Source organism: Callospermophilus lateralis, chromosome 2 (genome assembly GCF_048772815.1).
Source record: "Callospermophilus lateralis isolate mCalLat2 chromosome 2, mCalLat2.hap1, whole genome shotgun sequence".
NCBI lineage: Eukaryota > Metazoa > Chordata > Mammalia > Rodentia > Sciuridae > Callospermophilus > Callospermophilus lateralis.
Window position 1 is genome coordinate 130,476,416 of NC_135306.1, and position 52,906 is coordinate 130,529,321.

At 35.8% G+C, this 52,906-nt stretch overlaps 2 protein-coding genes and 1 long non-coding RNA gene across 4 annotated transcripts; 1 reads left to right on the plus strand and 2 right to left on the minus strand.

The window, feature by feature from the left end:
* Nucleotides 1-8,603: 8,603 nt before the first annotated feature.
* LOC143391222 (lysine-specific demethylase 4D) lies at nucleotides 8,604-10,622 on the minus strand. The gene has a single exon (XM_076843856.2). It carries the CDS (start codon nucleotides 10,617-10,619, stop codon nucleotides 9,093-9,095), a length of 1,527 nt encoding a protein of 508 aa, XP_076699971.2. The 5' UTR covers nucleotides 10,620-10,622; the 3' UTR covers nucleotides 8,604-9,092.
* A 152-nt stretch (nucleotides 10,623-10,774) lies between these two features.
* LOC143391224 (uncharacterized) lies at nucleotides 10,775-30,943 on the minus strand. Of its 2 annotated transcripts, none has more exons than XR_013090273.2 (3): nucleotides 30,598-30,943; nucleotides 28,858-28,951; nucleotides 10,775-10,976 (listed from the first exon to the last, which is right to left on the minus strand). It is a non-coding gene; the product is annotated as an uncharacterized LOC143391224 (long non-coding RNA). The 2 variants fall into 2 exon arrangements; XR_013090274.2 differs by lacking the exon at nucleotides 10,775-10,976 and adding an exon at nucleotides 25,687-26,631.
* Nucleotides 30,944-31,041: 98 nt separating this feature from the next.
* Nucleotides 31,042-39,756, plus strand: Cwc15 (CWC15 spliceosome associated protein). The gene is made up of 7 exons (XM_076843857.2): nucleotides 31,042-31,150; nucleotides 32,336-32,476; nucleotides 33,060-33,172; nucleotides 33,887-33,975; nucleotides 34,907-35,014; nucleotides 38,388-38,506; nucleotides 39,238-39,756. Exons 2-7 carry the CDS (start codon nucleotides 32,346-32,348, stop codon nucleotides 39,365-39,367), a joined length of 690 nt encoding a protein of 229 aa, XP_076699972.1. The 5' UTR covers nucleotides 31,042-31,150; nucleotides 32,336-32,345; the 3' UTR covers nucleotides 39,368-39,756.
* Nucleotides 39,757-52,906: the final 13,150 nt, after the last annotated feature.

Sequence of the window (52,906 nt, forward strand, 5' to 3'; positions counted from 1 at the left end):
CTACCTTGTGTGAGCCTTTGTATTTGATAAAGATTTTTGTTTGTTTGTTGATTATCTATTTATTCTGATTTGTTACACATGATGGCAGAATGCAATTTATTTCATATTACACATATAGATCACAGTTTTTCCACTGGTTGAACATCATTCGTGTTTCATACATGTACTTAGGGTAATGATGTCTAACTCATTCCACCATCATTCCTACCCCCTTTACCTCCTCCCTTCACCTCACTCCCCTTTGCCCTATCTAAAGTTCTTCCATTCCTCCATGCTTCCCCCCATCAACACCATTATGAGTAAGCATCCTCATATCAAAGAAAACATTCAGCATTTGTTTTTTGGGGGGATTGGCATGCTTCACTTAGCATTATATTCTCCAACTCCATCCTTTTACATACAAATGCTATGATATTTATTCTCTTTTAATGTCAGCATGATGTTCCATTATGTGTATATACCAAAGTTTCCCTGTCCATTCATCTACTAAAGGGCATTTAAGTTGGTTCCTCAATTTAGCTATTATGAATTGTGCTGCTATAAACATTAAATATGGCTGTGTCCTTGTAGTATGCTGTTTTCAAGTCCTTTGGATATAAACTGAGGAGTGGGATAGCTGGGTCAAATGGTAGTTCTATTCCAAGTTTTTCAAGGAATCTCCACACTTCTTTCCAGATTGGTTGCACCAATATGCAGTCCCACCAACAATGTATGAGTGTGCCTTTTCCCCCACATCCTTGCCAAAACTTATTGTTGTTTGTATTCTGATAGCTGCCATTGTAATTGGAGCAAGATGAAATCTTACAGTAGTTTTTGATTTGCATTTCTCTAATTGCTAGAGATGTTGAAGATTTTTTTCATATGTTTGTTGATTAATTGGATATCCTCCTCTGAGAAGAGTCTTTTCAGTTTCTTGGCCCATTTATTGATTGGGGTTTTTTTGTGTTTTTGAGTTCTTTATATATCCTAGAGATTAGTGCTCTATCTGATGTGCTTGTGGTAAATATTTGCTCCCATTCTGTAGGCCCTCTATTCATCTCACTGATTATGTCTTTTGCTGAGAAGAAGCTTTTTAGTTTGAATCCATTTCATTTATTGATTCTTGATTTTAATTTTTGTTCTATAGGAATCTTATTAAGAAAGTTGGGACCTAATCCAACATAATGGAGACTTGGGCCTACTTTTTTTTCCATTAGGTGCAAGGTATCTGATTTAATTCCTAGGTCCTTGGATCCACTTTGAGTTGAGTTTTGTGCATGGGTGAGATTTAATTTTCTAAAAATGTTTTAAAGTTTTTTCATGACCATAAAAAATGCCATTATTGTAAAACTTAGATTTTGAACACCCCTTTCCACAGATGATGTGGTACTATTGATAAGCACGAAACTCCTAAGTCCTAGGGTCTGCTCTGGATATAGATAAAGTTGAGATACATATATGAAAACACTATCCTAAAAAACAATAACTGCAGTAACAACAAAATATGGGCTACAGTGTCTGTCACATACCACCACTAATTCTAACTTGAGCCATTCAGGTAAGATTATAAATATCTGCAAGCTTGCCAGTTCATTCAAGAACTGAATACTGGATTCAGGTGTTTTTGCACCAAGGAAATGAAAGATTTGCCGCAGTCTGGCTGGGCACAGAATCACGAGCCACTGAAGCAGGAACAAACTTTATTTCTGAACTTCACCAGCACACTCCACACACGCTCCCCGGGAATTCTCCCGCGAACCATGCACACAGCTTCTCCCAGCACACACTACTCCAACAGGAAACCCCTCCTCTGGAATTCCCTCCTACCGCATTTTCCCAACCAATGGGAACTCTCCTGGAGTCCTGCAGAGCTCCAAAGTAGCAGGCCTAGGCAGACAGCAGGGGTCTAATCTCCAATTGAATGCGCATCTTAACATAATCATTATCATCTCAATGACTTGCTGGGGTCAACTTTCAACCAAAAATGCCATGCGTCATTCCTACTTGGCTATGGCTCTCAGCAAATATTTCTTTATTGATCATTCAGTGAAGAAATAATAGTGGAGAGAGATATGAATGAAAGAACAATTTTATTCAATCAGCCTCAATACAATCCTATTGTTGCCAGATTATTCATGGCTCCAAATTGTTATTTTCTCATTGCTAGTGCACCTCACTTTGTTATGTCATTATTACTAGGGACTTGTCACTTGGTTGGGAAATTCTATGGTTCTGAGGATTGAGGGAAGAGGCACAGCCACATTTGGCAGCATATCCAATAGCCACAGTTAGAAGTTTCAGGCCATTGATTGATGGCAAATAATTCAGAATTCATAGATGCAAGTCCATCTAACTTTAACCCCAGTATATCAGAAAGAGGTGCCACAAATACTGGAAAACTCATTTGGGGACAGTATTCTATAGGCATAAATAATCCATTGCTACAACCTTAATTAGGTTCAGGGTGGGGGTGCAATTCCCATCAGCACCCCCTGGAAAATCTCTAAGGTCAGAATATTGGAAACAGTTAGTCAGACACTGCCAGGGAGATTTCCCATGCTGTTGTCCAGGGACAGCAAGTACTTGCAAGGGTGCATCAGATTATCAGCATCTAGTGAAAGACCCCAGCCCAGCAACCTTAGGCTTAGTTACAAAATTATTAGGGCACGTCACAAACCTGCAGACAATGTGTTTTTCAGATAATCAGTTAAGTGTGACCGATTGAAAAGGGAAAAACAGGATGGTTGGGAAAGAGCAGAAAAACAGATTCCAGGGCATGCCTGAATAAACAGGGGCTAATAAGCAGGAACAGAAAAATCAGAGTGCTCATATGTAACTGTCATGTGGTGTAATTCCAGAAACATAAAATGAAAAATAACTTTACCCTTTAGGTAACCTATATGCTGGGTTCAAAATAGCCAATAAGAAACCTGTTGCTTACCGCGCGCGCGAAACCTGCCCCTTGACCCTATAAAAGACCTGTACCCCAAAGCCCGGTGTGCCAGCTCACCGAAGCTCCGGCTGAGGTTTTGCTGAGCACCCACAGGCGTCTGTGTCTGAATAAACCTCATGTGTTTGCAGCCAGTGCCTCGTGCGTCTTTCCTGGACAGGGAATCGGTGGGTCTTTCACTAGAAGTCCCCAAGATTTTAAGATGGACGCACAGGAGCAGCCAGAGCCCTTCCATCAGGGCTCAGAAGTGTAGACATGTGCAACAAGCCACCCTCCTCAGACAGGGGATGAGCTGGGGAGCCCAGAACTATACTCTTTAAGCCCATCAACAGGCACCTCTTAGCTGAAGTCTGAAGGGTCACCTTCTGAGCTTAAAGTTTTCCTAAGTCATCCACCACTCACACATCTGCCATGTAATTAGGCCACACAGACTCAAGAAGGAGGGGGTGGGGGGTTCTTGGGAACTTTCTTTGGAACTCTGGGGAGCAGCATCTCTGGGCTGGATAACAAGCACTTCTGTAGCCCGGAGACAGGCTGCTGTGCCTGGTACTCTGGGGATGCATGGGCAGGGGAGGGGGGAGCAGGGACAAGTCTCAAGCCCTGAGGCCACAACCCCCATGGAAACAGACCCAGAAGAGAGAAGAGGGTGGTCCAGCTTGGCAGAGGCTTGAGTCTCTGATGAACCCAGGTGTTCAGCTTCTGTTTGACCCACAAAATGGGCTTATTATTTCTTAGAAGTGAAGAAAAGCCTAAAAATAGAGATCTTGCAGAAATAACAGAGAGTTCTACACTTATCTATATATAATTTTTTTAATCACTTTGTTTGTATGTGGTGCTGAGGATCGAACACGGGCTGCACGCATGCCAGGCGAGGACGCTACCTCTTGAGCCACATCCCCAGCCCCATAATCAATGCCTCTTGATTTTACAAAATAGAAAAAACTTATTGAATATGTACAAATAGGTAGTGATTGACTCAGCTTTTTTGCTGCTAAATGACCCAACCAGAACAATTCTAGAAAAGGAAGAATTTATTTGAGGGCTCACAATTTCAGAGGTCTTAGTCCATAGAAGGTGGGCTCCATTCCTTGGGGCTCAAGGTGAGGCTAAACATCATAGTGGATTAGTGTGGCAGAGGGAAGCAGTTCACATCATAGTGATCCAGAAGCAGAGAGAGACTCCACTCTCCAGATTCAGATATGTACACCAAAGCCACGCCCTAATTCCCACCACCTCCAGCCACATCCTACCACTTCAGTTACCAGTCAGTTAATCTCTACCAGGGGATTAATTCACTGATTAGTAGGTGAAAGCTATATTTGGTCATTTCTCCTCCCACCTTCTTGCATTGTCTCACACATGTGCTTTTGGGGGACACCTTACATCCAAGCCATACCAGGTAGATATAGGTGTGTTTTACTCAGAAGAATGAGTGTGTTCAGATTGAGTGTGGCAACAGCAAGTAACATATAATTCTGAATAACATTTCTTGAAGGATCTCCTCCACTTCTTGAATCTCCAGAAGACTAATTTAGAAATTGGTTTAATATGCCTTTCTTTGCACTTATAGGGCAAAGACTGGGAATGAACACTAATGAATGCTACAGAGTAAAAATATAGGAGTGCATTGGAAACAGTATTTTCAAAAAATGAGTTGTGTGCGTATGTTTTTTTGTCTTTCAGAGCCCCCCTCCCCCAAATTTTTTTTAAAAGCAAAGACTTCTCACAGCATCTATCTATCTGGGAAGAAAGTGTGATATTACTGAAAGATGATGAGAAGAAATCAGCACCTGTTGTTCAAAACAGGAAGGCTAGCCAAGGCTACTGTCTTAAGACACTTTTCGGAATTCCCAAATTTCTCTGCATTGCCATATCCACCATCTAATTCTACCAATAAATTTTAAAATTACCATTTCTCACTTGGAAAACAAGAACATCTGGACTTCTACTGAGATTGGTGTAAAGGACTTGCTGGGATGATCATTTGATGGAGCTGACCCACCAACTACTAACATCTCAAATAAATTTTCAACAAAACCTCTTGCACTTCTCAAATTTACTCCCCACTCCAGTGGCATACTAGGTGTAGTAAATTCTCATCCCCATTTGATTTTGTGGATTGGGCTGCTTTCTATTTTTTCTTCCACTAACCTAGGAACTCAGATTTATGAAGTTTGTTGAGACAGTTCTCACTTTTTCTCTGCTATTATCCTTTCTACTACTCAGTTTGCTTCAGAATACAATAAATGCATAAATCTTAGGTCTTCAGTGAGTATCCAAAATGAGTACAACCATGCAGTTATCACCCAAAAATGATGTAGGATGATTCGGCAAGTACCCTATAATATTCTTTCCTCCTTGGACTTCCTAGTCGGTCCCCACTCCCCATTAGAAACAACCACTGGCTAGCTTCTATGACTGCAGATCAGTTTGGCCAATTCTTGAAAGGAATATAAATAGAATCATAATCTTTAAAATATATATTTAGTCGTCAATGAATCTTTATTTATTTATATGTGGTGCTGAGAATTTAATCCATTACCTCACATGTGCCAAACAAGTGCTCAACTACCAAGCTACAACCTGAGCCCTAGAATCATAATCTTGTTTTCTCTTGGAAATGACTTTTTTAGCCCAACCTCATGTTTCTGATGTCTATTTATTATAGCATGAGCCATGGTTCATTCCTTTAGATTGTTAAGTCATATTTCTTTTTTATCATTTTTTTAAAAATTTTTTACTGGTTCTTTTTAGTTATACATAATAGAATTCATTTTGACATAAGTGCATGAAATATAATTTGTTCTAATTCAGTCCCCAGTACTTCCTCTTCCTGTCCCCTCATCCCTCCCCTGTTTCCTTCCCTAATCTTTCTGCTATTTACTAATTTTTTAAAATTAGTGTTTTGTGTATTTACATTGATGGTGACATTCACTGTGGTATATTCATACATGTACATAGAAAAATCAGGTCAAAATCATTTCCTTTCCCTATCTCATCTTTCCTTTCTTCCCTTCATTACCCTTTGCCTACTCCACTAATGTTTCTTCTGTTTTTATTATTTTGGGTTAGCTTCCATTTCTTAGAGAAAACATTTCACCCTTGATTTGGGGTATTGGTTTATTTCACTTAGCATGATAGTCTCCAGTTCTATCCACTTACCAGTACATGCACAAAGCCATTCTTCTTTATAGCTGAGTAGTACTTCATTGTGTATATATACCACCTTTTCTTTATCCATTCATCTGATGAATAATATTTCAATAAATTCTTATTTTTCCCATCCATCTGTTCAGAGACATTTGAATTGTTCACAGAATTTGAATTGATTTTCTGAATTTGGTAAATATCTATAGGAGCATATTTTCTAGTGTTACATGTGTGCTTAGGTATATAAGAAATTGCCAGTTTTTTCAAAGAGGTTGTGTGACTGTCAATTGCCACAAGCTTGTGACACACATGTTGATTGCCCCAAATATGGTATTGTTCCTCTCAAGAGAAGTACTTCCACTAAATCTAGGGGTAGGTATTGGAATGATTTCTCATGCCAAGGGCACAACACTTGCCTCATATCCTTGTGACTTTTAGTACTCAGAGGCATCTGTTTTCTCCAGGAGTTAAACAAAAGTTCATGAATTGGAAGCAGAGATTATCATCTGGCATTTTCTAATTCCTCACATCCCTGAACAACCTTGCAATGAAGGATGATGTCAGCAGGGGCACAGACCTTCACATTCTCAATCAAGACCTAGAGTGGTGTTCTAGTTTCTTGCCTAGGAGCAGACTTCAAGAGCTCAGCACCAGGGGCATTTATTTAGAAGAGCCCTTGGGGTACACATGGCCAGGGGAAAGGGAGGGGACTGAGGCAGGGTTAAGCAGAAGGAAAAGCAGAGCTCAGGTTCAGGCTCAAAGACAGTCTCAGCCAATCCTACAAGGAACTGTGATCTGAACTGGTCCTTCAGAGTTGTCCCAGGTGGAGCAGGGTGGCCAAACTTTCATGCCTCAGCATGGAGCAGTCATGGGACATGGGCTTCCCTAAGAAGAGCCATGGCCTTGGGTGAGGCATCTCTCCACAGCTGTAGGAACTGGGAGCTGAAACCTGTGTCCCTGCACACCAGGGGCAATAAAACTTCATTGGAAGGAATAAAAACCTCCATCTCTCAGTCCTTACCAGATACAAATCCAATCGTTTCTCATGTGAGATCTACTGGGGGCCCAGCAGCCCGCTACGGCTGCTCCCTTTCAAGGAAATACAGTGAGCTTCAATCTTGTGGTCCCGCCATCTCAATATTGACTTTCTGTTTTTTTGGAAAACTGTCAATTTCTTATAAACCTAAGCACACATGAAACCCTAGAAAATATGCTCCTATAGGTCAGGCATGTCACTCCCATTCTCCTCTGTTCCTGGAGTTCCTGAGTTCAGTCTCTCAGCCTGGTTTTCCATCTCTTGTAACATTAGAAAAGACAGAATTGCTCACCTGGATGAGATAGGGATGAAGATATGGGCTTTTGCTGCCTTTACTCGGGACCTCAAACATGTAACAACTTTTTATAACTCTTGTCTTCTATTTTACCTGGTACTTCCAGTTCCACAGCCTTACTGAAATTCTGTGGGGAGGAGTGAGGATGCCTTTACTGAGTAGAGCGGGGCTTGCTTCTCTGAAATATTTTTTTCTCTATCAAAACTAGCACTTTCAACTTCAAAAATACATTCTGCTTTTGTCCACTGTGTGCATTTTCAATACTACCAATAAAGTCTAAGTCAGCATTACTCTCACTTGTATTATCTACATGGTCTAGCTGCTATTCCAGCCGCACATTTTTCACAAGACTAAGCTGATTATTGAAATTTAGAAATCATATCATGTCAACTGCTGTTTTCAACTTCGAATGCCTTCTCCTTTCAAGTTGCGAAAGAATCAAACACTTACCATTTAAGGCCCACATACTCTGGCCCTGCCTCTTCTTCCTTTCTATGCCCCAGACACAAATGAGCTTCCTCTCTGTTCCTAAGAAACCTGAATCACCCAGCTCCACATTAGGTCTATTGCATTTGTTGGTCTGTGAAAGTGGAAAATGCTGCTCTGGACCTTCCCTTTTTCTCATTTGGGCCTCAAAAATATCTTCTGCTCTGTGAAGCTCTCCCTGACCAGGAGCTCATAACACATAATAGTAACTGAAATTGTCTCATTTATTGATTTGTGTACTTTTTTATTGGGCTGAATAAGGGAAATGTGAAATATACTATTGTCATGTATAACTAATTAGGACAACATTTTTAAAAATAATAAAAGTTTTCAAAAGTCAGTAGAAACTTGAAGAGAACACAGTAAAGTGACAGAATGTTTTTCCTATGCTTGATCATCTCTCCCAGCAACTTAACTTCCATTGCCCTGCATATCATCCTCAAACATGGTTGCAAACAAAAAACTCTCAAAAAGATAGCCAGAATTCAGTGTGCATCTCCAAACCCACTCACCATCACCACACAATGTAACTAGCCTACAAAAAAAAAATGTTTTGAAACAATTAAGAAACACACATAAAAGAATATACTCCACTACCTGCCCCCATTGTTTGAAACTATAGTATTAGAAATAAGGTCAAATTTTAACATTTTGGTTCCATTACCTTTAATATACTTGTGAACAAATACTGGATGAGAATACATTTTAAATACATCAAAATTTTAAAAGGTTTATCACCTTCTTTTCAGTGCTCTATTAACCTAATTGGTCAAAAGTGCCTCATTTTCCATGAAAGGTAAGTGTGAGTGGGGAAAGGGAAGAGAACTGAAGGAGAACCAGAGCTCTGGATTCTTCACAAGTGCATCATCATCCACAATGGGTTTGGAGGATGAGAGATTAGGGAAAATCAGGTTTCAGCAACCTCAGTGGATCCTAGTTCTCAAAGACACCAGAGGTATCCAGTGGATGATACTTAAGCTGGAGATCCAGAAATTGCTATAGTCCAAGATCAGTGAGGAAGAACAAAGTATGCCAAATTTTATAACTATCAGGGTCTCAGCAGTGCAGGAGGGGCATTGCAGCAAGGGCTCCCTCACGTCAGGACCAGTGTTCCCCAAACTCAGAGTTCTAAGATGTACATTTGACCTGTCTCAGCAAACTTCCATGCAGCAGAGCACTAGGCTATAAAGGCAGTCTCAGGGCTTAGGGGTCATAGCAGGGTGCTGCAGCCCAGGGCTTACAGGTTCAGGGTTGATCATCAAATCTCCATGAGCAGTTTTGAGCCGAAGCTCTGGGTCCAGAGCTATGCTGGCTGTGCCAGCAGCCAGGCGTCTCTTGGCTGGAACCTGAGAAGTCTGTTCCTGAACCCTTACTTCCCGAGGACGACGACCACGACCACGTCTGCCAGTCAGAACTGACGGATGCAGGGTCGGTGGCCGGGCTGTTTCAGGCCCCTGGGATTTGTGGGCTGTGGCCCTAGGCTGAACTGCAGCACTTCTGGCTGCCGATGGTAGGTTGGGCATCGAGCACACCTGAGCACTGCAGTGGGTCTCACCAGTGGCGGACACCGGCAGAGCAGATTGTGAGGCCTGGCGGAGTGGGAGATGTTTCAGGCTGGGGGAAGCTTCCCTACGTGAAAGGACGTCCCTCCAGGTGGTCATCGCCTGTCTACCAGGCGCTGTAGGCTCAGTGTGGTCCACTACCGCCCTGTCTTGCCCGCATTTCCACAGCTCATAGCGCTCAGGTTGCAGGATGCGCACAAAGGCGTCCATGGAGAAGCTGACCCTGGCCTCCCCACAGCTGCACTGAGACGCCACTTTGCCATAATCAATCCACCGCGGAGTGGCGAAATTGATGGCCTCCGCACAGTTGAAGCCATGGTTGAAGCCAGCGTGGTAGCCATAGGGAAATGTCACCATGAACTCACCAGCCTCCTGAGTCACGCGGTTGAAGGGAATGCCATTCTCCTTGAGGACTGTGGGGGAGATGAGGGCCACCTTGTGCCTCAGGAAGGCCTCACAGCCCTGGGAACTGCCCGGGAAAAGCTCCCTGGCCAGGCGCTCCAGGCGCTGCCCGTGTTCAGGGGGCACTGCGTACCACGTTTTGGGCTCCCCAAAGTGCAAGTAGTTGATGCTGTAAAGGTCCATGTCCTCCGTGTGCCACGCAAAAGTGGTCTTCCACATGCCAAAGTACAGGTAGGGCGTGTTGACACCCTCAATGACAACTCCACATTCCTGCTCCAACAGGTCCTGAATGGTTCCCAGGTGTCCCAGGTTCCACTCTTTAGTGTTCTCATCAAATAAGGAGCCACTGATGTCAGCACCATAAATTGGTGAGTCATAGAGGCGGTTCTTCCAGTACTTTCTCTCCAGATCTTCAAAATTCAGGTGTGGGGGAGTTCTATACTTTTCACTGTTTGCCAGGAGGTGATACTCTCCCACCGTCATGGCTTTCTTCTTCTTGTGGTATTGAGTGAACATTCCTGCCTTCCCAGAGACCACCTGCTGCAGGGGAGTGGCTATTAAGATGTCACTGACATCATCATAGGACTGCCTGGCTCTCCATTCCTTGGGTGGAATTACCTTGGCCAGGCCAGCTCTATGTGCCCCTTGGGATTCCATGTAGGCAATATACTTATCAAAATCATTAAACTCTTCTTTGGTTGGATGAAATATCATTATGCTATAGTTTGGACTCTGAGCACAGTTGGGCTTAGACTTCATAGTTTTGATTTAATAAGCAGCAAAATCCCAATATTTAGATATATTCTAAATAGATGAGGTGAGAAAAATGCTACTTTTTAGTAATCAAATAGCTGTATTATGAGGCTGCAAGATCCATCAGACAACTATTTTTCAAATGAGATGATAAGTCTTTCTTGGGCTTTTTTGTTGACCAAGAGGACTGCACTGCAGGCAATTTAGCTTTATCCAGATAATGATAGTGGCTTAGTCAGCAGCTCTGTTATTCTCCTCAGTTGGTGCCTGGTTCTGTCCTCTTGAGGTCTTCCAAATTACCAAGGCTTGGGTGAGTGACTCAATTGTAGCAGTGTGTCTTTAGGGCAGTGTATAAAACAAAATCTGAAGGAAAGAATATAGAAATATTGAAAATTAATATGTCAAAAATTATTAGCAAACTACAAATTAAACACCATAATGGAATATTACCATTACAGAGAGACTAAAATTTTATAATAATATTGTCAGTACAGTGATAATGTCAATGTGGAAGAAAACGCTAGGAATTCTCATACCCTACTACTAGAGGGAATATGAAACACTATAATCACTTTAGAAAACTATTTGGACAGTGACTTCTAAAATAGAATACGTGCATTTTTTATGATCCAAGTGTTATACATGCTCAGGAAATGTGTAAGGCTCTGCACTGAAACTCACATCTGAGAATGTTCATAACAACGTACTTCTAGTACCAAATACTTTAAACAACAAAAATGTCACCAACGAAATGGATAAGTGTAGTATATTATTCCTATAATGGAATACCATATAACAATGAAGACAAAAACTACAGAAATAGATTTTATAAAGATAATATTGAGCAAAATGGTTAGATTCAAGAGAATATCTATTACATGATCTCATTTACATAAAGGTCAAAGGAGACAAAGTAATCTATGCTCAAGGTTAAAGTAATGGTTACATTTGGGAAAAAGAGAGGTTGCTGTGAGTTGGGGCTAATGGAGTCTCTAAAGTAATGTTAATATGCTCTGAACCAGGGTGTTACATATATACCCATCAGAATAGCTAATTTAGTAATGCAGTAGAATGAATCCTATGTTCATATATGAATACATGACCAATGTAACTATATTATATGCAACCACAAGAATGTGAAGTTATATTCCATATATGTATGTCAAAATACTTTCTACTGTCATGTATAACTAAAAAGAACAAAAAAATTTTAATTGTGATAACTCATCTAACTATTACTATTTCCACAAACTTTTATATGTATTTAAAATAGAGTTTAGATCAAAAACCCACTAATGACAACTAAGAAGTATATTTCATTATATTTAAATGGAAAAAAATGACTGAAAATAAATGAACTAAACATTCTATTGAAGAGGCTAGAAAATTAGAATTTGAAGGAAAAAGGAGTGATAGTAAAGAAATACCACAAATAACAATAATTTGTTTCCATAATTCATATTGTGTGGCTTTGTGGCATTTGTCCCCCCAAGTCCTAGACAAGTGATAGCAACCCTACACAAACCAATCTAGCACAACAGAATTATTCCCCATAGAGGAGGGTCATCCAAAAGATATGAGAAAAGCAAATAGTGCATGTTCAGTCAGAATTAGGGTTTTTCCTGGCAACTATAATACAGAGAGAGGAGGACATGGATGTTGGTGGAAGGGATGGGTGACTAAGAGAATGATTATAATGATGGACTATTAAGTCTACTCTGGATTTAAAAAAAAAAAAAAAAGGAAATGAGAACATGAACCCCGGGATCCAGTTTGGCTTCTCTCCTGTTTACAATCATCACAACTCAAGCTAGACTTAAAGGTTCTATATGTATCATGTGATAATGTCCCCATCATACCCTAATTTTTAATTTAAAAAATTATTCTAAAATAATATTATCATATTTTTGGAATATATAATCAAACATTTCAGAATATATAACCAACTAGTTCATTCTATTTGAATACTTGCTCTAAAAACAAGAAAAGAGGAGTGTGAAATAATTTAGGAGGAGAGTTCAATATCAGAAACTTAAATACCATGCTAAGGGGCTTTCCTCCAAGAAATAACAAATACAAAGTATAGTATCATACAAGCTCCCATTTTGTATTGAATATACTATTAAAATAAGCTTTGAGTATTTGTCTTTGTTTATAAGCTTTGAGTATTTGTTTATAATTACGTTATTTCTACATTTGTAAGGATTTTAAGAAGAATGAGGCTATGTTTCCTTAAATGTATAGTCTTCAGATATTGCACATCAAAAGGAAATACTCTGGTTTTCCTGAGTAATTCTGTGCTCACAACAAAACTGCTCAGAATTTGCCAGGAAAAATGACAGAGTAAGCCTTCTGTACTCTAGCCAAATGTGTCACTTCTCACTAAGTCTTGTATGTTCAGTTTTAGTGTTAAACTGCCTTCTTGCTTCTGTCAAGTGAAACCATATGACACCAGTAAAAAATAATTACCCTGCCTTCTCGGATAGTTTTCCATTTTATCCTTACCCATAGTAACTACAGTAAGAAAAAATCCTCATCTAAGGAAATTTGATAGTTCTGACAATAAAAGAAAAGCATTTCCTTCTTATCAGAATGATTTAAAAAATTATTCTTGCGGGGCTGGGTTGTGGTTGGTTCAGTGGAGAGTGCTTGCCTAGCATGTGAGGCACTGGATTTGATCCTTAGCACCACATAAAAATAAATAAATAAAAAATTTAGGAAAATGATTCTTGGTCCCTTAAACCTGAAGAATTTCTGGAAATTAGGAAGTTTTTCCTTTACGTCTCTTAAAAATATTGCCTTCTAAGACTCTCCGGGTGTGTGTGTGTGTGTGTGTGTGTGTATGTGTGTGTGTGTGTATGTGTGTGTGTTTAAACTGGAAAAGGTGAAGACTGAAGACTAATCAGTTTAACAACCCCTTTACTGCAATCCTTGCCCAAATTGTAGGATGAGTCTTTCATCTTTCCAGATGCATACATATTTCAAATTTATTACTTCAAATGGGGGGTTTTGGCAAAATGCCTTAGACATTGGTCAGAGTTTCTTCTGACAGTAATATCCAAATGCTGTACTTAACATTTTCTTATTAAATTAGAAAGTCTATTTACTATTCACTGAAAATAATTTATAACCATAATATCTTATAGGTGAATAAATTCTATTAGGTAATTACTTATGTATTTATTCCAAATTCATTGTCCAGAATGGTATACCCAGTAAAATAAAGGTTGAATGAATGAAATTCCTTAGATATTGATAAAAAGAATTTAGTATAGGATTAAATATCTTTAAGATCTTTAACACAGTGCCAAAACTTTCCAGCAAGAATCTATAATTTTATATCATCACTATTAAGCAAACTTATTATGGAAATTTTTTTTTACAAATTTGGGAAGTGACATACTGTAGCTCAAGTTGTAATTTACATTTTCGGGGTTGCCACTAGGTTATTTTTTTTAAAAGAATATTAGCCATCTAGATTTCATCATATGTATTGGTTCATATCTCTTGTCCATTTTTATCTAGTGTGTTTTCTTATCTATTTTATGAACATTTTACTTATTACTTAACATATTAAACTCTTTGTTAGATATGTTAATGATTTTTCCAAATTTGGTATTTCTTTAATTTCAATTTTTTTATATTGTTGAATCTACTTCCCCATAAAGAGGTACATAAATATTTTCTAGGGTTTCTTTTCCTTTCTACATGCTAATTGTGCCTTTAATTCTGTTTTTCTTTTAGGGAGTTTTTAATTGCTTTGTGGATATTGGCACAAGAATGAGTATGGGTATTAGGAGGATATAAATCTGTCTCTTGTTCATTGTATGTGCTTGTTATTCTTGTTTTGATGGGCTTCTTTTAAAAAAATTGTTTTGTAGGTGTAGATGAACAGAATGCCTTTGTTTTGTTTTGTTTTGTTTTTATGTAGTGCTGAGGATTGAACCCAGTGCCTCATGGCATGCGCTCTGCCACTGAGCTACAACCCCAGTCCTAATGGGCTTATTTTTGTTGTTTGATTTGTTTTCTCTCAAAATTTTTGTTCCAATATTCTTAAATTTTATAAATCACAAAAATTGGTTTCTTTAATGTTAGGCATTTTTTAGTAACTTCTTTAATGACTCCTTTAAATGACTTTAATGCATTTTATCTGTACATAATTCCTGTTAATTGGATACTGGATCACTCATGTATTAGACCTCCAGTTTTCATATTATTCTTTTTCTCCAAATTTTCTATCCATTTTATCATTACACCATATCTTCTGAAAAATTTCCTTCTTTTCATCTTCTAAACTTTCTATTTGTTTTTTTCATTTCTCTCATCAAAATTTAAATTTCCAAAATTTAAATCATTTCTGCTCCCTTGTTTTTATTTTGTTTTTTAATATGTAGATTACCTTTGTTTTCTTTATTATTGTCTTGTTCTTGTTTTATGGATGTATTTCTTCTATTTCTTTGAAAATACTAAAATATCTGTGGTTTTTGAAGTTTTATTTTGTTCTCTTATATTGTTTCTTTGACATTGCTTTTTGTCCTTTTTTATAATTTTGGGTCTTTATCTTTCACATTTAAGGCTGTCCTCAAAGGTCCTCAAAATGTCCTTAATAGTTGCTTCATATAAAAGCAAACTCAAGAAACCTGAGCATGGGGACAGGTTTGAGGTTCATGCTTCCTGCCTGGCAACCTGGCTGTTTTCTGGGTGAAGCTTGATGCTACTCCCTCCAAGTCTAGTCAGATACCATGTGAAGGATCCTTTGACATTTCTCCTGAAGGCAACAGGTCTTCCCCAACAGAATGAAAAATAGGCCTAAAAGTTCCAGCATCCAGCTCATAAAATTTACTTGCTTTTTCCATGACAACCAAACTTTTAATGGTTCCTGGAAATTTCCACTCCAGAGACCACCTTTTTACCTAGAAAATTAATCTTCTGCTTGGTTCAGAGAATAGCAATTTACCTGGCTTTCAGAGGAAGAGTGGGGATCTGGGACACAAACTGCTACTTAACTTTCAACAAATCCTCCTTGGTCTCATTTCAATTGCCACTTCCATTGGTGCCTAACACCATGGGATCCTAAGCCTTTTGGACTCTGTAGAGACAATTGTGATGCTTCTTGACTTTTCTCCCTGCAAATTTAGGACCCAGCTTTCCAGGGTTTAACAAATCAGTTTATACTTCTTCATTGACTTTCCAACATCCAGATTTTACCATGATCTTGTCTTCTTTATCACTTTGTTTCTGTAAGTTTATTTCTTAAAACACAAATCTTATTCTTGTCACTTTGTGGGTTTTTTGGAAAGAGTAAGGAATAATTGGGTTCAAACCACTATCTTTATTGATTTTCATTTTCTTAAATGTATCTCACCATACTTTCCTATACAAACTCTTGGTTCCAGTCAAATAGTTTTAGTCACTGCTCATGACACTATGTTCTTCCTTCCTCACTTGACTTCTTTCTCCCTTCTTTTAAGTTATCAACCCTTACTTTCAGACCAATCTAAGCCCTGCTACATAAGGAATCTTTATTAATCATTCCTAGACTTTGATGAGGATTTTGTCCTCTATACTCCATGAGCACTATTTGGCTGGGCTATTTATTTGGTGCTTAATACAAATTGTTGATGTGGGAGTCCTCCAGAATGCATTTTACTTGAAAGGCATCTTTCATCTAATGGGCATTGATCTTAGGTAATGAATCTTACTTCTTTGAGATGCATTTGCTTCTCTCTTTAAAATATCTGTATGTCTCTGGACTCAGAAGCCTGTATTAATAAGCTGCCCAGGAAAGGAAAAGTAAAAAGGTGACTTTTCCTGTACCCTTTTAAAGTGTCTATACATGAAATATTTGGTGTGGGCCTCCTATTTAGGAATATCAGAAGGAGTATGAATATAGAGAAAAAGACCCATAGTAGAATTATCAGGCATGAAGAACAAGATTAAATTGTACATAAAACCTGAAGATTGATATTTGGCCTTTAAATTCAGCTATTTAAGTGTCACTTTAAAAATTCTATTGTGACATAATAATTTGAGGATGAGATTATTGACCGCATTAAAGACATCTCTATTTGCTTTCATCTGTTGTATGGATTCCATAGCAGTAATAGTGCTATAGAATCTGGGAGCAGAGAGAAACAGGAGTGAGAAGTCTTTTTTTAACATTTATTTATGTATCTTTAGTTTTAGGCGGACACATTATTTTGTTTTTATATGGTGCTAAGGATCGAACCCAGTGCCTCATGCATGCTAGGCGAGCGCTCTACCACTGAGCCCCAGCCCCAGCCCCGAGAAGTCTTTTTGAATCTATCTTGAAGGATAGATTCAATGAGGCCAATACTAATACATGCTTCTTTGAATTATTAATACTTTAAATACATTTCTTGAGTAGCATTTAAGCCTGGTTCTTGGGTTCCTCCAGAGACTCTATAAACTACTCAATGCTTCAAAGAACAATCTCCTTTGGCTTAAACAAAATAGAGTGATTTCTATAGTATGCAGCTAAAAGAATCCTGATCAATGCATTTTTCCCCTCCCTCATTCCTACTCTTCAAAGGCAATTATCATATATTATAGCTGTTTATTCTGGGTTTGTTATTTTTACTTATGTTTTTGGACTTTTCAATTTTAGATATTGCAGACACTGGTACAAAGACATGAATTTTATTCTTTTATGACTGTTCCATAACCTGTCATCATAACTCTCATGTAGCTGTATCAAATTTTTTGGTTAAATTAAAGGCCTGAATTTTTTCTATGTAAGATCAGACAGATGATTCATGTAAGGTATTTCGATTGCATTACAATTGAAGTACAAATTTGTTATCTTGTATTTGAAAATGTCTCATTATTTCATTTGATTTGCTTTACTTTGTATATATTCATTCCCAGATCATTTCCACAAATTTATTTTAAATGCATACAACATACCAGGTACAAGGGATTGCTTTTCCCTCTCTGTTATGTTAGAGCCCTGATCCTCCTCCATCTTGGTCTCATTCCTAGTTTACTCACTTGTGTTGGTATACTGTATCCACCAAGAGCACCCGTGGAAGAGAGATTAAGTAGCTCAAAAGCATCTCTGGGAGGACTACAGATTTGGGTTTGAAGACTGAATCCAGGAATAATACCCAAATTATCTACCAAACTGTTTTGAGGTATTCATGTTCCTCTTCTTGTCAAAGGAACCAAAATCAGAAAGAGAAATTTCCAACTAGAATTGATGTCATTGCTGCCTCTGAAAGCTAAGTCTCTTAGCATATTCTTCCAGAAATGCATCCTTTGCAAAATCTGCCTCTTTACATTTCTTCAAATTAAAGCCCTGCATGGAAGTGTTGGATACAGCCTAGTTACAGGTCTATGTCTTTGCTGCAATAGATGCTGGGCAGTTGAATTCTGGCTTCAACTTTGGTGAGGCAGGAATCCCAATATGAAATATCTCCCAATACAAAGGAATTTTAAAGTTATTGGGTGGCTGAAAATTGTTTACCAGAGTTTGCACACCTGAAAATGTTTTCATTCTACCCTCATGCTTTTCTTTCAGAATTCTGAAAACACTCTTCCATTTAATTTTAGCTTCTCAAAATCCCAAACCAATCTTTTGGATTCTTTTTTTATAAAGAACACTTTTAGGATACTCCTTTGATCTTCATTTTCAAAGATTTCACTTAGACATGATTTGTAGATCTTTCTTGTCAACTATTGTTGTGTCCGATATAGAAACTCACATTCTTCATCACTGTGAAATTGTCTTAGATCATTTCTTTAATGTATTTTTCCCCACTTTATTTTCAGTCTTTTCTCTCCTTGTACATACAATTAGTTGGACATAAAACCTCTTGACTGTGCTCTAATTTTCATACTTTTCCTCTTACATTTTAACATTTTGTTTTATATTTACCAAACTTCTTGGTTATTTTTAATTTCCAGAAATGTTGTTCTTTGAATATTATTTCTATCATAGATTTTTAAGATTTTGCATGGCTACCCATTTTCTCTTCTCTAGGAGTATTAATTACAGGGATTTTTAAAAGTTTCATTTACGCTCTACATTGTATCTGTTTTCTCTGCATTCACATTTCCAGGAAGTTTTGGGTTCTATCTTGCATGTTAAATGTATTCCTCACATACATGTTTATATGTCTTGTATTTAAGAACAGGGTATTAAAGAGTTGCATTTACAATGTATACTAGTGAGTTTCATAGTTTCTAACAGGGACCTTGTCATTTCCTTTGGGATGGGAATACCTGTCAGTACTGAAGGTAAATGTCTAATAAAAAGCTTCTAAAATTACACATTTATCTAATTTGAAATTGATATCCCAGAACTTATGGTGTCTGAGTTTTTGATTTTGAGAAATATTAAAAACAGAAAAAAATAGAGACAATCTATAACAAAAACCTGCATTCCAACCAGCGAAAATTGACACCTTCAGATTTGCTTAATGTAGTTTATTTAGAATTTACACAACACAAAATTCACCCATTTAAGTGTACATTTCAGTGTTTTTAGTATATTTACAAAACTGCTCAACCATCACTGCAATCTAATATTAGAACATTTCCATCACTCCAAAAAAAAAAGAATCTTTGTTCCCATCTTCAGTCACAGCCCATATACACTCCACCCCTCCAAGGTAGCCACTAATCTGCTTTTTAATCTCTTATCAATTTGCCTACTCTTGATATTTAACATAAACAAAATCATATAATATATGTGGTCTTTTGTGTCTGTCTTCTTTCATTCAGCATGTTTTTGAGGCTCATTCATGTTGTAGTATCAGTATTTTGATTCCTTTGATGGCTGAATAATATTTTATAGTGTTCTGGATAGACCATATTTTACAGATCAATTCTTTGGTTAATGGATATTTGGACTGTTTTCATTTTTAAGTTATTATGAATATTTGTGTATAAGTCTGTATTGTAGATATGTTTTTATTTATCTAGGATAGATACACAGAAGTGAGATTGTTGGGTCATATCACAACACTGTGTTTTAACATTTTGAGAAATTCATATGCTGTTTTCCAAAGTAACTACAACTTTTTATATTCCCACAAATAATATATGAGAGTTCCAATTTCTAACATCCTTACCAATACTTGTTATCATCAGTCTTTTAATTATAGCAGTTCTAGTAAGGATGAATTAATGGTCATTGTAGGCTTTCATTTGCATTTCCTTAATGACTAATTGAGCATCTTTTCATAAGCCTATTGGCCATTCACATATCTTTTTTGGAGAAAATTCTATTCAAATTTTGCTCATTTTTTGATTTGTCTTCTTATAAATGAGTTGCAAGAGATCTTTATATGTTCTGGTCAAAAGTCCTTACCAGATACATGACTTGCATGTATTTTATCCAAATCTGTGGATTTTCTTTTCACTTTCTTGACTATGTCTTTTGAAGTGTACAAGTTTTGAATTATAATAAAGTCCACCTTATCAATTTTCCACATTATTGCTTGTACTTTTTGGTGTTGTATCTAAAAAATTATTACCCAGCCCAAGGTCATGAAGAGTTTCATGATTTCTTCTAAGATTTTTTAAATTTTAGCTTCCATTTAAGTCTATGATCAATCTTGACTTAATTTTTTTAAAGAGATCCAAATTCATTGTTTTTGTATGTGGATATTCGTTGTTCCAGCACCATTTGTTGAAGATTATTCTTCCCACTCCCAGCATTGAATTATCTTAGAAATCTGTTGAACATCAATGATCATAAATGTGAGAGTTTATTACTTTCAATTGTATCCCATCAAACCTATCACTATGCTTACACCAAAGCCTTAAATATTATTATAGCTCTGTGGCTCCATGTTGTTCTTTTTCAAGATTGTTTTATGTCTATACTGTGTCCTTTGTTTCCAAATTTTAGTATCAACCCTTAATTTCAAAGGACAAAGAACAAGCATAAATAATGATAGAGATTGCACTGACAAAGCAGATCAATTTAGGGAACATTACCATCTTAACACATTTAAATCTTCTGCTCTGTGAACATGGAATGTCTTTCATTTAACTTTTAATTGAATAATGTTTGTAGTTTCTAGTGTATAAGTTCTGCATTTCTTTTACTAAACTTATTCCTAAACATTTCTTTTTAAAAATATTGTAAATAAAACTTTCCTTAATTGTTTATTGCTAGTATATAGAAATCAACTGTTTTTTTTAACTGATCTTATACCCTGAAACCTTGCTAACTTTTTGTTCTAGTAGTTTTTTGGTTCCTTATGATTCTCCATATATAAGATCATGTTCTCTGGCAAAAGTTTTATTTTTCCCTTCCAATCTGGATGCCTTTTCAATGCATTCCCTTGCCTAATTGCCCTGACTAGATATTGAATAGAAATAGTGAATACAGACATCTTTAAGGATCTTTTTCCTCTTTCAAATGCTTCAAAGCAAAAGAAATATGTTTCAGATTAAGTAGAGGTCCCCTTCTGTTCCAAATTCCAAAGCCTCTTCTTCTTTCTCTCCCCACAGGTAACTACAATCATGAATTTGGATATCTTTTTATTTCTGTGTGTGTATGTCCCCATTAATAAGAATATTATATGGATATCTGCCATTTTTACTTTATACAAAAGATATTATATAATCATTTCCAATAATTTTTAAATTCAAATTTAAGACATGATAATATATCATATACATACATATAAGTGTATATACACACATACATATGTTATCCATGGCCTGTTAATAAGAATGTATTTTACTAATGCATTTCCCTATTATTGGGCATTTACAATACTTCCAATGCTTTGTATTATAAACAATGGTGCATGGAAATTTTCATTTGTGCCTTGTGCTTATATGCAATCATTTATCTAAGGTGAATATTTTGAGGCATTATTTCTAAATGATATAGAACCTACATTTTGTATTTTACTAGGAAATGTCAAATCATCCTAATTAGTCAAATTGCCGTACCAGACATCATATCAACTAATTGAGAAAGACAGTTTCTGATTCTCTACATCTCCAAGTATGCTTGATAATGTCAGTTTCTTATACTAGAGCAATTTGAATGATTCATATCCTCTTTATTATGAATAACTGTGTGACCTACTTACTGATGAAGTCAAATACTTTTTCATTGATTTACTAACCTTTGTGGGTTTCAGTTCTGTCAGTTCTCAATCATATATTGTACTCATTTTTTTCAGTTAGATTCCTTTTCTTTTTCTATTGATTTACAAAAGTTCTTTAAATATTTGAGACAATAATTCTGCTTTGTACTCTAACAAATGTTTTGCTCCAGCTCTCTACTTCCACTTAAATTTCTTATAATGTCATATTTTGAAAAAAATAAATGTAATAAAATTTATTAATTTGTTTCATTATATTTTATTCCTTTAAGTCTTGTTTAAGTAATCCATCTCTTTGAGGTCATATCTTGTAATTGTTTTACTTTATTTTTAATTTGTTTCACTCATTTAAAACACTATATTGTTGTTAGGAGGCAGGAATCTATATTTTTGGTTTGGGCTTGTTTGGGGGTTTTTTGATTTGTTTGTTTTTGTTTTTAGGAGTCCAAATGTCTAGAACCATTTTTTCCCTTGAGTTGGAATCTTCCTCTCGTATGCTAAGTTACAATCTAAGCAAAGACCTCTTTCTAAACTCTCCATCTGGTCCACTGATTCATTTGTACACTTTTGTGCTAATGTTATGCTGCTTTAATTATTACATTATACTTACCACTGATAGTTGGTAAAGGAAATCTCCGTATCCTTATCCTAATCTTCTTTTAGAATTAATTTAGCTAGATTTATAAACTTTAGCTTTCATTTTAGAGTAAATATGTCAAGTTCTATAAAAGTCTTGCTGGTTGAATTAGAATCACACTAAAATTATAGTGTATTATAAATTAAAAGTTTTTCTATTAATTTTCTCATTATGTATTGATCTTACATTCCTTTTTAAACCTTATATTTACTATCTTCTATTAGTTTTACTAGTTTGACCATAGATTCTATATTTTTCCATATAAATTATCATATTTAGGGGGGATAATCTCTTTATTTTTCCTTTATTCATATTTCTTATTCTTTTACTTTAGAGCTGGGCAGGAAGGGGGACCTTAAATAACTAAATGTGATCTTTAGAAAAATGTTGAATATTGACTGAGTAAAAATTCTACACTCTTTTTAGATTTTAGTAAGTGGTTCTAAACTTTAACATCAGGTTACATCCTATCATTTATCACCAAATCTTACATTCCTTTGAAATTAAAGGAAACCAGAAATGACAGGCATAAACTGCAATGCTATACTCATACAAAAAGCAGTTTAAAAGCAATAGACACATAAAACTCTGGACTCCCAAACTTCAGAATATTTTTCAAGTACTATAAAAGCTTTACAAAGTTGGTCATAAATTTGTGTCTATAAACCAAGTTTTTACAAATGTCAAAGGGCTAAAAGCACACAGGACATGTTCTCTCACCATAAAACAATAAAGTTAGAAATTAATAATCAAAAGAAAATTCCTAATTTTATTTAAAATTAAAATACATGTCTAAATAAACCTTTAATGAGAATAAAACAAAACAATGAAAATTTGGAATACTTTGATCTAAATGAGAATGAATATACTACATTTCAAACACTATGAGATATTGGTAAATAGTATTCAAATAAAGATTTAAAGCCTTAAGAAAAGGAAGAAATCTAGAAAAATTAAATGAACTAAATATCTATCTACCTGAGGAAATCAAGAGAACAACAACAACAACAAAAAAAAAAAAACTAGGAGATAGTATGCTTGTAAACCCATCAACTCAGGAGGCTGAAGCAGATGGATGAGCAAGTTGGAAGCCAATCTCAACAATTTAGTGAGACCCTGTCTCAAAATAACAAAATTAAAAATGTCTGGGGGTGTAGCTCAGATGTAAGGGGCTTCTGAGTTCAATCCCCTGTACTATATCAAGAGAGAGAGAGAGAGAAAGAGAAAGAGCGAGAAATAAAAATGAGACCAGAAGTTGATGAAATACAAAGTCAATATAAGAGAATGAACAAAATTTTTAAAAAATTGTCTAGAAAAATTAAAAACTCTTTGCTGAAAATAGTGGAGAATAAAAATATAAGATATAAATAATATTAGGAAAGAAATATTATAAAGAAGTCTCTAGCTATTACAGACATTTAAAAAATAAAGAGACAAAGAAAAATAATATAGACTTTATGCCAGTAAATTTTAAAATTTAAGTGAAATTAATTAATTATTAGAAAAATAAAACAGCAAAATTGACACAAGAAGAATTAGAACATTAAATATATTCATAATCATGGAAGAAACTGAAACAGTAGTTCAACTCCTTCCAGAAAGAAATCCAGGCTCAAGGAACTATCCCAGCAAATTTTACCAAACATCCAAAGGAAAATGTAATACCAATCATTGACATATTTTCCTGGAGAACAGAAAAAGAAAAACTCTTCTGATTCATATTATGGCATAAATTTTCTGAAACAAATCTTCAACACTATGAGAAAGGAAAATAAATAAGCCAATCTCTCCTATGAACATAGATTCAAAAATCTTAAAATCTGAGCATACTGATTCCAGAAATACATACATCATGATCCATCTATTTCAGTAATGAAAGATGAGGTGAAACTTAATCCCAGATGCAGTAAGTGTTTGATAATGGGATCCTAATTAGAATAAGTTACACTCCATGTATGTATAATATTTCAAAATACACTCTACCATCATATATATATATATATATATATATATATATATATATATATAATTTTTAAAAATCACTTTTCATCAAACTAAAAATAGTAAGAAAAATTTTAGTAGCATAAAATGTATCTACCTCTAAACTTCTGCAAAATCATAGTTAACAGAAAAAAGTTGAAAGTTTTCCCTTGCAAATCAAGAAAAAGACAGGATACAGCATTTTTATTCAACATTATCCTGGAAGTCCTAACCAACATATGACAAGGAAAAAAGAAAGAAGGGAAAGAGACTGTAAAGGAAGAAACATAGTTGTCATTATTGGCAGATGATATGATTGGATATGTGAAAAATGCAAAAGATCTCTGAGTAAACTACTTGCATTTAAAATAGCTGTATATAAAGAGCAATTTTCTCTGTATACTCCAGCCACAGTAATCAAAATCTAAGAAAGATGCCATTTACAATAGCATTAAATATTAAGTAGCACCTGAGGCTAACAAACAAAAGATTTGCAAGATTTCTATTAAGACAATAATATAAATATACTTAGAGAAGTATAGAGTATTTAAAGATGACCTAAATTATGGGAAAGATAAGCCTGTTAATACATTTGAAGACTTGATATTGTAAAAATGTCAATTTTTCTTAAATTAATCCACAGAATTGATGTTATTTAATTAAAGTATTTTTTTAAAACTTGACAATTGGCTCCTAAATTTTATGGTAAAGTCAAAAAAGTCAAGCATAGCAAAGATACTCATAAAAAGAAATAAGAAGACTTGTTTGACCATGTTTCAAGACCCTTCCATCATACCTTGTGCAAAAATGAATTTCTAGCAGACTTAAGAAAGTCCTAAGAAATATTTAGAAAAGATTATCTGAAAATATCAGTATGACTTTTCAATCAAACATAACTGAATAATTTATGAAAACATAACTGAATAAATTATATTATGTATTTTCACAAATCAAATTCTATATAATACACCACAGCTACATATAACACACATTAAGTGGGAGAAAAAAAGCAAAACACAAAAGAGTACATATAATTCATTTATATAAACATTTGAAATATTTATATAAAGTTCAAAAATTGGCAAGACTAACACAATTTAGAAATGCACACACAGGCATTTATTGAAATTGATTTTGGGGCTTTATACTTAATTAATTTGGAAAAGATATTCAATGTTTATTGAAAATAATGTGTATTCTGTTTTTGTTATAAGAATTTATATACATATATAAATACAATAAGCATACATATATAATACACATATATTCACACACATATAACATATATATTAGATCAATATTGTTAGTCTGCATGATCTACCAAGATGAGAACAATTTGTTAAAAAAAGATTTCCACCATGATTGCAGATTTGTCAGCTTTTCTTTGAAATTCTTTTTGCTTCACACTTTTCCAGCTATGTGGTTAGTTGCATACATGTACATGATTACATTATATCCTAGTGGATTTTTCTTTGTAATATAATAAGATGCACATCTTTGTCCCTATTAATGTTACTTAATAAAAATAATAATAATTAATAATAATTAATATCACTCCATAAAGTCTGGTTGTTATTGTTTATATTGCCTGGCATGTATTTTTCTATTATTTTCTATAGTTTAGATATTTTAACTATTTTTAGTCAGTTTTATTCTTAATTGTCTTAGTAATAATTGTCTGGCTTGCTAATTAGTATAAAATAACAATGTAATTAGACAAGTAGTAGTTAGATTATAATATTCTCCAGTAATCTACCTGGACTATCAGCAAAGAAAATTTCACACTGAGGTTATATCCAGGAAACCACCCCTCTGAACCTAAGTGTCTTCATTTAAAATCAGAATTTGGGGATAGAAGGCAAGCCACTTTTTAAAAACCTCCTTACTTGTCAAAACAAATTAAAGCACTAACTTTTCGTATAGAATTAGGTCTAAACTTCAAAGAAGATTCCATTATTTATATTATTCATTAATGCAATTTTTGACTCATGTGCATTGGGTTTTGTGTTTCTTATCAAACATACAACATTTTTAAGCACAAATTTCAACTTTGTATATGAAAGGATTTACTAGAATTGGGAGGAAGTGATTCAATTGGTAGAATTGGAGAGAGATTGAATCAGCCATGATTGGACTTGGGGTAGGGAATGACTTAATTAGAATTTTGATGGTATATATTGAGCCTGATCAGCACATGAATTTTCACTTAGAGATTCTCTCCTGAATGGAAATCATTTCTCTGGGTCTTGTCATATCTTCATTTCAAATCAGGATTTCAGACTAGTGGAATGTAAGTTACTTTTTTCTCCTTTAAAATATAAAAAGATTAAGACAGTAACTTTTTACATAAGAACATGATTTTTTCCTTTTAAAACTTGTTCAATCATCCATCCATCCATTCACTCATTTATCTTCTTGTTTGGAAAATTATTACTGGGCAACTATTGGTGTCAGGCATTGCTTTAGATGCGTGGACTTTATCACTGAGCAAAACAAAGATCCTTGCCCTTGTAGAAATTATATTCAGAATGGAAAAGGTGGAGATAGAAACAAATGTAACATAATTAAATTAAATAGGATCATGGAAGAAAGTTCATGCTGCATAGAAAAAGAAGAGCAGAGTAAGGGAGATACACAGTATACAGGATTTTAGGAGACAGAAGGGAAGTACAGTTGTCATTTTAAACAAAATATCAGGGTTGGTTGGTTTAATTTGAGCAAAGACCAACAGGAGAAGGAAGACTATCTTGGCAGAGAAATAGCTAGTTTGAGGGCCTCAAAGCAGAAGCAGCTGTGTGAGTTCAAGTATCATAGACTAGAAAGGCAAATGAATATGAGGAGTCAAAGAGTCAAAATGACTACAGAACACCTGGGGGGACCCTGGGGCACTTTTGAATTTAACTATGAAGGTAACAATACCTCCCCTCTGTCTGACTTAATATCCTTTTCTCTCAATCATATCCAATTCTATTAAATTTGCTTAACTGTTGCTAATTAATGCTGCAATGTGATACTTTGTTGTTAGTTATGTTCATTTTTCTCATTGGGAGATTCAGTGTCTTTCATGTTTATTGTCTATTGTTGATTTGGAATTATTCTTCCTGAATAGCCTGTTTATATCTTTGTTAATTTTAATTGGGTTGTTTGTATTTTTATATTATGTATATTAGTGTACATATTATATTAGTATTAACAGTAGTTGTAGCAACCCTTTCTGTTATAGATATGAAATTTATCTGCTAATCTAGTAGTTAGCAATTGACTTTGTATTTGGCATATTGGCTATAAAACTAATTTTTATCATATACATGACTTTTTAAAAATCATATATTTTAAAGCTCTTAGAGGGTCTACCTTGATTAAAATGTCTTTTCAAGCACTAGGTACTATAATTTCTTAAAATTTTCTTTTTAGATTATTATGGTCTTTTTTCCCCTTTGGGGTATTGTTTTTGTATTAGCTTTGAAGCTAGAATTCATTCATTACTTCCTGCCTTAAGAATAGCCAGTTTTGCAATCATAATTATTAAATACAACACCCTTTTTACACTATAAAACACTACCTCTGTCATATCTGGAGAATTTTTACAGTTAAGATATACCATACTATGTCCAAAAGCTATAAAGTATGATTTGAAAAGGATGGCATTGTAGATTATGAGAAACAAGAAATAAAGCAGTTATTAAGAAGTCCAGAGGATTAGGATCCAAAGCACAAGTGGGTTTGAGGTCACCTCCTTTCTAGTTACACATGGAAAGCTGAGGATATGGGCATAGCCAAAGGCAACTTGATAGATATGCCCAGAGGTAAGATAAGAAGTCCTTGTTTAAAAGTTTCTATTTTACCAGATAAATCAAAAGATCTTCCACTCTCAAGAAAGAAGATGAGAAAGGAAAAGGAAATGGAAGAGGCACGTAGATTTAAAGAAAGAGGGAAATGTTATTGAGTAGAAAAATACACAATTAGAAAAATAGAGGAAGATTGTTAGGCAGAATTAAGGACCCAAGTAGATTTTTGTGATAACAGGTTTAAATTAAGAATTGTAGAGAGGTTATATGATTTCTTCTGGTTAACTTAGCAGATAGGGTAAATTTTAAGCTTTTACTGAATTTTCCAACTTTTAGTTTCTTTTTCTTAATATTTTCAAAACTGCTTATGTCAAAGTTTTATAGTTCAATTTTCTGATAAGTATTTTCAGATCATTTATGTATAAATTTTTTTAGTATTTTTCTTATTAATACTTTTAGACCATTTTAGTTAGAATCTTTTAATTTTGTGAATGGATTGATTATAATGTACATTGATATTAATGAAATCATGGCATGCTTATTAAATTAAAGTTAGCAGTTAAAAGAATGGGTAGTAGGCCGTGAATTAATTGGATTGGGGTTACTCACTCACGGTTGATAAAGGCAGTTAGAATATAAAAAGTGTGGGTATTTTCTAAAACTGTGTCACCATCTTGTCATTGTTACTTCATTCCCCTATTTCATAGTACATGATTCATTCATTCATTCATTCAACAAATACTTACTCAGCACCTATTATGTGCCAGGCACTGTTCTATATGCAGAGGATACACCAGTGAACAAGAGAGACAAGGTTCCTGATTTCCTGGAACTTATGTTCTAATATAGGAAAATAGACAATAATAATAAAAAAATAATATTAATAATAATAATAGCTAACATTATTTAGCAAGTACTGTTTGCTGAGACAGTTCTAAGAACTTGACAAGTATTAATTTACTTAATACTTTCAGTAACATTATGAGGTAGGAACTAGAATCATCCCCACTTTTGCATGAGGAAATTGAGGGCACAGAAAGGGAAAATGACTTGCCTAAGGTTACAAAACTAGGAAAGGGCAGAACCTAGATTAGATCTTTACTCTCCATGCCTTTGTGATACAGCCTCTCGGATAAAAATAAAAGCAATACAACAAACAATAAATTCAGGAAGTGTTCGGTTTTATGAAAAGTAAAACAGGGTTATATGAGAGTGTGTGTTCATTGGAGGGGTGAGGTGTTGATGTAGATGTCAGGAAAAACCTCACCAAGGAGGTGGCATCTGAGCTGAAAGTTGAAGAATAGCAGTTGTTACATTGGGACTGAGATAACAGAAAATCTAGTGCAAAAACAAAGAATCTTTCCTTGTTTTGTGAAATAAATGTCCACTTGGCTACGTCTTGAGCTTAGTATATAATTGACTGAATGAACCAGAAATCAGGGAGGTATGCAAGAGTCAGGCTTCATGGAGCCTCAGGAGATATTATTAATTTTTAAGTGCAATAGACTTTTATGCAGGAGAATAATGCTATCTAATAATTTTAAAACATAACTCTTGCTGCTATGTGTAAAATTGTAGCTAAAGAGGAGGCAGGAAGATCCACTAGGAGGTAGTCACAATCCAAGTGGAAGATGATGGTGGCTTGCTTGGATTAGGGCAGTAGCAGTGAATTGAAATGTTGGGTAAGTTTTTTAAAAACTGGTTAGATTTGCAAATGAATAGGATATGAAGAATGAAGGAAAAGCAATTTAAGGTCTTCCAGGATTCTGGATGTGAGACTGGTTAAGGAATACCTTCAAGTAAGATAAAAATGAAGATTTTTTATTTTTTCCAGAGTTTCCTGACATCTATTCCTCAATAGTTTGGTGTAGGAGCACTTGCTCTAGTATGAGAGTTAACCCGCCCCCCACCCTACCCCTGTGCTGGGGTGGGGGTGGGTCAAGATTTTTATCTAGAACTTTATGGGCGAAGAGGGTTTTTTCTTTCTTCATTTGAAAGTTTTCTGAAGAAAGAATCCATGGAGAGAGGGTTTAAGCATCCAATTACGTAAAATTTTGACATTTGAAACTAAATTGGGGGAGCTGAATTTTCATTTGTTGAACAATGACTTATTGAGCATTTACTGTGCTCCAAGATCTGTGATGAAAATAGTAAAGCAAACAAAGCAAAAAAAAGATCTCTGCTCGCGGTCTTTTTTTTTTTTTTTTTTTTCTTTTGATAGCAGTGGGAGACCATTGGTGATTATTTCCCCCAGGTTTTCGTTTTCTTATTTAAACTTCACCTAACGCTTGAGTAGCCATCTTAATTCCATCTCGCGCTTCTGACAGTTGGGCCCACCGTTCTAAACGTTCAACGTCGTAAACGCTAAAACTGACATCTCCCCTCCCATTAGAACTTAGCGCTTAAAAAAAAAAGAGATAAAAATGTTAACCAACAATACGACTACAACCTTTGCTTTGAAGTCTAAGGTTTTTGAGGAATGGTACCTTTATAAAGATCGTGGTTGCCCCCGTACATATTTGTTCTTTCTTCATATCCAATTAAGTGAAAATACTAGTCTTTCCGTAGCCCAACTCCCTAGGCTGGTTGGGTCTAGCTCAGGAGCAGGACGGAAGCAGGAGCCGTTGGATTTTAACAGTTTGATATAATCCTTTTCCACTCTCTCTCCCGCTAGTTGGGGACGTGGTGTCGCCTACCGGGGCTTTCCGTCCACGCAGTACCGGAATGAAAAAGTCTGGGAGGGGGTCGGGAAGGAAAAGACGGAAAAGACATTAAGTAATTGGTTCTCCAAGGTATAAAAATGATATTTAGGGTCTACTCTAAGGCACAGATTTCAAACGCCCGCCCCCTGGGCTGTCTCAGCCTCACCCCCTGCTGTCGTCACGCCGACTTCCACCCGGGCCTCTGCTGATTGGTGGTTAAAGCGCTTGGGTTTTGCTTCCGGGTCTTAGGCTTTGGCCCTGATAGCAGAGGATTCTGGGGGCCGAGAGTGGCAATGGTATCTGTGTGATCTGCGGAGGTGGTCAGACCTCGGCCAAGGTGAGCTGCAGGCCAAGGTGTTTCTTCTGCGGGTGGGAAAGGAAAGGTGGGGTCGGAGTCGGCGGCGGGCGGAGGAGCTCCGGAGCAGTAGTCAGGGCTGGTGCGTGCGGAGCTCTTGGGCCCACAGCAGAAAAAGCGGCGCCAAGGCAGCTTTGCCTATGGCTTAGGTGGGCCCGGGGTACTCCCACCGCCTTCCCCCACGGGTGAAAAGACAGCGAGTTCCTGGTGACACCCCAAGGGCACGCTCCCGGGATACCAAATCGCGAGGTGTGCAGGACGCGGAGGCACCTAGCAGCAGACAACCCTGTTTCTCCCTCTCTGGACACACGCCTTTACCCTTTATGAAAATCAACAGAGGTATACCCCTCAAAATCTTTCTATTTCCTTGTTCTTTTGATAGGAGTGGGAGACCATTGTTTTTCCGACGCTAATGGGATTTAGCGATTGTGCCAGGTGGTAGGTACTCTTGTTTACCCAGAGCTGAACGTAACATACAGAATGTGTTCCTGATTTTTTGGTTATTAGAATCCTTTGGGAGTGAGTTTCCTGTCTTCTGAGCGTCTCTTAAATTATAACCTTAAAAGGGCTGATTTATATTGTGATGACTTACAGGAGAAAATCAACAAATGGTTGTTAAAATTTTGCCCATTTAACTGTCATTGAATTTTAGCACACTTACCTCCCGGACACTAAGTTTGTCAGTGATTTTTAAGTTTTGTTTTGATTAACTTACTTGTTGTTCTATGAAGTTTAGAAAAAATGCAAATCTTGGAAGCTTGGGGGAATGTGGTTGAGAATTCTTAAAACTTAAGAGGTGAAACTGTATATTACAAGAAATTGAGCATGTCATGTCCCATAATTCCAATAATCCTAAAAGGAATATCCCCATTCCACCGATGACAGAAACAAGTTAGGGGACTTGCCCAAGACCAGGCAACCAGGAGAACAACAGGATCACAAACTTAGATCCTCATGACAGAATTTTTTGTAGTAGTAACTATCTGCAAAGCTATATTCCTTGTTTACCCCTTAGGCCATAGTTTGTTTCCTTCGAACTTGTGTATAGAAAGATTATGCAATTTTGGAGGGATGAGTTTTGAAATTATTTCACAAGGGTAGATATTGATGAATAAATTTATGAAGCAAGAATTCTATTGGGAATAACTTAATACTGTTTTTCTTCAGAGCATAAAAGATGACAACAGCAGCCAGGCCGACTTTTGAACCTGCAAGAGGTGGAAGAGGAAAAGGAGAAGGTGATTTGAGCCAACTCTCAAAGCAGTATTCAAGCAGAGATCTTCCCTCTCATACAAAGATAAAATACAGGTAATAAAGACTTTCCAAAGACCACATCTGTTAAATGGCATGATCATGATATATGATCAAGTTTGAGTTACCCACGTAACTTAGGTTATCTATTTTTAAATAGATAACCTAGAATAGAATGCAACAGAGGGCTTAAAAATAAAATTATGCCATATGATTTTTAAGGTGCTACTAACATTCCTTCAGCAGAAATTGCTATTAACCAGGAATTTCCATATGTGGAGGGAAGAGTACCTAATATTACCGCAGAGAAACTATGCACTTTCAGCACAAGTTAGTGGGATAAATGTTATACTGTAAAAGTTCTTGAGTCTATATAATGGGAACAAAAATTAAGGACATTTTAATCTGCAACCATATTAAGGAAAGTATGTGATTTGTTTGGGGCTTCTTAAAATATTGGAAATATCACAAGTGCTAGTTAGTAACCTTCAGATTAGGTTATTATCTTGTCCTCTTCTTTGTTTTATGTTTGAGGGACAAAATTGTACTTGTGAATTGAATTGTCTTCCATTCACATGTGATTTGTTTTCTTGGGGTTGGACGGGTGGTAACATTTTGTCCTGATTTGTTTCCACTTTAGACAAACTACTCAGGATGCCCCTGAAGAGGTTCGTAACCGTGACTTCAGGAGGGAGTTGGAAGAAAGAGAGAGAGCTGCTGCACGAGAAAAAAATAGAGATCGTCCAACCCGAGGTATCAACCCTGTCCCAAACATTTGTCTCCTAAAATTATATTGTCCGTGGTTTTTCTTTCATGTAGTAATTAGAAAGAGTTCGTATTTTTGTGAGCTTTACTTCCTTAAATAATGAGAGATAATGAGGTTTATTCCAATTTCATCTTTTTATCCTTCTATAATAGAAGGAACAGGGTGATCTGGAGATATTCAGCAGCCATCATTTTATTTCAAACCAAAAGTTTTAACTCATTAGAGCAGCCAGGCCCCAGGATTTCTGTCTGAGAGATTTTATGTTTTCAGACAGGTAGTGATGCGTGCCTGTATTCCTAGCAACTCTGGAGGCTGAGGCAGGTGAATTGCAAGTTTCAGGCCAGCCTCAGCAAAATAACAAAAAGGGCTGGGAATATAACTCAGTGGTAAAGGGCCCTGAGTTAGATTCCCAGTACCACCACCCTCATCCCCCCAAAAAAAGAGATTTAATGTTTTCAGTTTATATAAACTTCACCCTGAATTTCCTGAGGTTGCAGTTCTAATATTAAAATCAGTCCTTTTATTAATATATTTAATATGTACCAGCAATATTTACCAAAGACTTATTTGCCAGTCACAATAGGTGATCCCTGATGGCATGATGCTTTGAATATGGATTCTTCATACCTATAGGTCCCTAAAACATTATAAGAAATGCAGCACTTGTTTCACTAAGTTAAATAATGTGTGTTTTCCACCAGAACATACAACCTCCTCTTCAGTGTCAAAGAAGCCTCGGCTAGATCAGATTCCTGCTGCCAACCTGGATGCGGATGATCCTCTAACAGATGTAAGTTTTGTTTCCTTTCATTTGAGTATTTTTCTTTGCTGAGGGTTCAAGAACAAGTTTGATATCTAGAGAACTCACTATGAAAGCAGTCTATTAAAGAACATGCCTTCCTCCAGAAGAATTCTTTATATTAAACCCTAGAGTTGAGCTTCTATTTTTATATACACAGGGCACACATTAGGCTCTCTGGAAACATTCCCTGTAGTTATACCCTAGGGCCTTTCCTCATTAACTATGATCAGATGTATTATGCACATGCTGGTTCCCTCTGTGTTTAGGGAGGAAAGTAATCTAAGCAGAATTTTTTAGAAGTTAGCATATCAATTAAAATTCAGTGGGACTCCGTAGTCAGTAGTTTGTGCTTTTCTACAAAACGTGAAAAAATTAGTGGCCTTTCATAGATGAGATGTAATCATACACATATGTCAGCAATTAATTCTAGAGCTGACTGATGAAGTTATAGTCATTAAAACAAGAAGCTCAGTTATAAGTGTGATTTAATTATTATTCATTTGAAATTATTTTATTGTGGAATTTAATGCTCTTTTTTGCATGTCTGATCATCCTTACTTAATAGCTTAAAATTGCTATAAGTTACATACTATCATTTTGTCTCTCCTAGAGTGAACCCTGTACATACCTACTGTATTTCATTATGAGGTGTTCCTTTTTCTAATTTTAGCCATGTAAATTTGAAAGGTACTTTATTAGGAGTTGACATTTTAGGAAGTATTCTAAGTTTTTTGTGAGATTTTTATTTATTTGGTTGTTTTTTTATTTTAATCATAATATTCAAGTGCAGTTATTTTCCCAATAGGAAAATTAATTATGTCCCAAAAATATGGTAAATATAGTTTTTAAGGGACAAAAATTAACATTGTGCATTTTCCCTCCAACATCATGAATAATTACTGCTTTTTACTGTTTTTAGGAGGAAGATGAAGATTTTGAAGAGGAGAGTGATGATGATGATACTGCAGCTCTCCTTGCAGAACTAGAAAAAATTAAAAAAGAAAGAGCAGAAGAGCAGGCCAGGAAGGTAAAAATCTAAGGGCTAATTATTTATATATCCCATCTTCACATGCTAAAATAGGAATATTTTTTATTCAAATAATATCTTCTTATATTAGAAATTTTTCTTACCATGTCTAAATATTATGGCACCTGAAGTCCTACAAATCTGATTATTTTTATGACATTTTAAGGATCCTGGTTATGTTGGAAATTCTAAACAGTTCAGGCATGCTGAATAATACTCCTCAACTTGCTCATATTTACTTGTTTGTTCTTTGTTCAATAGACATTTAGTTAGTGTTAAGTGTCAGAAGAACCAACATGATTAAGATTAGTCTACAAATTTCTCTCTCTTGTCTCCTGCCTAGACACTTGTGAGGCAACCTGTCAATAGATTTTATACACAATCTATGCCAAGTTATCATACTCTTGTATACCCAGTCTTTCCAGTTATACAGTGGGAGAAAATAATGCTTACCTCAAAAATTAAGAGATGAAACTGAGGAGGCAAGCAGGAGTCCAAGCATTGGCAGTTTGTAAACCAGTGTTAAAGGAATTGAATTTTGTTCTAAAGGATGAGAAGCCAGTAGAGTTTAGCAGTAGATTGGTAAGAGTGCATATGCATTTTGGAAAGATTACTCTGGCAAAAGTATAGAAGATGGATTGGAAATAACTGAGTGAGGAGGTTATTTCAATACTCCTTATGGATAATGAAGAGAATCTTAACTTACATGTTAGAAGTTGGAATTGGTAGAAATAAACAGGTGCTGGGAAAGCTCTCAAGGAGGAGAATTGACCAAATAAAGTGAGTGATTGGTTGTGGAAGCAAAGATGACACCCACCACACACACAGTCTTAGTATATATTGGTGCCATATAGTAATACAGGAAAGCAGAAAAATGGATATGTTTAGGCAGAGGGAAAAAAACATGAATTCTATTTTGAACATGGTGAATTTGATACATTAGAAGACATTCAAGTAAAGATGTCTGCACCCATTTTCAGCCAGAGTAGTACAGCTTTTTTTATGGATGTCAGCGTAGATTTCATTTGAGCCGTGGGTTATGTTTTTAAAAATAAAAAGCAAGGGGGCAGGTGAGTTGGGGGGAGAGAAGACACTGATAAAGGTTAATGATAAGAATCTTGGGAAGTAGATTTGTAAAGTCCATGTTAGTCAGAAGGGTCAGGGAAATTTTCAGGAAAAAAAAATAATATGAGATAGTCTTAGAATTCAGATTGGAAGAAGAAAAGATTTTTTTTGTTGATGATGACAGTGGTAGTTTTGTGGGTTCTTTTGTTTGTTTGAATGCTACGAATTGAACCCAGGGCCTCATACATGCTAGACAAGCACTCTACTTCCAGTCCTAAGAAAATTATTTGCAAATAAACTTCTCATTAAAGTTTGACATAGGAAAGCATAATTCCTATTAATAGCTTACAGTTTTTATCTAATGTTTAAAAATAAATATCAAGAACATTACCAATATCACTCGTCTGCCACTAGAGGGCAGTTGTTCCAAATTCTTTGAGGTTCACTATTCTCTGTAGCTAGACTGAAAGAACTTTAAATGCTTTTGGTTGATGTTTAGGCAGGATAAATATTTTAGATGAAAGATATGGGAGATTCATCTAATCTCTGTGAAAAATGTGCTGGTATTTCTTGAAGTCACATGACAATTTTATTCCCCTAAGTCCCTGTTTTTCCATTCTATAAACTGTTTTTTGAAGTATCTCAAAGTAACATCTTCAAACTAATTAACCTATGTCAGGGTTAGTACACTTTGTGTAAAAGGTCAGATACTAAGTATTTTGAACTGCCTTGTCATCAGCCTGTGCATCCTCTGTTGCAACTGCTCTGCTGTTGTAGCACAAAAGCAGCCTATGCTCCAATAAAATTTCATTCTCATAAATAGCAGGAAAGGGATTGTTTAGATTTGATCTGCAGGCTATCTTACTTTTTTTTTTTGATGTTAAGATTTTTTTTTTAAGAGAGTGAGAGAATTTTAATATTTATTTTTTAGTTATCGGCAGACACAATATCTTTGTTTATATGTGGTGCTGAGGATCGAACCCAGGCCGCACGCATGCCAGGCGAGCGCGCTACCACTTGAGCCACATCCACAGCCCTGCAGGCTATCTTACTGCTACCTTTTATGCCTAATGTTTGATGGAAGAAGTTGGTGCTTTTTCCCCTCCAGTGCTGTGACAATCAAGTAACCAAAGGAAATAATATTGCAGATATTAAAAGACTGGAATCTTATATGTTAACACATTATTATTATAAATTTCACACATTGTATACTTGAGCTCCTAATTTTTATAGCATCTCAAAGAAATGTCTTTTCACTTTTAGCATCCATGTAATTTGTTAAAAATAAATAGGTAATTTTTAGAAAGCTATTTATGTTCTAATCTTCCAGGGGATGGTTCCTGACTTGCTTAAAATCTGGCCCAAAGCAGTTTCTTTGTTTATTTTCCTAAAAATCTCACCTGCCAGTTATTTGTCCTGATAAAAATGAAATGCATTGTTTATATTTGCATATTAAAATGAACAATCAGTAACTTGTATGGAAAATTGGATTAATTTTAAAGTAACTTCTGAGCAATTGTTTTTTTTTTCCCTTGATCTAGTAAGTTAACAATTTCTGTCATCCTCAAAATACAACAAAATGGGATTTTTATTTGGTTTAAGATAATATGTTTCAGGCAAATCTAGAAGTTGCAGCTAAAGATTTGGACATTTTATGTTCCTGGTTCTGAAAATGAATCTGCAGGTGATTTGAGTTTGAAGCTAAAATAAAATGAAAACAATGTTATAACTAGTGAAGGATAAGAGGTATAAAAATAGAAAGTGGATGACAATAAATCCTAAAAACAAAGTGGATATACTTCAGGAATGTTGTACATGGTTGTTTATCTTATTTTAGGAGTTACTCCTTAGATATTAATAATAATTTTATCATTAATCCTAGAGATGTAAGCTTACATTGTTAGTAATTTAAAATGGAAGTATTTTTATCAGTTTGTCTGTGGCCCTTTAAATAGCTTTGCTAAATGTCTTTTTTATGTTTAATATGTTCTTAAATTATAAATGTAAAACAAAATTTAAAGTAATTCGTTTTATATGTTCTTCAAAAGAAAACAGACTTAAATATGCATCACAAAGCTTTTCAGAATTGGGAGATACTAATGACTGTATGATAGCAAGTATGAAATATTTATAATAAAGATGCCAGATTGGTTTTTTTTCATGAGCTTTTCTGTTATCTTAAGAATCAAAATAGAAAGAAAACTACCTTGATACATATCTTTCCTCTTTAAACAGTGCTAACAGTCTCTCTCTTTTTTTCTTTAATGAGCTAATATAAAAAAATTGCATCTTCCTCTTTCATTGCCAGGAACAAGAACAAAAAGCTGAAGAAGAGAGAATTCGTATGGAGAACATTCTGAGTGGAAACCCTCTTCTTAATCTCACTGGCCCTTCCCAGCCTCAGGCCAACTTCAAAGTTAAAAGAAGGTACTATAAGTAATGGGTTAGAATTCTATATACAGATTATGAGTTGGACAGCAAAGTATATTATGTAATGCTTCTAAAACTCCACCTTCCACTGATATTTTTCTCTCTCTAATTTTCGAGTAATAAAAGAAAGAAAATAAAATTTTCAGCAGATACTTATAACCAGCTACATATCAAATAATGATCTAAACACTAGGGTAAGAGTAATGGACCAATCAGTCTTGGGAACCTTACAAAGCTTATGTATATTAGGTACGTGTGTCCTTGGTCCCCAAGACTGCTCTTCACATTCAGATATTCACTAGAAGGATTCAGGGGACTTAGCTTATAATTATATTCATGGCTAACATAGAAAAGATATGAAACCAGGTTGGTTTTTTGTTTGTTTTTGTATTTGGTACTAAGGATTAAACTTAGGGGCACTGGACCACTGAGCCACATCCCCAGCCCTATTTTATATTTATTTTATTTAGAGACAGGATCTTGCTGAGTTGCTTAGCATCTCGCTTTTGCTGAGGCTGGCTTTGAACTCATTATTCTCCTGTCTCAGCCTCCCGAGCCACTGGGATTGCAGGACTTATGAATTAAGTATTACTTTGTTCTTTTGTTGTGTCAAATGATGTGCACGTTGAACATCTTTCTGTATAATGACTAAGCTTTACAATGCACATGGTATTCTTGTCTCCTAATAAAAACATTATAAGGCATTTTATTTTCATTTTTCCTTTCAGGTGGGATGACGATGTTGTGTTCAAGAACTGCGCAAAAGGTGTAGATGATCAAAAGAAAGACAAAAGATTTGTAAACGATACACTGCGATCTGAATTTCACAAAAAATTCATGGAGAAATATATTAAGTAGTACAGTTTTATGTGCTTAATTAAAGACTGTAAAATGTTAAGGATCATTTTGATGTTTTTTTTTTTTTCCTTTTCCGCCATCTAAATGGTATATAATAGATTTCCCTAATTTTAAGTTCCAAAGTATCTTTTCCTTTATTGAGACCTTATTGATAATGGACTTGGGAATAGATTTAACTCCATTTCTATTCTCTGAATTTCAATCATTTTTTTTTTTTTAATATGGGGAAAAAGAACCTGCTTGTAATAAATGATTTTAATCTAAATAACTGAATCTGTGTCCCCAGCTTTTCATTGTGATGTATGCAGCTTATAAAATGTTGCATCACGTTTTTCAAAAAAGTTATATGTTGTTTCTTTATGCATTAAATTTTTCCTTTATTCTCTTCACTGGTTTAAAATCTATGTGTTTCTGCTCTGTAACTCAAGATTCTTTCACCAGAGAAAAAAGTTAATTCTTAATCATTTAGGAGTTCTTAATATTTTTGACATGTGTTTTTAAGAGTATGATGAAAGATTAAAGGGATTCCATTTTGGACCACATGTTGGAATAGAAGTGTCGTCAATTAGTAAGTGGCACCCCAGGTTTACATCTAGGAAGGCACAAAGTACCTCACTTGTGCAGGTACTCATTTCTTTTCTTTTGGCCATGACAGGAGGTCTAAATATTCCAAGAAAAGCATATGGCACTCACTTTGTCCTAGATGCTGAACTGCTGTGTTTCTCTTGAATGAGCTAAGAGTTTGGATGTATAGTTTATGCAAAGATGAGGAGTTTCAAATCAAACATAAAACTTTTGAAAATAGAATTTGTTATGTTGGAGGCCATATCTGTAGAAGTGGGAGAGAGAGATAGCTAGTCCTTACTAAAAGCATTACTCCTAGAAAATGAATTTTTCCTAAACCCGAGCTATGTTGAAAGGTGCCACTTTGATAGAAATTTAGAACCAGAAATTGAGCCTCACACAGATAGAGATGACCCCCCTTTTTGGGGGGAGGTGGAATTGGACTTTATAGAAATTAAGAACTTATTAAAAAATATCAATAGGAAAATAAAGAAAGTTGCAGGCAAGGATAATATAAATATCTGTCCATCCATCTGACAAAGGAGTTCTATCCAGAAGGTATAAAGATCATATTATAAACCAATTAAGACAAAAAAAAAATATTTTTAAAGAATGGGAACAAAAGAATATCCAAATGGCTATTATGTATATGAAAAGATATCAACATCACTATTCATCAGGGAAATTAAAATCATGAGATGCTATTTTATATCCAACCAGAACATCTCAGCTTTATTTTTTTAGAATTATTTACTTTATAAAGTTTTTAAATTTGTTTTAATTAGTTAAAAATGACAGTAGAATGCATTTATGCACTTTGATAAACATAGATAGAATGTAATATCTTTCCTATCCCCACATCCCCTCTCCTTCCCTCCTATCACTTACCTCTACCTAACCTAAGGTAAAGTTATTCTTCCCTAGTGCCCCACCCCCGCCTTATTGTGAATTAGCATCCGCATATTAGAGAAAACATTTGGCCTTTGGTCTTGTGGGATTGGCTTATTTCACTTACCATGATATTCTCCAACCATTTACTGGCTAATGCCATAATTTTTACTCTTCTTTAAAGCTGAGTGATATTCCACTGAGTATATGTACCACATTTTCTTTATCCATTCATCTATTGAGGGACACCTAGATTGGTTCTATAGTCTAGCTATTGTGAATTGAGCTGCTGTAAACATCGATGTGGCTGTGTCACTATAGTATGCTGATTTTAAGTCCTTTGAGTATAAACAAAGATTGGGATACCTGGGTCAAATGGTCCCATTCCCAATTTTCTGAGGAATCTCCATACTGCTTTCCATAGTGGTTGCATCAATTTGCAGTCCCACAGCAATGTATGAGTATACCTTTTTCCTCACATCCTCAACACTTACTGTTGTTTATATTCATAATAGCTGCCATTCTGACTGGACTGAGATAAAATCTTAGAATAGTTTGATTTGCATTTCTCTAATTGCTAGAGATGATCAACATTTTTTCATGTTTGTTGATTGATTGTATATCATCTGAGAAGTGTCTTTTCAGGTCCTTAGCCCATTTATTGATTGGGTTATTTGTTTTGGGTTTATTTTTTGGGGGGGTGGGGTTGGTGCTTAGCTTTTTGAGTTCTTTATATACCCTAGAGATGAGTGCTCTATCTGATGTGTGAGGGATAAAGATTTGCTCCCAAGATGTAGGCTCTCTATACACCTCACAGATTGTTTCTTTTGATGAGAAGAAACTTTCTAGTTTGAGTCCATCCCATTTTTTGATTCTTGATTTTAATTCTTATGCTAAAGGAGTTTTATTAAGAAAGTTGGGGCCTAATTCCACATGATGGAGATCAGGGCCTACTTTTTATTCTGTTAGATGCAGGTCTCTGGTTTTATTCCTAGGTCCTTGATTCATTTTGAATTGTTTTGTGCATGATGAGAGATAGGGGTTTAATTTCATTTTTTTTCCAGTTTTCCCAGCATCATTTGTTAAAGAGGCTATCTTTTCATCAGTGCATATTTTTGATGCCTTTGTCTAATATAAGATCATTGTAATTTTGTTGGTTAGACTCTGTGTCCTCTATTCTGTACCATTGGTCTACCAGTCTGTTTTGGTGCTGATACCGTGCTGTTTTTGTTATTGCTCTGTAGTATAGTTTAAGATCTGGTATAGTGATGCCACCTGCTTCACTTTTCCTGCTAAGGATTGCTTTAGCTATTCTGGGTCTCTTATTTTTCCAGATGAATTTTATGATTGCTTTTTCTACTTCTATGAAGAATGTCTTTGGGATTTTAATCAGAATTAAAGTAAATTTGTATAGTGCTTTTGGTAGTATGGGTATTTTGGTAATATTAATTCTGCCTATCCAAGAGCAAAGTAGATCTCTTCATCTTCTAAGGTCTTTTTTGATTTTTTTCTTTAGGGTTCTGTAATTTTTATTATATACATCTTTCACCTCTTTTGTTAAGTTGATTCCCAAGTATTTTATTTTATTTTTTGAGGCTATTGTAAATGTGGTAGTTTTCCTTTCTGAGGATTTGTCACTGGTATACAGAAATGCCTTTGATTTATGTGTGTTGATTTTATATCCTGCTGCTTTGCTTAATTCATTTATTAGTTCTAGAAGTTTTCTGGTGGAACTTTTAGGGTCTTCTAGTTATAGAATCATATCATAAGCAAATAGTGCCGATTTGAGTTCTTCTTTTCCTATGTGAATCCCTTTAATTTATTTCATCTGTCTAATTGCCCTGGCCAGTGTTTCAAGAATTATGTTAAATAGAAGTGGTGAAAGAGGGCATCCCTGTCTTATTCTAGTATTTAGAAATTGCCTTCAATTTTTCTCCATTTAGAATGATGTTGGTCTATGACTTAGCATATATAGCCTTTGTGATGTTGAGATATATTCCTGTTATCCCTAATTTTTCTAGTGTTTTGAACATGAAGGGGGGCTGTATTTTATCAAATGCTTTTTCTGCATCTATTGAGATGATCATATGATTCTTATCTTTAAGTCTATTGATGTGATGAGTCACATTTATTGATTTCCTTATGGTGAACCAAACTTGCATCCCTGGGATGAATCCCACTTGATCACGGTGCACGATGTTTTTAATATGCTTTTGTATTTGATTTTCCAGAATTTTGTTGAGAATTTTTGTACCTATGTTCATTAGAGATATTGGTCTGAACTTTTCTTTTTTGAATGTCTTTGCCTGGTTTTGGAATCAGAGTTATATTGGCCTCATAGAATGAGTTTAGAAGTGCTCCCTTCTTTTCTATTTCCTGAAATAAATTGAAGAGTATTGGTATGAGTTCTTCTTTAAAGGTCTGGTAGAACTCAGTCATATATTTATCTGGTCCTGGGATTTTCTTGGTTGGTAGACTTCTGGTGGCATATGCTATTTCGTCACTTGAAATTGATCTGTTTAAATCATGTATATCATCCTGATTCAATTATATGACTTATTATATGACAAATTATATGACTCTAGAAATTTGTTGATGCTTTGATATTTTCTATTTTATTGGAGTACAAGTTTTCATTAATTTCTAATTGTCTTCTGTATTTCTGTAGTGTCTGTCATGGTATTTCTTTTTTCATCACATATGTTAGTAATTTGAGTTTTCCCTTCCTTCTCTTCATTAGTGTGGCTAAGGGTCTGTCAATTTTATTTATTTTTTCAAAGAACCAACTTTTTGTTCTGTAAATTTTTTCAATTGTTTCTTTTGTTTCAGTTTCATTGATTTCAGCTCTGATTTTAATTATTTTCTGTCTTCTGCTACTTTTGGTGTTGTTTTGTTCTTTTTCTAGGGCTTTGAGATGTAAGATTAAGTCATTTATTTGCTGACTTTTTCTTCTTTTAAGGAATGAACTCCATGCAATGAACTTTCCTCTTAGAACTGCTTTCGTAGTATCACAGAGATTTTGATATGTTGTGTCTTGTGGGAGGCTGACTACTAGCACGTGACTGTGTCTGTCTCCCCTTCTGACCTATGCGGCATTGTTGGTCACTCTGACAGTTGCCCCAATCTTTAGGGTGCAAGTGACTGTCTTCATGTATGGGCATGCCTTCCTACAGCCCCATGGGTGGAGCTATGCTCACCTGTTCCTTTGTAATATTACCACTTGCCCTGTTTGGGATAGAATGTTCCATGGAAACACCTTTTGTGTATCCCCTTTTCTTACTGTGCCCTTGGGTGTGGCCTACCTAGATGTCAATCAACCTGCTGACAGCAGACATCATGAAGCTAGACTTAGCCCCTTGAAACCTGACCCCTTGCCTCATTTGAATAGCTTCTCCTCAATAAAAGGGATCAGCACGTGTATGTGTGTGTGTGTGTATGTGTGTGTGTGTGTGTGTTCTCTCTCTCTCTTTCTGCAGACCCTTAAGTCAGAAGAGCCATCACAGCACCCCCAAAGAAAAGGTATTTCTGTCTCTTGTGTGGTTATTTCGCACAGCGCAATTAGCCTAGTTCCCCTGGAGTGACCCCTGAGTGTTTTAGTCGTGATCAACCCAGCAAATGGAGTCCCTGGGTGGGCAAAATGCCACAGTATCTGTGTTCTCGTTCACCTCTAAAATTTTTTTATTCTCTTCCTTGATGTCTTCTGCAACCCATTGTTCATTCAGTAGCATATTATTTAGTCTCCAGGTGTTGGAGTACCTTTTCTTATTATATCATTGATTTCTAATTTCATTCCATTTGATCTGATAGAATGCAGGATAGTATCTCTACTTTTTTATATTTGCTAAGGTTTGCTTTTAATTTCATTCCATTTGATCTGATAGAATGCAGGATAGTATCTCTACTTTTTTATATTTGCTAAGGTTTGCTTTTTAACATAATATATGGTCTATTTTAGAGAAGGATTTATGTGCTGCTGGAAGAAAGCGTATTCTCTCATTGAAGGATGAAATTATTCTATATATGTCAGACTAAGTTATTGATTGTGTTATTGAGTTTTATAGTTTCTTTGATCAGCTTTTGTTTGGAATATCTATCCAGTGGTGAAAGAGGTATGTTAAAGTCACCAAAAATTATTGTGTTGTGGTCTGTTTGACTCTTGAACTTGAGAGGAGTTTGTTTGATGAACGTAAATGCTCCATTGTTTGGGGCATATATATTTATAATTGTCAAGTCTTGTTGGTGTATGGTTCCCTTGAGCAGTATGTAGTGTCCTTCTTTAACCTTTCTGATTGACTTTAGCTTGAAATCTACTTTATTGGATATGAGGATGGAAACCCCTGCTTGCTTCCATAGTCCATGTGAGTGATATGATTTTTCCCAATCCTTCACCTTCAGTCTGTGGATGTCTTTTCCTATGAGATGAGTTTCTTGGAGGCAGCATATTGTTGTTGTTGTTTTTTGTTTGTTTTTTCTTTAATCTAATCTGCTAGTCTATGTCTTTTCATTGGTGAGTTTAGACCATTAACATTCAGGGTTATTATTGAGACATGATTTGTATTCCCAGACATATTTGGTATTTAATGTGACTTGGTTTCTCCTCTGATTAGATTTTCCTTTAGTGTAATACCTCCCTCTGCTGATTTTCATTATTGTTTTTTCATTTCCTCTTCTTGGAATACTTTGAGGATATTGTGTAGTGTAGGCTTTCTAGTTGTAAATTCTTTTAACTTTTGTTTATCATGGAAGATTTTTATTTCATCACCAAAGCTAAAGCTTAGTTTTGCTGGATATAAAATCCTTGGTTGGCATCCATTTTCTTTCAGAGCTTGGTATACGTTGTTCTGCGATCTCCTGGCTTTGAGGGTCTGGGTTGAAAAATCTGCTGAGACAGAGGACCCAACATAGCGGCCGGCGAGGAGACAGCACCCTCAATGCCTCCGTAGTAACGGGATCAGAGAGTCCCATTAATACACCTACATGCGACCTTCTGAGAAACTTCCAGCAAAATTCTGCTGAAAGGAGACCTGCCAGGAATTAGTAAGTCTATTGGAGGGGTCACTTTGTCCCAGACGAGTGAATCTCGGCAACGCAGAGCAGGGACACAGTCCCGCCGGCCACTGCCGATCTGCCGCTGCCCACACATTGCAGCGAACCTGTGGACTGCCGCGGACTGCCTGGGCCCCTGACACCCGCCTCTGTGAACCGCCTCTGTGAACCGTCTCTGGCAGCTCGGCGCTGCAAACGACCACCCCATCCCACCCCACCCCCACCGGTTTGGCGCTGCAAACGACAACCCCCCCCCATCGTGTGAACAGCTCCCACCGGCCCGGCTCTTCGAACAGCCCTGCCCGCACGGGGAAATCAGGAGTGGCCCAGGACCCGCGGCGCGGAACTCCTGGCTACTACTACCACCAGTGCTGACAACTGAGGTCTCTTGCACCAGCTGCTGGGGGTGTGGCTACCAGAGGGCAAGCAAATTCACTGGGGGCTCTCAGCCCCAAGCTCTACAAACTTAGGGTCCAAGGGAATGGCAAACAGGGAGAATGTGCCCAGGCGTTCATGAAAACAGGGCTCACAGGAGCAGCAGACCTGGCATGTAGCCAGTAGTGTGGTGAGCGTGGTCACCAGTGCACTCAGGATTGGAGACCCGCCCAGTCCGGGAGGAAGAGCTGCTGCACAGTGACTGGCTCCCGCCTACTGAGAGGAGAAGCTTGGCCCGGTGGACACAGCTCCACCTACTGGAAGAATAGTGAATCGAACTCTAAGACTGCATTTATTAAAAAAAATTTTTTTTGTTTGTTTTTGTTTTTGTTTTTGTTTTGTTTTGGTTTTGTTGTTGTTGTTGATGTTGTTTTTTTTCTTAATTTTTTTAAAATTCATTTTATTTTTTTAATATTAATTTTCATTTTCATTATTACTATTATTATTTCTTTTTATTCTTTTTAATTTTCTATTTCTTTTCTCTCTTTCTTCTTTTCTTCTGTCTTTTCATTTCTTTTCAATTCTCTTATTCCCCCTTCCTTGAATTCTACCTGCTTACTCTCATTCTCTTTGGTGACTTCTTCCCTTCCCTTATAATACCTTTCCTCCCAAGCATCAAATAAATTTATAGGAGTAAACAGTAACTCAGCAGTCAAACAGAACTAGAACCAACATGAGCAACATGAAAAAGCATGGAAGAAAAGGAGTACAAACAATGAAGGACAGCCTAAATATTCAGGAGGATATAGATTCATCAGAAAAATGGTCACATAAAGAACTCAAGGAATACCTTAGACAGATGGAATGGAACCTTAAAGAGGATACGAGACAGCAAATTCAAGCAACAAAAGAACACATTGAGAATGAATTACATAAACAGATAAAAGAAGAAGTTAAGCATCTTTATCAGGAGATAGAGATTATAAAAAAGAATCAAACAATAATCTTAGAAATGAAGGAAATTATAAACCAAATTAAAATCTCAAATGAGAGTATCACTAATAGAGTGGAGCAAGTAGAAGCCAGAACGTCAGATAATGAAGACAAAATATATCATCTTGAAAAGAGTCTAGCCAACTCAGATAGGCTGGTTAAAAATCACGAGAGAAACATCCAAGAGATATATGATAACATTAAAAAACCAAATTTAAGAGTCATTGGGGTAGAGGAAGGTATAGAGATTCAAACCAAGGGAATGAGTAACCTGCTACATGAAATAATTACAGAAAACTTTCCAGAAATAATAAAGGAAACAGATATACAAATTGTAGATGCATACAGGACACCAAGCATACAAAATCAAAGTAGACCAATGCCAAGACACATTGTTATGAAGATATCCAATATACAGAACAAAGAGAAAATATTAAAAGCTACAAGAGAAAGGAGGCAGATTACATTCAGGGGTAAACCAATAAGGTTAACAACGGATTTTTTATCACAGACGCTGAAAGCGAGAAGACCCTGGAACAACGTATTTCAAACACTGAAAGACAATGGATGCCAACCAAGAATTCTGTATCCAGCAAAATTAAGCTTCAGGTATGACAACGAAATAAAAATCTTTCATGATAAACAAAAGCTAAAAGAATTTGCAGCCAGAAAACCAGCATTGCAAAGCATCTTGAGCAAAACACTACACAAGGAAGAAATGAAAAACAATAACCAAAGCCAACAGTGGGAAGTACCTCGGTAAAGACAGACGGAGGGGAAAAGCTAATCATGGAGAAACAAACTAAATTAAAAAAAAAAAAAGATAAATAATCAAACATGGCTGGAAGTACAAACCATATATCAATAATAACTCTAAACATTAATGGTTTAAACTCTCCAATAAAGCGACATAGACTGGTAACATGGATTAAAAAAACAAATCCAACAATATGCTGCCTCCAGGAGACACATCTGACTGGAAAAGACATACACAGGCTGAAGGTGAAAGGTTGGGAAAAAATATACCACGCACACGGTCCTCGCAAGCAAGCAGGGGTGGCCATCCTCATATCGAATAAAATCGACTTCAAGACTAAGGCAATCCAAAGGGATAAGGAAGGACATTATATATTGTTAAAAGGAACCATTCACCAACAAGAGATAACAATTATCAATATTTATGCACCAAATAATGGTGCTGTGACGTTCATAAAACAAATTCTCCTCAAGTTCAAGAATCAAATAGACCACAACACAATAATTATGGGTGACGTCAACACACCTCTCTCACCATTGGACAGATCCTTCAAACAAAAGTTGAATAAAGAAACTATAGAACTCAATACCACAATCAATAACCTAGACTTAACTGACATATATAGAATATATCAACCATTATCAAGTGGATATACTTTTTTCTCAGCAGCACATGGATCCTTCTCAAAAATAGACCATATATTATGCCATAGGGCAACCCTCAGTAAATATAAAGATAATTCCATGCATTTTACTCGATCATAATGGAATGAAAATGGAAATCAATGATAAAAGAAGGATGGGAAAATCCTATATCACATGGAGAATGAACAATATGTTATTGAATGATCAAGGGGTTACAGAAGACATAAAGGAGGAAATCAAAAAATTCTTAGAGATAAATGAAAATACAGACACAACTTATCGGAATCTATGGGACACAATGAAAGCAGTTTTAAGAGGGAAATTCATCGCCTGGAGGTCATTCCTCAAAAAAAGGAAAAACCAACAAATAAATGAGCTCACACTTCAACTCAAACCCCTAGAAAAGGAAGAACAAAACAACAGCAAATGTAGTAGAAGGCAAGAAATAATTAAAATCAGAGCAGAAATCAAGGAAATTGAAACAAAAGAAACTATTGAAAAAATTAACAAAACTAAAAGTTGGTTCTTCGAAAAAATAAATAAGATTGACAGACCCTTAGCCATGCTAACGAAGAGAAGAAGAGAGAGAACTCAAATTACTAACATACGGGATGAAAACGGCAATATCACAACAGATGCTACAGAAATACAGAAGACAATTAGAAATTATTTTGAAAACCTATATTCCAATAAAATAGAAGATAGTGAAGACACCGATAAATTTCTTAAGACATATGATTTGCCCAGAGTGAGTCAGGAGGATACACACAATTTGAACAGACCAATATCAATGGATGAAATTGAAGAAGCAATCAAAAGACTATCAACCAAGAAAAGCCCAGGACTGGATGGGTATACAGCAGAGTTTTACAAAACCTTTAAAGAAGAATTAATACCAATACTTTTCAAGTTTTTTCAGGAAATAGAAAAAGAGGGAGCTCTTCCAAATTCATTCTATGAGGCCAACCTCACGTTGATTCCGAAACCAGACAAAGACACCTCAAAGAAAGAAAACTACAGACCAATATCTCTGATGAACCTAGATGCAAAAATCCTCAATAAAATTCTGGCGAATCGGATACAAAGGCACATCAAAAAAATTGTGCACCATGATCAAGTAGGATTCATCCCTGGGATGCAAGGATGGTTCAATATACGGAAATCAATAAATGTTATTCACCACATCAATAGACTTAAAGATAAGAACCATATGATCATCTCGATAGATGCAGAAAAAGCATTCAACAAAGTACAGCATCCCTTTATGTTCAAAACATTAGAAAAACTAGGGATAACAGGAACTTACCTTGACATTGCAAAAGCTATCTATGCTAAGCCTCAGGCCAGCATCATTCTGAATGGAGAAAAATTGAAGGCATTCCCTCTAAAATCTGGAACAAGACAGGGATGCCCTCTATCACCACTTCTATTCAATATAGTTCTCAAAACACTGGCCAGAGCAATTAGACAAACGAAAGAAATTAAAGGCATAAAAAATGGAAAAGAAGAACTTAAATTATCACTATTTGCGAATGACATGATTATATACCTAGAAGACCCAAAAGGGTCTACAAAAAAACTACTAGAACTAATAAATGAATTCAGCAAAGTGGCAGGATATATAATCAACACGCATAAATCAAAGGCATTTCTGTATATCAGTGACAAAACTTCTGAAACGGAAATGAGGAAAAACACTCCATTCACAATGTCCTCAAAAAAAATAAAATACTTGGGAATCAACCTAACAAAAGAGGTGAAAGATTTATACAATGAAAACTACAGAACCCTAAAGAGAGAAGTAGAAGAAGATCTTAGAAGATGGAAAAATATACCCTGTTCATGGATAGGCAGAAACAACATCATCAAAATGGCTATATTACCAAAAGTTCTCTATAGGTTTAATGCGATGCCAATCAAAGTCCCAAAGGCATTGCTTGTAGAAATAGATAAAGCAATCATGAAATTCATATGGAAAAATAAAAGACCCAGAATAGCAAAAGCAATTCTAAGCAGGAAGTGTGAATCAGGCGGTATAGCGATACCAGATTTCAAACTATATTACAGAGCAATAGTAACAAAAACAGCATGGTACTTGTACCAAAACAGGTGGGTGGACCAATGGTACAGAATAGAGGACACAGAGACTAATCCACAAAGTTACAACTATCTTATTTTGATAAAGGGGCTAAAAGCATGCAATGGAGGAAGGATAGCATCTTCAACAAATGGTGTTGGGTAAACTGGAAATCCATATGCAACGAAATGAAACTGAACCCCCTCCTCTCACCATGCACAAAAGTTAACTCAAAATGGATCAAGGACCTTGATATCAAATCAGAGACTCTGCGTCTGATAGAAGAAAAAGTTGGCTCCGATCTACATATTGTGGGGTCGGGCTCCAAATTCCTCAATAGGACACCCATAGCACAAGAGTTAATAACAAGAATCAACAAATGGGACTTACTTAAACTTAAAAGCTTTTTCACAGCAAGAGAAACAATAAGAGAGGTAAATAGGGAGCCTACACCATGGGAACAAATATTTACTCCTCACACTTCAGATAGAGCCCTAATATCCAGAATATACAAAGAACTCAAAAAATTAGACAATAAGATAACAAATAACCCAATCAACAAATGGGCCAAGGACCTGAACAGACACTTCTCAGAGGAGGACATACAATCAATCAACAAGTAGATGAAAAAATGCTCACCATCTCTAGCAGTCAGAGAAATGCAAATCAAAACCACCCTAAGATACCATCTCACTCCAGTCAGATTGGCAGCCATTATGAAGTCAAACAACAACAAGTGCTGGTGAGGATGTGGGGAAAAGGGTACTCTTGTACATTGCTGGTGGGACTGCAAATTGGTGAGGCCAATATGGAAAGCAGTATGGAGATTCCTGGGAAAGCTGGGAATGGAACCACCATTTGACCCAGCTATCACCCTCCTCGGACTATTCCCTGAGCACCTTAAAAGAGCATACTATAGGGATACTGCCACATCAATTATCATAGCAGCACAATTCACAATAGCTAGACTGTGGAACCAACCCAGATGCCCTTCAATGGATGAATGGATTAAAAAAATGTGGCATCTATACACCATGGAGTATTACGCAGCACTAAAAAATGACAAAATCATGGAATTCACTGGGAAATGGATGGCACTAGAGCAGATTATGCTTAGTGAAGCTAGCCCATCCCTAAAAAACAAATACCAAATGTCTTCTTTGATATAATGAGAGCAACTAAGAATAGCGCAGGGAGGAAGAGCAGAAAGAAAAGATTAACATTAAACAGAGACATGAGGTGGGAGGGAAAGGGAGAGAAAAGGGGTATTGCATGGAAATGGAGGGAGACCCTCATTGTAATACTAAATTACATATAAGAGGTTGTGAGGGAAATGGGAAAATAAGGTGAGAAATGAATTACAGTAGATGGGATAGAGAGAGAAGATGGGAGGGGAGGGGAAGGGGGATAGTAGAAGATAGGAAAGGTAGCAGAATACAACAGTTACTAGTATGGCATTATGTAAAAATGTGGATGTGTAACAAATATGATTCTGCAATATGTATTTGGGGTAAAAATGGGAGTTCATAACTCACTTGAAGCTAATGTATGCTAATGTATGAAATATGATATGTCAAGAGCTTTGTAAGGTTTTGAACAACCAATAAAAAAAAAGAAAAAAAAAAGAAAAATCTGCTGATATACAAATTGGTCTCCCCCTATATGTAATCTGATTCCTCTCTCTTGCAGCTTTTAAGATTCTATTCTTATTCTGCATGCTAGGCATTTTCATTATAATGTGCCTTGGTGTAGATCTGTTGTAATTTTGTACATTTGGTGTCCTGTAAGCCTCTTGTATTTGGTTTTCCAATTTGTTCTTTATGCTTGGGAAATTTTCTGATATTATCCTATTGAAGAGATTGTGCATTCCTTTTGTTTGAAACCCTGCACCTTCCTCTATCCCAATAACTCTTAGATTTGGATTTTTGATGCTGTTTCATAATTCTTGGATGTTCTGTTCATGGTTTCTTACTATCTTCACTGTGTGATCAACTTTGTTTTCCAGATTGTACACTTTGTCTTCATTGTCTGACATTCTTTCTTCCAAGTGATCTAATCTAGTCTGTTGGTTATGCTTTCTATTGAGTTTTTTATTTGGTTTATTGTATCCTTCATTTCAAGAATTTCTTACTTTTTTTTTCCAGAATGTCTATCTCTTTCTTGAAGTAATCTTTTGCTAATCTTATCTCTTTGTT

Coding starts and splice junctions, on each gene's coding strand:
- Cwc15 (XM_076843857.2), top strand. CDS start 32,346: ATGACAACAGCAGCCAGGCCGACTTTTGAACCTGCAAGAGGTGGAAGA. Junction 33,173..33,886: donor TAGAGATCGTCCAACCCGAG/GTATCAACCCTG, acceptor GTTTTCCACCAG/AACATACAACCTCCTCTTCA. Junction 33,976..34,906: donor CGGATGATCCTCTAACAGAT/GTAAGTTTTGTT, acceptor TACTGTTTTTAG/GAGGAAGATGAAGATTTTGA.
- LOC143391222 (XM_076843856.2), bottom strand. CDS start 10,619: ATGAAGTCTAAGCCCAACTGTGCTCAGAGTCCAAACTATAGCATAATG.